Below are 72,089 nucleotides of genomic sequence, written 5' to 3' on the forward strand. Positions count from 1 at the left end.
TCTTCAGGCCAGTGTAGTTGAAGGGGAAGCTGCTGTAGCTTCTGGGAAAAGTGATCTGAATCAGTCTCAGTTGTGGCACTTGCGACTTGGCCATATGAGTGATAATGGATTGTCTTTGTTGAGTAAGCAGAATTTGCTGAATGGGTACAAAAATCAAGTTTTGAATTTTTGTGAGCATTGTGTGTTTGGTAAACAGACAAGGGTAAAGTTCATCAAGAAGGCAGAGCGCAAGACCAAAGACAAGTTAGATTATATACACTCTGACTTGTGGGGTCCAAACAGAGTTCCCTCCAAGAGTGGTGCCAGGTATTTTATGACTTTGATTGATGATTACTCAAGAATGGTGTGGGTGTATTTTCTGAAAACAAAAGATGAGGCATTTTCGACATTTGTTAAATGGAAGACGATAGTTGAGAGGCAGACAGAAAGAAAAGTTAAGCGTCTTCAAACTGACAATGGGTTGGAATTTTGCAATTCTGAGTTCAATAATTTCTGCAGCAGAGAGGGCATAGTGAGACATCGCACTTGTATCGGAACACCACAACAAAATGGTATTGGAGATCGTATGAATAGAACGCTTTGTGATAGGGCACGAAGCATGCGTTCACACTCATGTGTTAGCAAAGATTTTTGGGCTGAAGCAATCAATACAGCTTGTTATTTGGTCAATAGATCTCCATCCATAACTATTGAGTTCAAAACTCCTTTTGAGGTATGGTCCGGTTCGCCTGCTGATTATTCAAATTTAAGGATATTTGGTTGACCAGCTTATGCTCATGTGAGGGATGGAAAACTTGAGTCGAGGGCAAAGAAGTGCATATTTCTAGGGTATACAACTGGAGTGAAAGGTTATAGGTTGTGATGCACATATCAAAAGACTCCAGGCTAATTATCAGTAGGGATGTAATATTCAATGAATCTGCCTCACTGGACAGTCAGAGGGAGAAGGCAATAGCAGAAATAGATCGTGGTGTCAGTGACCGCATAGAACTAGAAATTAAATCTCCACTAGCTCAGCTCAGTAGTTCTATAGTAGAGGGAGTGGAGGAGGTGCAAAATATTGATCAAGACGATAATGTTGATGCACATGTGTAACAACAACCATATAGCATTGCAACATGCAGAGAGAAGAGAGTGATCAACCGACCGCAAAGGTTTGCAAACGTAGTTGATGGGAATCTTCTTGGATATACGAATCCTGTGGGATATGCTTTGGTTATTGCAGAAACCGCTGATGCGTTTGAGTGTTATAACTATCCAAAAGCTATTTCGGGTACAGAACCAAATCGACGGATTAGTGCTATGCCTGAAGAGATTAAGTCTCTTAACAAGTTTAGGCGTTGCCTAGACTTGGTTGATGCGTGCGGCAATCAATAGAGCCCTTGCGAGGGCTGAGGGCAAGGTAGAGAGACGTTGTTCCTGTTGATGAAGAGAATTCAAGCCAAGGGGAAGATTTGTTATTTGTGGCTTGAATTATTTCCTTGTATTTTTAGGAAACTCACAGTCCCTATAGGTTTAGGAAAACTCATTGTCCTAATAGATTTGGGAAAGGAAAATCTATAGTCCTTGTCAAATTGGGAAACCTTTCTCATATATGTTTGGGGCCTTTTGGGATCTATATATAGGGGTTGTAGTTGGGGATTCTATAGATTGTATTGTGCTTTTCTTCTCATTCATAGTGGAAAACTCTCTCTGCTTTTGCCCCGGAGATTAGGCTTAGCCGAACCTTGTTAAATCCATGTGTTGATTTTTCTTCTCTATTTGTTTTGTGTGTGATTGTGTGCTAGTTAACTCACGATATTCCGCAACAGGTAAGAACACTTTTCAGAAGAAGATTCTCTCTCTAGCAAAGATACAAATTTTACCTTTTACAATATTCTTGCACACCTCATTCCATATCTTTCTATCAGATCTGCAAATAATTCGAACATTCGAGGATTTGTATGTTGTTCATCATTATCAGAAGGAACAATCATCCATTTCATTAATTATTGGGTGAATCATTCTCCCTATTTACATAAATGTCATTTATTGCTAGTTATTCCCCATTATTATCCATACTTTTTGGAATATTAAATGTGTGTTATTTTCAATCTCCCACCGACTTTATCCTACGTTATCCATGCTGTAATGTTCTATATCTAGAGATATTATTATTAACTAAGTTTAACCCCTTATTACATAAAATTTAATAGTTTAACCGAAAGCTTATATTTTTTGGTCAAACAAATATAACACACAAGCTTCTTTAGAACGTTTTTTTTTATGTTACAGCTTTCCAATTTATTAATTATAGGAGATATCACTTCAATAAGATTTGTAAGTTCTAACAAGAAACTTGAAATATCAAAAACTCCTGTAAACTTGGAAAGAAGAAATTAAAAGATGAAGTTGGGGACGTTTTGGTATTGTGCCATTTTTTTAACACTTTTCAACTTACAGACATTCCTTGGGTCTATTCTGCCATTTTTCATTATCATTGCTATACGAGGTCTAAACGTCAAGCACTGACTGTGACATCAACATTTTGCTTCAAGCAAGTACAGCAAATCACCATTGCACAAGATATTATTATGAAAATTCAGGGCATTAAAGGTTGTTATACATTACATAGATCATATTAGCCAAAACAGCGAGGACTAGTAACAAAACCTATCTAGAATTGAAATACTCAGTTGAAGTTAAAGAGTGATAATTGCTAAGTTGGTAGAGCACCTCCACATTAGAAGAAATCGGAGAGCTATTTATGTGGGTTAAAAAAGAAAGAAAAAATAAGTGAGACTAGAAGCAAACTGGTAATATGCCAGTAATGCAAACTATTAATACTAATATACAATTTTATAATTGGTGTCATGATCAAATGATGTAGCTGCTTCCGAAGGCCTAAACTGTTTTTTATATGGTGGTGTCCCGGCGAGCGTGTTCATACCTCGACTATTTTATCTGGTACATCCTACCTCCTATCAGCGGAAGTATCGGATAACTTTATCCACCAAGACCTTCAAAACACCTAACTAGAGACGTGTTATGTCAAAACCATCTGGTATCCGGAAAGTGTCAGCTGCACCCAACTTTCTCCTCTCTTCTGAGTCGTCTTCAAAATCTTTTTCATGATTGTTGTCTTTCTCTTCCTCCTGAAAGTGATCTGAGGTAGGCGCATTGATACTTCTGGATCGGCAAGGTGGACTGGCGAGCATGTTCACTTGACCAAAATGGGATATTTCTATGACCACCGTGTCATCATCCGTGGGAAGGCGTTGCTTCCATGGTTCCCCGTCCATCCTCATAAATGTATGCTCAGTTGCACCCTTCTGAAACTCAAATTGAATTCTGTTCGCCTGCAGAATATAAAATACATAACAACATTATAAATCCATGATAAAAACAAAGAGCATGTAGCTTCTCTGTATTATGAGCACTTATTAAGCAAAGAACTTATGTATACGGTCGAAATCAGGTTATGCCCGATTTTACGGGCTCGAAGGTTCGCTTCAAGCCCGAGTTCAGGGTGGGTCGAATTCGAGCCCGATGGACCAAGCTCGAGCCCGATGATAGAGTACAAGGCTCGAAGATCGAAGTACGCGATGGGTACCGAAGCCGAGTATGCCCAACCCCGAGATGATGCCGTTATGGGTTTGTAACAGAAAAAGCAAGATTCCCGCCACGTCTCCAAGATCATGGCGTGAATTCTGGAATAGATTTGTACGAGTTGGTACGAATCCGTACTAGGCGGTTAGACAGCTGTCACAATAAGATTCCTAACTGTAAATAGAAATGTACCTTATTTAGGATTCCCCTGCTATATAAAGGGGACCCCAATCATTTGTAGTCATCATCAAATCATTGGCAAAGAATATACTCTCTTACTTTCTTGCTCATATTTCATCAGAATTGTCTCTAAACTTCATTGTCTTTATTTTACTGTTCTTATTGACCAACCTCAAGGCCATCACAGCTCAAGGTCAAGACTTGCTTAAACACTGGTTTTATTCAATTTATTTCTTTCATTTATACGTCAGATTTCTTGGTTATTAATTAGTATTGAACTAAATCACATATCTTTAAAACCACAAACAAGTTTAATTGTTACTCGTATTTTCGAGGTAAACAACTTAACAAAATGCACTAGAGAAACACATTGAATTGATCAAATATATACCGATCCCAAGAATTTTTTCTAATATAAAAACCTGTGCAAGACGCGTCCCATGTCCTCCTGGAGTAAACAGAATAAGTCCATGCCAAGCATCTCGGAAACCAACAACCTCAAGCATACCATCATCAACATATGGAGGAGTAAGGTCCCTCTGTTAAAGTAAAAAACATAAAGCAATACAGAAAATGTTTTACTAGACGAATACAGCCAACTAATCTTATTAACACAGTATTCATCATAGATATAAGGAAAATATAGAAACTGACTTCATGCAGCTTCTTCTTGTTAGGTTTTCCCCAAGGATTAAGTCCTCCAGAAAAGCTGGGCAAATTAAGGCAGACGATAGACCTAATGCTGCACATACAACCACAAGCAACAACAATATCATAGGTCTTTACCAGCTCATGAACATCTATTTGTGAAGGTTTCCAAAACTTTTGTCATCTATTCACCTACTGGAGATCTAAAAGTAAAAAAAAGGAAACAAGCAAATGGTGCAGGTTATAGAGCATCATACTACTACCTTTTAGGTATGTGAAGGTCTATCCATTCTCCTGGCCTTTTCATTATTTTGACATTTGCTAGCTGTGCAATGTTTCTGCAGGAAAAAAAACGGATTCATTCAGTGTTTAGTTTGAAATGACCTGTCATTATCAGAGAGGACTGTTGCCTCACCATCCTCACATACTAATGGAACACAAAACATAGATCAATAGACATATGAATAAATTCTCTGCAGTTGGTGACAAAGTGTAAAGATGCCAAGATCATAAATGTCATGTTACACAACTATCTGATATCAAATAAAGGCAAATATAAAGCATGAGAATGGTACTGAGGATTCATAATGAGATAAATATGCTGATGCTATACCACATATTCCTAATAACATAGACTATGATATTACGGAAGGTCCATTTCCTGGCATTATGGCCATATAGTTCATTAAATATCTAAAATGTTTTGTCGCTAGGTCATAAATAATAGTTTTATCTTCCTTCTTCTAGCACATGCAAAAAGAAACCTCTTGGAACTAACTATCACTAAAAATATTTCCTAAACCATAGTGATGTTCATACTGGCAGTGGCAGGGGAGAAAGGTAATGGACTGTGTTAAAACAAATAAAGAAACACATGATATGACCATCGATATATACAGGTTAACCTTGACTAGAAGACTAACCTTGAAGATTGATGCCCGAAAGAAGTGCAAAACCATCCTTGTTTACATACAAGCTTTCCATAAGTTCTCTAAACAAATCGTAAAAAAAGAGAAAGGACTATCAGAGATGATTTCAAATAAAAGTAATTGAACAAATAGAAAACAAAAGGACCACCATTAAGAAGCATAGGAAAAAAGATGAAATTGAACAAACATCCACAATGGGAGACCATTCGTTGCAGAGGTATCTAGAATTATGCAGCCGTATTTGACATGTCAAGAGACTTGTAAGCTACTTCAGAACATAAAAACAAACCACAAGTAGTGAAATTTAAATGACACCATGTTCCAAATGACAGTAAGGAGAACCTGATTAACTAACTGGTGCCTGAACTTTTCTGGATGTAGCTTCCTCTCGCTGTGAAATGCATATGAAACTTGAGCATCCATTCCTGCAAGTTACGGAAAAATGAAAGTGAAAAGCTTCTACTCGGGAATGAAAAGAATACAACACTAGATAATGCAAGAATTAAGTTCTTGATAAAATCATGACACTGATTAAAAAATGCAGTGCTTCTAGGGAATGTAGACCTCTTGTATAGCTTTGCATTAGATAGAGAAGGGTGTCATAAACCAATTTGTCTGGAATGTTCAATAAATAGGCCAAATGTATACCATCCCATAGAATTCATTTAAGCTTCAAGTGCTGAAGTGGAGTATTTGAATACTACAATAACCAATAAAAGATATATTTCAGAGGAGGGATTAAAACACTTGCCTATGCTGAAGTAGTTCCAAAATCCTCCTCGAAATATATGATGGTGTTCCTGGAAATAGGCACAGTGCACCTTAAGGTAAAGCAATGCATGATAAGAGGGAGATAAATTTAAGCAGGTGAAATCAAATTAACTTATTCATTTCCTTAGCGAGAGTATCAGACTTCTCAAGCAAAAATTAGCAAGGTATAAGATCAACAAGTTATTTTTTAACCCAATCAATCAGATATCAGATGTATTCTAGCATCTAGAAAGGATGTTTAAGGTGGAACATTGTTCTAGTTGTAAGATTTCATTTACTTAAGCACAAGAAATTAATAAGCAGCACATTTCCAGTAGACGACGGAAAGGGAAAATCTAGATACTCTCTGCTGGAATATATTTTTAGCTGACTTATACACTAAACAAAAGAAAAATGGACTGAACAATTTGATACCTTGTTCAAAGTATCAACTCGAGACACATGGTGAAAAGCATGCAATGAATGTGGTAGCTCAAGAGGTGCAATAGGAACACAAGAACCTTCTTTTGGAGCCTTCATTCTCATAAGAATATGCCAGCTGAAACGTAATAACCATCATGTCAGCCAAGTGAAGATTTCAGGTTTACTTAATGAAAAGGTAGTCTATGGTAAATGGATCATCTTTATGCCGAAAAACTTGTCCGTGCATTGTAGGGAGCTAGAAATCCAGCCAGCCAATGGAGGTAGCAAAAGTTGCAGATTCATGTTATACACACTAATATATCTCAAAAGGTATATTCTTGACTCAAAGTATAGAATACTAAGATAAATCTTCTTTGTTCACATAAAATTCAGTAGAGTCATGATTTTAACAGCAACCACACTTCAGTTTAACAAAAGAAATTAAGTAATTAGAATCAGGAGTTACTGAAACTAGATGTTTGCAAGTATATTATCCTGCACGGATGGGATGTAGCAGGTATCTGATAGAATAGTTGAGGTGTGTGCAAGCTGGCCCAGACACCACTATTAAAACTTTTAAATAAATAAAAACATCCTGCCAGCTATAATGTTTAGATTAGGAATACCTAGAGATGGTGTAAAAATCTCTGCTAAGAGTTCTATTCATGATCCGATATTTTAAAGTCAGAAATCTAGAAAAGCTATCATCATGATGTTCTTAGGTTTTCTTCACTCTTAAAGCTGCCAGTAGACAGAGACGGAGCTAGCCTACAGTGTGCGGGTTCGGCCAAACCCAGTCACTTTTGCTTAAACGTTTTATTTATTCAAGGAAATTCATTAAATATGTATAAATATTTAATTATGAACCCAGTAACTAAGACGAACTATGTGTTCTGTGGAAAATTCAGAGCCCATAAACTTCAAATTCTGGCTTCGCCTCTGCCAGTAAAAACCCCTAGCATTATTCAAATTAATGCAGGATAGTTGAGGAAGTATTGGACACTGTATGTAGTGAAGATTAGTTGATGGAATGGTGTATTACAAGCCAAGACAAAGCAGATATTTACAGCAATAACTAAGGCATGATAACATCAGGGGAAACACTTATGTATTTGTTGACAAGCAGGTATGCAGAGAACCTTCAAATTCACCACTCAATTAAAACCAACTTTACCTGTCAACTTTCATTTCTTTTCCATTTTTCACTTGACTCAGGAATGACTTCACTGACTGGCAACTAGTACCGGGATTCTTTTTCCCCTGCAATCATTAGACATATTCTCAAGCAGATGTAAAGTTAATTGATAGAATACCTACAAGAGTACTCTATAAAAGGAATGTGACTAACATAGGCATAAACAAATCAAGAATTTAAAGGCAGCGTTGAAACTTTTATGCAGATATACATTGTTTGAGCACGAGCAGTGGGTGCACGTGCACTCAGTGTCTATATACTAGATCGGCGTCTAAACACAAAGGGCATTATTCTGCATATAGACCAACACCTTTTTTATTTTATACTTGTAAAGAGTATTAGAAACAGCGGAATTACATCTATTGAGTCGGGGGATAATTATGGCAATGTGTTCAAGTGCCATATATAGAATAAGTTGCTCCATCAGATAATGTGATCTCAGTGTCTTACCCAGCCAAAGGCAAAAGGTAGATTGTTTCCAGTTCCTAATGGCACAGTTGCAATTGGAGGTGGATGAACCAATTTAAGATCTGAAACAACACCAAGAATCCACCCTGCTGTTCCATCCCCACCTGCTACCTATGTGACTAAATATACTTCAGATATATCAATCAAATAACAAATAAGTAATACTTCAATTTATAACCAAAACTCACAATGATTCTCAATCTCCTTTCAATTTCATGTGACAAGCTATCTCCATTTTGCTTATGCTTTTCTAAATTGGAGTAAAATTGATGTAGAACCTTGTCAGGTGCCTTTTCTCCCAAATCAAACACCTGAAAACAGTCATTGAATAACTTAACCTTTGCATTTATACAACTTTCACAATTTTCCAACAAGAAGCCCTAGTTAGAAGGTGCGAGCGGTTAGCCTCGATGGGTAGCAGAAGGGGTAGAGGTAGGCCTAAGAAGTCTTGGGAAGAGGTTATTAAGCGGGACATGGCGCAGCTGGAGCTGACTGGGGACATGGTCCTAGACAGGAAGGTATGGAGGTCAAAGATTAGGATATAAGGTTCATAGGTAGTCGAGCGTTTGTCTTTGTCTTACTCAGTTTGCTAGCATTAGTGTTAGTATGATATCTTTTATCCATAGATGACTATTACTACCTACAGTTTGATTGTATTCTTGGATTCAATCTTATTTTATCTTGCTGTTATTCCTATTTGTTGCAATTACCTTTTCTTTTTCAGTCGTTCTTTAGCCGAGGATCTCTCGGAAACAGCTTCTCTGCCTTTCCAAGAGTAGGGGTAAGGCTGCGTACATCTTATCGTCCCCAGACCAGACCCCACTTGTGGGAAACTAGTGAGTTTGTTGTTATTGTTGTTGGTGTCACAATTTTCCAACAATATATACAAGTTGAGTTAACATTTTACTCCCTCAGTTTCAATCTAGATGAGTTAATTTGACTGGCACATAGTTTAAGAAGAAAAAAGAAGACTTGAAATTTGTGGTCTTAAAAGCAAGCTTAAGGGGTAAAGTTTTGTGGTCACGCCATTTGTGTGGTCTCATTAAGACTAAAATGGGTAAAAATGAAAGAGTAATTATTTTCTAATTTAGAAATGTATCATTTATTTTGGAACAGAGTAAAAAAAGTATTTTGTAAAAGTATAACAGAGGTTTACCTGATTTTGGTTAAGAAGAGTACGGTATGTCAAAAGAAGTTGGCCCCCTAGTTGACCACCACTTTTGGAGTTGATGAATACAAGTACAGGACAAGAAGCTATGTCGTCATAGTCATTCTGTATATTTATTTCAGGTAGAGGTAGTAGTATGTAATCTGGAATGTAATAATCCTTCAAAAAGCTTTCAGCTTCACAATCTACAACTGGTGCTTTATTACTGCAAACAAGGGCCATATATATGGTTTAAGAATTCAACTGTAAATTGTCATAATGACCATGAAACAATAACAATTTCTACAAACTACATAAAGACAGTGCAGAATAGTGGAAATGGTTACATTTCTATAGCCACGTTTAGGAGCAATCAAATTTAGGTTCTTGCTATTCCATTAAGGAGTTCATCCTTTTTTCCTAAATTTTCTGCTTTATATTTATCTAATTTAATTAAATTCTAGGAAATTAAGTATCTGCTTCTTGAGTTTTTTGCATAAAATTTTGTGATAATTAAGCTACGGATTACCATAGGAAAAAAATTGTTCTAACATATTTGATCTTCTTATTTTGTTTGGAATATTATATTGTCTTAGAAGTCCAATTCTTGGGCTAAAGTCATACTCAACCAATCCTAAATTATATTAGGAATTTTTACGTTACTATGACATATAGGAAACTATATTCTTATGCCATTATATTATGGAATGTCATGATTTACACAAATAGCCACTTTTCTGGCTTTTAATTAGAAATTGATCACTTTTTGGAATTAGACCAGTGGTCTGAAGTTCAACTGGGATCACCGGGTCTAAAGTTTAAAATTCAAAACTGATAAGTAAGGTACGAGTCTAAATTTGAAAAGGTGGTCAACTTCTAAATACAAGGCTGGACACAAAAGTGGTCATTTGGTGTAAATAACACAATAATGTCTCATGCACACGTACTAATATTAAAATTTAATAAATAATATACAAGTCAATTAACATCTTAAACTTCATCTAATTAAATTGTGTCCGGAAAAAGGATGGAATATGTATCTATGATTACTTTTCGAAAGTCATTTGTCCATATAGACTCATTAATGCCCATGTATTATATTTGGAGTTGCTTTATAAGCATCAAGAAGCCATCCTTTTTCTTAACAACAACAACGGTCTTTGTCCAAATATACGACTTAATGAACAGGTTTGTTTTGTTCTTGTGTCAAACCTTTCATTTTTTTATTATGTCCTATATTCCTTTTGAAATCCTAATTAATATAGCTGAAGAATTTCAATAATGTCTCAATTCCTATTGTAATTTTATCAGTTTTATGTGGGAAAAGAAATTGTGTGTATATATGATCACCAAAATTAAAATTGATGCTGACCAAGAACAACCAATGTCAGTTACATCCCCTCTTCTGGTCACTATATATCTTCGACAAATTGAAGGAAATTAAAGCAAATAGTAGGAAACTAAAGGAAGAATATATTTTACTCTTCCTCCCAAATGCTTTTTGTTCTCAGAGTTAATTTACTTTGACTAATAATACTATGAAGTATTTTCTTATTTGCTAATTTTAATATGAAAAAGTTTAAACTTCTAAATTTGCTTTTGAATATTGGAAAAAAATAAATTATTCTATTACACTTAACTCTGAAGATTGATCAAACTAACACCCAATAACGAAAAATTGAAAAGATGTAGACAGATCATACTAAACGTACACATGCAATGGCAGTTCAGAAAATTAATTAATTAATTAGAGAGCATATATATATGCACCTTTTGTGGAAGAAATTGTGAAGTGATGACTTTGCAATATTGTTGACCATAGTTGCGATCCTGTGGACTAACTGCTAATTTAGCAATATAAATTTTTGTTCCAGAAACTCCACAAGAAGTTCTCAGAGGAAGCAACAAAGGAAGACGTAGAATCAGAGATAGAAGATGCTTTACTTGGCCAGAAAAATAAATTTTGAAAAGTAAAAGTTACTGAAAACTTGCAAAGCTCATACAGTTAAGAATGAAGAAGAAATCTCCTAATTAAGAAAGACTTGAATGATCGAAATTCGTGTGATGATAAAATTATATATATAAAGAGAAGAAGGTTGAACAAAAATATAAAGTGGATTATTAGTTGAAGGGGGGTTGATCAGCACATGCTGCACTTATATTGACCGTGGTAAAGCTTAAATAGAGAGGGACGGAAGTGAAAAAATGCATCCTATTTCAGAGGCCGAGTCATAATTTGAAATTTATGGATTTTGTATTTTTTTAAGTTACTGGATTCTAAATTGATAATCTGTGCATAATTCAATAATTTTTTAAGACAAATACAGAGTTTAGACAAAAGTTACTGGTTCAGCCGAAACCCGTATCCAAAGGGCTAGCTCTGCCCATGTCCTATTTACGTCATTTAAACCTGTTAAAACATTTACTATTTAAAAAATAAGTGGATATTTCTCGTAACCCCTTAAACTTCTGGATGAAGTAAGATATAGAATTAATTTAACATGATATTAGGAAAATCAGAACTTCTAAATTCAAATCTCATAACCATCAATTATCAAAAAGAAGTATTTGGTGTCGACAAAAATATTAATCACCTTTTTAAGAGACGTGTTAAAACATAGTAATAAAATAAAAGAATGATGTATATATCCTTTAGCACAACTGCTATGTACGTTCACCACAGTGAGAATTTCAATGTCTTTAAATTGGTCGAAGAACTGATCGAGCTTATGAAGTTGCTACCTTTCTTAATTAACTACATACTACTAAGTGGAGTTTTTGAATATTATAACAATTTAATTAGTGATGATCCAGTAGGAGATTCCTGAATCAAGTGGGTTCAGACTATAAAATTAATGGGAAAGATCTCAAGTTATTAATTGAGTTCACAATCAAATATTTATAAATTTTTTAATAAAAATTTTAACATATATATAAAGACTATGCAAAAGCTGCTAGGTACCCGAGACCCGTGCGTTACCCTCTGGATCTACCACTCTAAATAAGTTAGTTCAATGGAAGCGCTTATACAATTCAAAGAAATTAAATGAGTTATGTTTCCTTTTCTTTTCTTTTTTTAATTCTTTTTTGGGAATGGATGGACTTTCAGTTTTGATATTGATGTGTCTGCCGAATTGAGGCTTAACTTCTTTAACGGACAACGGCGTGAAATTGCGTGGAAGGTCTCCTCTCGACATCCAATGAGCCAAAGACAAATTGACAAACGACGAAGATTCCTGTTACGTCAGCAGACGCTGTAGTCCCCTATTTTTTTCTTTTTCTCCGAGGTTAAGTTTATCCAAAGATGAGATATTTTTTGGCCAAAGATTACTTTTAGCCCGAAACTATTTACGTTTGATAGTTGTAAAAGTGTATAATTAATTATTTTTTTATATATAACATACAGAAATATGCTTACCCGTATTTGTTACGTGATTTATAGACAAGCGAACTGATTTGATCCGAAAATGATAGAGAGATAAGACTGAAAGTGACATTTAGCAATTGAAATTGAAGAAGATGACAAGCCTGATAATCACCCCAACTATGCTTTATAAAAAGGACTAAGCGATCAATGCAAATATAATCCGATTTACAAGTCCGCCGTCGAATCTCACAAAGAACTAAGGCTTAGCTACAGTTGTTCACTATCGCCAAGAATACAAGCTTGAACAATTCCTAACTTATAGATATAAAGATTCTTGTGTTTAACTAACTAACTAACAAATTAAAATAATAAATTAACACTAAAGATACTACAGGTTGGAAAAAAGATTAAGGAGGTCTAAAGTTATGATTTTTCCAATTGTCGGAATCCTCCCCACTATGTCTTCTATAATTTCGCCTAAGTATTCTCTACCGATCATGAACGTTCTGCGTGTTGTAATTCTCTCTCGAGTAATTACGACAATTTGCTAGACATACTCTCCTGAGTTACACTAGCTGGCTTTAATTACAGCTCACTTAGATCGCACCCAAGTTTTCGTTATCCCTAATCCCACCTTTAAACCCTTGTTTATTGATTCTTCACATACGTCGGGAGTGATGTTGTTCAACAACTACCTAAATATGTACTCTCTCCCGAGTAATACATACTAAATAGGCACAGCTAATTGAGGGCCCTTCAATCAACCACAAGAATAATATAGTTGAACAAATAGAGAAAATACTACGGCTCAATTATATAAAAACATAACAAGAATTTATCCTACAAAAGGTTCCATCAAAACCATTGATAACAAATTAGCTATTCATAATTGTATGTAAAACTACAATACTAAAAGTCATAACCAAAAATGAAAAATAGGAAGAAGAAGGAAAAACTCGTAGAAGAATTCCCCGCCTTGTTCCTATTGTGTCTCTGCCTCCTTAGGTCGAATCTGTGTCAAAAATTAGTCTCTTCCCCGCAAAATACCGTTTTCCATGTATATATACCAAGTAGGGTCGGGCCCAAACAATTATACCTTCTCCTACGCGAAAAAGGACAAGTTTCTAGGCCTGGACGTCCGCGGCCGCAGTCCGGGCGCGGTACTTTCCTAGTGTACTACCTCAGTCCGCGTCAGGTCCGCGGTCGCGTTTTCGACCGCATTTTTCACCCTGTTTAGTTTGTAATTTTTAAAAACGTAAAACATGAAAGTTGTATCTCTTTGAGTTAGCTTTCCAACCATATATTGTGGAGCCAAAATGGAGTCCTGAGCGAAAAATTATGTGCATTTTAATAAACAGTACGCAATATGCCTACTCGATTCTTCGTTTTGTTGCTCTATCATCCGTTGATACCCGAATACGATCTCGGCTTAATTCCTTGGGCTTTTACTCAGACTTCAAAGCTTCAAATCACTTGAATTCATTCCATAACATCTGCATAGCTCAAAATCACTCCTACAAGGCATAAAACATATAATTAGTGCAAGACACTAGCGATTAAAGCTCAAACTCAATTAAAGTGCAGTAAATTTGAGTGTAATAAGCGACTAAAATACGTAATTATAGTCTATCATCACCTGACTCTAAGTGCAATGCCTCTGAGGGCAAAAGTGAAGGCAATGATAAAGTGCAAATAAAATGAGAGCAAAAGTAAAATATAACTTATGTCCGCAGAAAATTGCGTCCCTTACTATGGTTGTTGAGCCTGCTATTTATAGTTTTACCTAGGAAACAAGATCTTAGGATCAAGCTGCTCTTAAATGATAATTAAAAAGTCATTGATGAATATATTACGGCAGACTATGAATGCAAATATTCTCTACAACAGTTGCTCATTTAATGTTAGAGAATATTCCCTCATTGGATGCTATCCGATGGCAAACCCTTGATCTCCTCCCGTTAACTATGCTCCCTTCGGGATTTACCTTATGTCGATTACATTCGTTGTGTTCGGTATTGGTTGTTGCTTGTCTTGCCTCTTACTTACCTTCGATTTCACGTGTCATGCTACCATTCGACCATCTGTTATAAATCAATTTTACCCCAAATACACGGTATATATTACACCCAAATTCAACTACACAGTAACTTTTCAAACAAGCCCCTAGTGTTGTAGGTTGGCGGTAATCTATTTGCACATAATTTTAACAAGACTTTCTTCTGGTCAAAAGTATCTTCGCATTTTATTAATTAGATTGAATTTTTAGGGGGAATCACTAATTATTTGTACGAGTATAATATTAACTATCCATTTTGCAGCAGCCCCAACCCACCATTTTCTTAAAGTGTATTTCCACCAATTTCAGTTCTCCACTGGATAAAGGGTTGAAATTCTGTGAAAGCATAATAAGTTTTTGTTGAAGTTTCATCATGGTTTAGAAGTGTGGGCCCCTAAGCTGGTACTCTTCAATTTGAATCCGTCAAACCAGTGAAACTTCTTTGACAACTTTATTAGTTCAAAGACCAAACCCCAACAAAGAAAAAAACTAAATTAAAATACAGAAAAACAAAGAAAAGTTATACTATAATTTTTGTTTTTCACCAATCTCTTGGATCTATTTCCTTTCTACAATCCAGAGCATGCCCATTTCATATATATATATAAACAAAGGGAAAAGCTAGGAAAATATGGAGAAAAAAGGAAACAAGAAACAAAGAAGAAAAAACAAATTAATTAAGAATTACAAGGGAGGACAAGAGTTTGACAAAGTTGAAAACGTAGATCGACGTGCATACGTGAGAAAACTAAGTTACTATGATACATCAGCCAAATAAGTGGAGTTGGTAAATTGTATAATCATACATAAGTATGTGATAGGAAGATACCTCATGAATCAATGGTAGGCTTTAGTGATCCTGGTATTATAAGAATTCATTTAGGAATGCCAGGCGGGGCGGGGCGGGTGCGGGCGGGTTCTGTCTAAACCCGCGCAATTTTAACCCGCTCCACCCCGCATAGGATTTAAACCCGCATTCACCTGCCCCGCACTCCATCCGCGTTTACCCGCCCCGCAATTCTTTTTAATAAAATTCTTTCTTTTTCAAAAAATTAAACTTAAATCTGATTTTTTTAACAAAATAATTAATTATATCCAAATTGTTCTCTCTTTCTTTGATATACTTAGCTTTTTTGAAGTAGCCTTGTCATTGTTTTTCAATACACATAAGGACCAAATTGAATCTTATGCAGGCACATTTTTGTACGATTGCGGCAAACTTTTCCTTCTGCTAATTAACACCTATAATCACCTTAATTTACCACTAATCCCATTAAATTACTATGGTTTAGTGAGAATATCCATTACACACAAAAAATTAACGCATGCACTACAACCAATGTGGTGTGACTAGGGTTTTAATATTTAGCTTTTATGTCTATTAGTTCAAAAAAATTAAATCTCCACCCGTGATCCTCCCCGCCCCACATTATTTTTTTTATTTAAAAATTGAACCTGCCCCGCCCGCAACCGCAAACCACCTCGCCAACGTTCAAATTTTCCCCGCCCCATTGTCATCCCTAAATTCATCACGAATTGGTTAGTTTTATGTTGATCGTCAATCTATCACAATCTTCTCTCTTTATCCGAATTTCGGATTTGCAAAATGAACAAGCTTTTACACACAGAGTTAGGATTAGTGGACTTTGTACTAACTGTAAATATAACTATCAACGTGTGAATATTACATGTTATAGGACTTAGCTACAATAAATATAATCTAGTCTATAAGTATATTATATGAATGCAATTGTGCTCCTAAGTCCTAGCTACTAGAATTATTTTTCTAAAGATAAGTCTGGGTTTTCTTTTCTTCAACAAAATGGTTAAACCACCTTTGAGCAGCTTAACGAGTCGCCAACTTTTCCATATAGATTAAGCGAAATGGAAGAATAATCTGTTGATCCTGTTTTGTTGCCAAGTCAAATTCTCAATTTACTTAGTGCATTCAGTTACATAGTGAGGTACCATTAACTCAATATTGTGGCATGTATACAACATGTATACAGAGGAGGAGCACTGATGCACCGGCGAGGAGGTGTGAGCGACTGGCTGTGGTGGGCACGAGGAGAGGTAGGGGGCGACCTAAAAAGTATTGGGGAGAGGTGATCAAACAGGACATGATGCGACTTAGGATTACGGAGGATATGACCCTTGACAGGGAATTGTGGAGGTCGAGCATTAAGGTTGTAGGTTAGGGGAAAGTTGTGAATATTTTTATGGTGCACCAGAGTGAGACTAGCCAGTTAGGATTTAGTTCTAGGATTTTAGTGGTTATCTACTGATGTAGGGCTTTATCTGATGGTTATTATTGTACTTTGAATTTATTTCGTATTTCTTATATTGCTGTTATTTTATTATGATTCTATTAATGGTACTAATATATCGTCTCTTGTTGCCTTCTTGAGCCGAGGGTCTCCTGGAAACAGCCTCTCTGCCCCTCGGGGTAGGGGTAAGGCCTGCGTACATATTACCCTCCCCAGACCCCACTTGTGGGATTACTCTGGGCCGTTGTTATTGTTGTTGTATACAACATGAAGTCATGAAGTGATTTGTGCGTTTGGTTGTTTTCAGTTAAAGACGTTAGCAACGAATTTTTCTCTTTAATTAATCTAGAACATATGAAGAATTCGTAAGTCTACCAATTTGTCTAAATTTTACCATCTTAGTTGCTTGCAGTCAAATTCTTCCTCTTTTGATGACCTATCTATCAACATATTCTTTCACGTGCAGCCCTATTTTTATTATGTCAAATAATTCATTCTTTAACGGAATAGTGCAATAACTAAGCATAATTTAAATTGTAATATCAGGAGTTTAAATTCTGGTTATTTCTCAAACTTTGCCAAATTAGAGAAATAAAAGATTAATAACAGGAAATGAAGAACTATACCCCCTATATATAATATATCACCTAGTCATCTTCCTTGAGTAGTGGGGGTGGGTGGGTGGGGGGTGGTATAACAGAAGACGGCATAGCTTATGAGATATTTCCTTATTGGAGGAAACAAATAAAAAAGTGCATTATTCCCTCAATACAGTAAGTTGGAGTTGATTTACGCCTAGTATTCGGCCTTGACAAATTACCTGTTATTTTCTTTTTAAAAAATTTGTTAGCGAAGATCACTTTTAGCCCGCAGTCAAGATTATTTATATTCGGTTGCCTCAAAAGTATATAAATTTGTATATATATATATATATATATATATATATATATATATATATATACATTTTTGGGGTATTATTTTGCAAGCGGCTGTACAAAGTTATTTTTCCAATTTTCATTCCACTTTACCCTTGTGCTTCATTTCTTATGTTGCGAGAAGTACGATTCGTTTGGCCACGCTCCAATTGGAGGATTATTTGCACATAAATATCAAACTGTAATGACAAAATTGCTAGAAACTAGAAAAATATGTTGCAACTGAAATGGTCAAATAATTCACCAGATCAATCTATTGCTTGAACATTCTTGATATATTCACGTTTCCTATTCGAATCATAAGCTGGAGAATTGGCCGTGCATAACATGAACCTTCTTTAACTTGCTCGGCCATTTGACCCATACTTTTCTTTTCAATTAACAGATTGTTTCACAAGATTGCCCATTGAGACCTTCTCAATGCTTATTGTTGTCTTTTCCTTTTTAAACAAATAAGAAAGTGACTAGATAGACACCTATAGTCGGGGGAAAAAATGTAAATCGTGAATGCCTGATGCTGACATGACAAAGGATCTTCTCCACAAGTTAATTTCTAATGACCAGCTAATTATCAATTAGAGACTCGGTAAAATCTACCTAAAACCCGACAATTAACTCTTCATTCTCCTGGAAAAATCAAACCTTAGATCAAGGGAGAGGAAAAGATAAAGTAAAAAAAGCATAGAACAGAATTATATGAACCAGAAGAAAATCAAAATTCAAAATTTTCCACAAATATGTAAGGCTAATACTTTAAAATCCAGCGAATGATCAAAGTTCAGCTAATGGGATGTAATCTCGCTAAAATGATGCATGATCAGCATATGTGCGCAAACTGTTGTATGTATTCAACCTGCTGGCAACAATTCCACCAAGTTACCTGGTCCTCCGCCCTGTTTTTTAACATTCATCTAACCTGCCCTGAACTCCATCTTTAACTCTCCAGTCTTTCAAAGAAGTACAAGTATCCCATGTCGAGGGGCGGATTTTTCGAAATCCCGACCTTTTCATCATTAAAAATCACCCACCTACCATCCTTGAGAATATAAGCTACATAATGGCCACAATGGGTAGAGGTACCAATGTGGCTCACCAATCCAAGGAGCCTGTATCCTGTTTATTCAAAGCAAACTTTGTCAAATAATCAAGTAGCAAGAACTTACCTGAGATAGAAGCAAATATTTCACCAGTATGGATGGGTGATATGCATCAGTTGGACCAAGAACATGATTAGAATTTCCCAGTATTCAATTTTTCTATTTTATTTTTAACAACCGAAATCTGGTTGTGGAACTCGGTAAACAATTGGCATGCCCCTCTACCCTTCTCCACTTAAATACCAGACTTGGTTCCTAGCAATATTCGAGCGTGACGTGCGTCTACCACACATCAATCGTCATACTACATTTAGTATTGAACCAAAGTCCTGGGGGCTCCCAGTATTAAGTATGATCCAACACTCAAACAGCTTATGCAAGAAGAACTAGGTGTTTTGCCTCAAATCTACAGCCTTAACTTGCTAAAGTCTTCTTGGACCATGCTCAGGAACATTCTCTGGTATTTGCAATTGGTCCAAACAAAAAGTCGTGGGGTCAAAGAAAGAGGACAGTCTTGATCGCTCAGTCGAAAAAATTCCCATAAATGTGAACTCTTCTAAATCCAATGCTGAAAAGTTATATCATGAAAAGCCAAGCACTTCCCCCTCCAAAATACTAGAAGCAGCAAAATTTGTAAACAAAGGGCAACCACATGTGAGTTGAGTTTAGATGAAAAGGAAAATTTTCACGGTAGAAAAAACATTCTGTATACGTAATCCAAGACCAGGTGATTGACTATTATTACCAAATAAATTCCTAGGCTCCGCAGTTAAACTATGAAAACATAAACAGGAATAGAAAACAGAAGGGCGCTCCTAGGCTCACTTGTGTATTTTTTTGCAAACAGGTAAGATTTAGGTAAAATTATAAGGCGACTAATAGAAGCAGGGATGGGGAACTAACTTCCTCCTCCATCAGGCAGCAAGGTATCGACCGCAGCTCCACTACTAGTTGTAACATCCATATCTGATGCAGCAGAAGCACTAGGATTGCTAAATATCCATTCAGCTGCTTGCTCAACATTACCACCCTGGAAACACAAACAATAACCGGGAAAAAAGATAAGCCATAGTAATTGCAACACTTAATAAAAGAGCCTAGCATATAGCTTCTGAAAACCTTTGGAATTGAGACTTACTGATGCCTTCAGCGCCCTACAAGCAAGTTCCTCTTCAAAACCAAAGGAAACCAGTGTATCAATTTTTGATCGATCAATATGTGGAGTTTGTACATACATCTTGGGATATTGGAGAATCAATATCTGGAAAGAACATAAAAAGCAATATTCTCATCATCTAGAAACTTCAAAAGCTTGAGCAACTAAAGACTCTAACAGCACCTGGATCATTCATGTGAGCAAGCAACCAGTTCATTGCTTCCTCAACTCCACAGTTGGAAGTATTGATTGCAGCCTTCTGACAATGCAGATAATTAAATCCCATTGAAACAAGTTGTGCTACAATAACCTCATCAGCCAAAAGCTTCGGAGATTCCTCACCATCTCCAGCAGCTGTCCACATGGATCACGAATGATATTTATTGAATTACCCAGAAATTTTTAACACAAGAGTCGGAACATTCAGAACATATATAGACTTGGCATACAAGTAGGGAATACATCCAGCGTGATGTACAATTGTCATTCACAAAAATAGAAACGCTAACAAGCTGAAGACAAAATGTCTTACTAGAACGGGTATAAATATGTCTTGGGGCATGAGAATCAAAAATTATAAAAGCTTCAGAAAAGTGACCAATTATCAGGGAATAGATTAAATGGTGATCAGAATGTTTCAATTTCGAAAGGCAAATCATTGAGGTATTTAGAGTCTGTTTCTATCCCTATGTATATGCAATAATATTTTATCACAACTCCCAACAATGAAACAACAAGAACACATAGGATATGACTTTAAAACCAACTATAAAATATTTGAACTAGAATTTACTGACTGGAAAAACAATTCAGTGTAAAAATAACAAATCCAGAGATAACCACAGTAGAATATACAACAACAAACCTAGTGAAATCCCATAGATGGGGTCTGGATCCACAGTAGAATAAGCCTTTCAAAATAAAGGACATGAAATTTTGTTTTTCTTGTTAGAATTTTTAGAGTTAAAAAATATTTCTTTTTGAATTTTCCAACCTTTTTCAAGTTACTGAAGTACTTGAATTTAGTATTTACACTGGGTATCTACACTTTGGGTCAAGAACTCATAAGGTGAAATCTGCTATTTATTTACTCAACAGACATGTTGATTTAGAGAACAATCCACCAAGTTGGTTAAGAGCAACCACACTGCAATGCTAATAAAAGCAAAAAATAGTCTAATGTTTTTCTACAAGGTGTAAAGGGAGAACTTATTTGTACTTTTTAAATTTATTTGTACATATTATTTTAATTTGTACTTCATATTTTTATTTGTAATTTATATTTTTATTGTTATCGTTACTGTATGTTTTATTTTTATTTTTAGTTTGTATAATATTGACCTGAGATGAATTTAAACGGAGAAACATGGTCAGGGAGGATTGATATAGCTGGGCCCAACTCATTTAGAACTGAGGCATAGTTGTTTGTTGTTGGTTTGCAAAGGGAGAAGAACTTAGTAATGAGAGATTGAAACAATCGCGCTTAACTGCAGTCAAAGAACAGGAATACAAACTTTGAACACTAATGAATCAATAAAACATGTGGGCGAGGAAGTCTTCCACTTAGTAACCTATCAGCCAGGGTACTTTGCAAGGGGACCAATGTTTTTTTACCAGAAAGAACTCATCCAATCACTTTGCTTCAAGTTGATTCAATCAGAAGCCAGTATAGCCACTTTAACACACTTCTTCTCTCTCACAAGAGGCAATGACCTCAACATCGAAATAGAGGCATGACATAAAAGATGTGAAGCAAAGCAAGGCTCCTAACAAAACTGAAAAAGTCAAAGCAATCTGCTCAGCAAAGCAGTAGACCAATCGCCCCCATAGAATGGATAAATGAAACTATGAGTAAATTCTTTTGATATCATCACCAACCTAGCTATTTCACCTACAGTTCTGATCCTGTAACTTCCCATCTTCTTCAGTCACATGCATTATTTTCTGAAGGGACTTGGGGTTTTGAAGGAGTATGAATATAAATTCTTGCAAAGCATGACTGGCATAAAAAGGTAGGCAAGACAAAGTATATGGTCAACTCACATTAGCCAAGCACACATTTATACATAGTCACATGACATTATTTGACATATATGAAATAGAAAATTATCAAAATTATATCAATGACAAGGTAATCATACCAGTCTCAGGTAATAGCTCTTCCCTGGGTTGAAGACCATTACTGCGCATATTACGTATGTCAATGATGTCAGGGACATCTACATAGACATCTGCATATCAACCACCCCAAAAAATAAGAGTAACAATTAAGAGGAGAATTTAAAGCAATAGACTCCATCAGAAATATACAAAGCTATAGAAAAAGCAACATACCAAGTTTCTTTGGCACCCAGCCTTCCTCCATGACGAATTTTCGCATGTGCAAGACCAGATATTCAGGAAAGGAAGTCAAACCTGCAGTTCTTTTAGGAAAGAAAAAAGCAGATGTCAGGTAGAAGGATGAGCAAATAAAGAAAGGTGCTTATTACAGGACATCATGTTTTTGCTAGGCATCGATCATTTCCTCACTAAATGTAACTGATAGTAGGCTATATAGACGTTATTTACACTCTAAATATACCATACTTTATTGTTGTTTTAAAGGCTAAATGATAATAAAATACTCTAATTAGTGTTCTGTTGCTTTGCAGGGACTAATCCAAGTTAGGAAAAGACTATGGAGTGTTTTGGAGTCAATAATGTGGATATAAGGCCAATCAAGAAGAACCCAAACGAAAATAAGCAAGAAAGAGGCAAAGGAGGACTGGACAAGAGGCCACCGCGACTGGAACGCGGTAGGCCAAAAGATTGAGGCAGAATAGTTGCGATTTACCGCGGTCGCGCCGCGTTCTGCCGCGGCCGCGGACGACTGTGTAATTGCCCAGAAATTTTGGGACTAAAGTGTAAATCGGGGGAAACTTATTCTAACCCTTGATAAACTCAACAAACTCGCCCAAGCAAAGGTTAAGCTTGTTTTTAGACTAAATTGGAGGCAAGAACAAGTGTGAGAAGAGCAATCAACCATTAGAGTTTTTCAATCTTCTCTTGGTTATTTTTAATTGCACATTATGAATACTTTTGTAGTTTTATCTTGCTTTGCTATGAGTAGCTAAATATTTAGTCTAGGGTTTTGATGGAACCTGTTGAAGGATGAACTTCGTGTTATGTAAATATAGTTTGCCCGGTTTAATCTCTATTTGTTCAACTACGTTCATGTTGTAGTTAATTGATAGGATCCTCAATTAGTTGTGCCTATTTAGTATATATTACTCGGGAGAGAGTGCATATTTAGGTAATTGTTGAACAACACCACTCCCAAAGTATATGAGGGATCAATAACCGAGGGCTTAAAGGCGGGATTAGGAATAACGAAGCCTTGGGTGCGATCTAAAGTGAGCTGTAGTAAAAGCCAGCTAGCGTAACTCGGGAGAGTGCGTCTAGTAAATTGTCATGATTACTCGGGAGAGATTTACGGTAATATGAGTGCTCATGATCAATAGAGACGATTAGGCAAATCTATGCGAAACATAACAGGAAGGGATTCCATCAATAGGGGAAATCATAACCTTAGATCCTTCTCTTACTTGCATACAAACCAGTCATAGTTAGCTGTTAGTTACTTGCTTTCATTCAGTTATAGTTAGTAAAAACATCTCCAATTGTTATTCAAAATATCTGAAAAGTTGATTACGAAGAACATAGTGAGTCTAACAAGAGTAATTGGTAGGTTAATTCCCTGTGGATTCGACTCTGGGCTAAATACTCGGATTATATTTGCAGCGACCGCTTTGTCCTTTTTATAAGGCATAGTTGGGCGTGATCAAATTTTGGCGCTGTTGCCGGGGAATTAATGGTTTTATCAATTACAGTTGAAAGAAATACAAAAATTCTTAGTGTAGTCAGTTTTCTTTTTTTTTCAATCGATACATTGAAATTTTAACGTTTGTTGACTTGGTTGTACAGGTGCATGCCTAGAAACTCATCGAGAACTGGTGAAGTATTATCAGATCCCGAGAAAGTTTTCAAGGCCTTGAATCGGGCCAACTGGAAAAACAAACAACAACAATCAACTGAACAACTCGAACCAGACATGGGGGATAACGTGGTAGACCCAGTTGCGTCGTTAGCGCCAGTGGCACCTCTTGTGCCAGAGGATGCTCTATATGACTGGGCACAACTCACAGCTGAGAACTTGGCCACAACAATATTAGTCCCGTAGATTCAGGCCGAGTCGTTTCAAATCACGAACAACATGCTCCACTTGTTGCAAAACAAGGGACTATTTTCGGAGTCGTACATTGAGGATCCGCAACAACACTTGAAGAATTTCCTGTCAATCTGCAAAACTCAGAGGCAGCCAAACGTAACCCAGAAAGCAATAAAGCTGTTGTTGTTTCCATTCTCAGTGACAGGAGCTGCCCAGACCTGGTTAAACTCACTCCCCATTAATTCCATCACGACTTGGGAGGAGTTAGTCAAGCAATTCGTGAATAAGTTTCATCCACCCAACAAGACTGCTCAGCAAATTGATGAAATTTTGAGCTTCAAACAGAAATCAATGGAGACACTGCAAGAAACGTGGGAACGATTCAAAGGGATGTTGGTTATATGTCCGCACCACAGTATTCCATATCAGATGTTGGGGCAGCGGTTTTACATGGGTTTGATAGATAGCATGAAGGCTAATGTTGATGCTTCAGCTGGTGGAGCATTCTTGAGCAAAACATGGAGAGAAAACCAGAGCCTGCTTGACAAGATGGCACAGAATTCGGGGTGGACAACCAGGAATGCACCTACCACTCCAGTAGTTCACTCAGTGCCCTTAGATCCATCCAACACTCTTGCTGAAAATATGGCCACATTAATGACACAGATGAGTATACGCACCAAAAAGGTGGAAGAGTCAGGGCAGAAGCAGCGGGTACACATTGTTGATACTACCAATGGGGGCTTATGCACATCTTGCATTAGTCAGCCAATTGGTAACCAGTGGAATGCAGAAAGTGAGCATCATCATTACCCCGAGGACATAAATCATGTGTCTAATTATAGGGACCAGAGACAGGGTGGTCAGAATTGGGGCCAACAAAATCAGCCATACAGGCCAGTCCAGCCACAGCTCAACAATGAAAATATGGGAGATATGCGACCTCATAATAATATGGTGCCTTACCAAAGGCCACAGGGATATAACAATCAAAATCAGCAGCAGGGTTATCATCCTCCTCAGCAGCAGCATGGTGGAAGACAGGAAGATGGGTTTGCCAGACTCGAGGCAATGATGCAGCAGGTTATTGGGTCAAATGCAAAAATGAGTGAAAGGGTAGATGCACATGAGTCAGCTATAAAGAATATTGAAGTGCAGATGGACCAGATTTCGATATCTTTGAATAATCGTCCTCATGGGACATTGCCTGCAGACACACAAATAAATCAAAAGATCAAGGCCTGAAGCAGTTGATGGCAGTGAGTCTACGAAATGGCAGAGACTTAGACTTGGAGCAAGACAGAGCTCGAGAAAGCAGACAAGTTGAGACACTTGTACCAGTGCCCATTGAGCTAGATGATGCAACAAAACTGACAGAGGTGACAGTACAGCCTGTCCAGGAAGAAACCAACACACAGATTGAGGCCAGAAAGCAGCTGAGACAGCCCAGGAACCGGTAGTTGAGGTGGTGCCTGACAAAGAAAATACCCAAATCATTGGGAAGAAGAGACCTCCAGCACCATTCCCACAGAGGCTGGCCAAGTACCAGAAAGAGGAACAATACAAGAAATTCTTGGAGATGCTGAAACAAATCCAGGTAAATATTCCATTGATTGATGCGTTGAAGGAGATGCCTGGTAAATTTAGATGAGGTGAATGGGGAAGAATTGGCAGAATGGGTGCTAGCTTTAGAGGCAGAGGGTTTTGGGATAGAACTCTTGAATTCGAGCCCCTACGCTTAGAAAACAGAGAAACTCCTCCAGCCAAGCCATCCATAGAAGAACCACCAAAGCTGGAATTGAAGTCATTGCCCGCCCATCTGAGGTATGAGTTCCTAGGACCTAACTCCACATTACCTGTTATTATCTCATCTAGTTTGTTAGATGTGCAGGCACAACAACTTTTGTAGGTACTCAAGAAGTGCAAAACTGCCATTGGGTGGACCATGGCAGACATTAAGGGGATCAGCCTGGCATATTGTATGCATAAAATTCTGTTGGAAGAGGGACACAAACCTTCCAGGGAGCACCAAAGAAGGCTGAACACCAACATGAAGGAAGTGGTGAAAAAAGAGGTGATTAAGTGGTTGGATGCGGGAATCATTTTCCCAATCTCTGACAGCAACTGGGTTAGCCCGGTGCAATGTGTTCCTAAGAAGGGTGGCATGACGGCGGTCAAAAATGATAACAATGAGCTGATCTCTACAAGAACCGTCACAGGCTAGAGAATTTGCATGGACTACAGAAAATTAAATCTGGCCACCCGGAAAGACCACTTCTCACTTCCCTTCATTGATCAGATGCTCGACAAATTGGCAAGGAGGTCCCACTTCTATTTTCTGGATGGGTACTCAGGATACAATTAAATCTCCATTGCACCAGAGGACAGAGAGAAGACCTCCTTCACATGCCCATATGGCATTTATGCTTTTCGGAGGATGCCCTATGGCCTATGCAATGCACCCACCACATTCCAAAGGTGTATGATGGTCATATTCACTGACATGGTCGAAGACATAATGGAGGAGTTCATGGATGATTTCTCAGTGGTGGGAAACTCGTTCGACGAGTGCCTTATAAATCTAACCTGAGTGTTGAAAAGATATATTGAGACTAACCTGTTACTTAATTGGGAAAAGTGTAATTTCATGGTACAAGAGAGCATAGACTTGGGGCACCGGGTATCAAGCAAGGGAATCGAGGTGGATCGTGCTAAAGTTGATATGATAGCAAAGCTGCCACCCCCACCTCAGTCAAGGCAATCAGGAGCTTCCTCGGGCATGCCAGTTTCTACCGGAGATTCATAAAAGACTTCTCAAAAATTGTCAACCCTCTCTGTAAGTTATTAGAAAAAGATCACCCTTTCTTGTTTTCTGATGATTGCAGGGTAGCATTCGAGGAGTTGAAAAAAAAGGCTAGTCACGACACCCATCATTGTTGCCCCCGACTGGGAGCAATCATTCGAACTCATGTGTGACGCCAGTGACTATGCAGTGGGGGCAGTGCTGGGACAGCGGAAAGACAAGCTAATGCACCCAATTTACTATGCCAGTAGAACGTTGAGTGGAGCCCAGCTGAACTACACTGTGACTCAAAGTGTAACGGATATGGAAAAATATAAGTGTGGGGTGGTTGGTTGGGCTGTTAAGTGGAATTAAGGGGACAAGAAGAAAAAAAAGCCTCAAAGTGGTGGCAGCTATTAAAAGAAAAAGTGTGCTTAAAGAAAAAAAAAAAGGGCTAACACAATAATGTAATAGTGGAAGGAAGGTGTGACAAAGTTAAGAGCTTAAAAGTACACAATGTAGTGGAGTGCTTGGGGAGGTGTAGTCACTATACCCAGATGTATCATACCCGTCCCGCAGCCAACATTATAACCAAATAAAGTCCTATTTGATTCTAGACTGAATGAGCTCGATTAGTCGAGTATTACACTTCGGGCAAGCCTATGGTGTGTTGTTTGTGGCATAAGAATTTGTTCTGAGGGTGAGTGAAATGTTGTATTCGAATTCCTCAGTGTGTGGTTTGTAAACGATATAAGTCACTTTTGTAGTGAGTAGGCACATGATTCATGAAGGGAAGGGAAGGTAAGTTTGGACCTTTGACTGAGAGTAGGAGAGCTGTTTAGGGGCATTGCGTGGCTAGAAAGGAGTCCACTCTTGAGGCGAGGAGGTTGCGCTGAAGTAGTCTATCCATGTGAACTATTCTTGGTATAGGGAGTAGGGAAGTGACCCAATGACGATTAGGCCTATAGAGTGTGGTTTGTTGCTAGAGGACTAGCAACGGTTTAAGTGTGGGGTGGTGATAGTATGCTATATAGACGCAAATTTACACTCTAAATGTACCATACTTTATTGTTGTTTTAAAGGTTAAATGATAACAAAATACTCTAATTGGTGTTCTTTTGCTTTGCAGGGACTAATCCAAGTTAGGAAGAGACTATGAAGTGTTTTGGAGTCAATAATGTGGATATAAGGCTAATCAAGAAGAACCCAAACGAAAATAAGCAAGAAAGAGGCAAAGGAGGACTAGACAAGAGGCCACCGCGACCGCGGTCGACCGCGGCTGGAACGCGGTAGGCCAAAATATTGAGGCAGAATAGTTGCGATTCACCGCGGCCGCGGTCGACTGTGTAATTGCCGAGAAATTTTGGGACTAAAGTGTAAATCGAGGGAAACTTATCCTAACCCTTGATAAACTCAACAAACTCGCCCAAGCAAAGGTTAAGCTTGTTTTTAGACTAAATTGGAGGCAAGAACAAGTGTGAGAAGAGCAATCAACCATTAGAGTTTTTCAATCTTCTCTTGGTTATTTTTAATTGCACATTATGAATACTTTTGTAGTTTTATCTTGCTTTGCAATGAGTAGCTAAATATTTAGTCTAGGATTTTGATTGAACCTGTTGAAGGATGAACTTAGTGTTATGTTAATATAGTTTGCCCGGTTTAATCTCTATTTGTTCAACTACGTTCTTGTTGCAGTTAATTGATAGGATCCTCAATTAGCTGTGCCTATTTAGTATGTAACACTCGGAAGAGAGTGCATATTTAGGTAATTGTTGAACAACACCACTCCCAAAGTATATGAGGGATCAATAACCGAGGGTTTAAAGGCGGGATTAAGGATAACGAGCCTTGGGTGCGATCTAAAGTGAGTTGTAGTAAAAGCCAGCTAGCGTAACTCGGGAGAAGCGTCTAGTAAATTGTCATGATTACTCGGGAGAGATTTACGGTAATATGAGTGCTCGTGATCGATAGAGACGATTAGGCAAATCTATGCGAAACATAACAGGAAGGGATTCCACCAATAGGGAAATCATAACCTTAGATCCTTCTCTTACTTGCATACAAACCAGTCATAGTTAGCTCTTAGTTACTTGCTTTCATTCAGTTATAGTTAGTAAAAACATCTCCAATTGTTATTCAAAATATCTGGAAAGTTGATTACGAAGAATTTAGTGAGTCTAACAAGAGTAATTGGTAGGTTAATTCCCTATGAATTCGACTCTGGGCTAAATACTCGGATTATATTTGTAGCGACTGCTTTGTCCTTTTTATAAGGCATAGTTGGGCGTGATCAGTAACCAATTATTCAAGTTGTGAGAAACTGAAGAAGACAACATACTAGGCAATAGAAATAGTATTTTTATAGCCTACTGCAAACTAAAAAGAAATTGCGAGGCGAATTAAATAGTAGCAGCCTGCAAGTGAAGTAGACAAAATAGAATAGAGGACTTTAAGGGACACGTCAGAAAACTTACTTGATTGCAGTTGTCCTAGCCTTTAAAGCCGTGCTGTAAAAATCATGCACCTCCTCAGGAGCTGAAAAACAATCCAGGCAATCCTTTAATGGAACCCTTGGGCGGACAATTTCATCTGTAGACCTGCAAAAGCTATACATTTACCAAGAAAGTAGAAGAAATGGAAGTATGTAGCAGACCAGCTGAAACTCACACGTCCTTTCCTTCTGCAGCTCTCTCAGCCTTTAACTTTTGAAAGTCTGCTAGCTCTCCTAGAATACCATACCAAATGAATAATAAGATAGAAGCGCAGGCAGGGGAAATATAAAGTACGACAAAAACTCACTTTTATTTACCACCCTTTCTAAAGGAATATTAAGAGAAAGAATATAATCTTTCCTCCCGTTGTAGGCCACTTTTCCTGAGGGACATTGGAGGCGTTCTTCAATTCCAAACTTGAAGCTCCTCGAAGGATCAATATTAGGGTTCCCGATATTCATCCGATCAACTTGATCAATGAAATGTAGGAAAAACTCTAGTGCATCCTAGACATAAGCTAACATCAATAAAATGTACTGATAACAATAGCCATGATAATGACAACAAACCAGAACGAACATAGATGCAAAAGTACAGAAAGACAAAAGCTAGTGAGCTTCAAGGGCAATGAAAAAAAAAAAGACGACACGTGAGCATGAAATCAGTTATAAAACATCAGTGGGAGGTGAAGCAGTTATGGAATAAAACAAAGTTGTTATAAGAACCAGCCCAGACACACACTTCATCACCTCAACGGGAAAGAGCTATATTGGATGTTCCGTGGCTTGAGATGTAAAAAATACTCCCTCCGTTTTAATTTATGTGAACCCATTTGACTGGGCACAGAATTTAAGAAAAGAGATAAGACTTTTGATCTTGTGGTGTAAAATGAGGCACATATATTTTGTGTGGCTATAAATTATTGTGTAAAGGTAAATTGTTTCCAAGTAAGGAAAGGGGTCATTCTTTTTGCCACGGACTAAAAAGGAAATAGGTTCACATAAATTGAAACGGATGGAGTAATAGATTTCAGGATTTTGTTAGTTGTGAACAGCATTATAATGTTTTAATTGGTTATCTCAAATGGAAACATCTAATGATTGAAGTAGATTCCAGATACCTGTTGTCTCATAGTAGAAAATTCAGGGTGGCTAGCAGCAATAACTGACTTGAACATGCGGGGACGGATTCCCTCCTGTTTCTGAAAGTTAAGAAAAACAAAGGATTTATAAAAAGTTGGGAGAGAAAGAGGGGTAAAAAATACAATGTCAAGCACACAACCTGATTTAATAGGTAAATCATTCGGCCCAAAGTAAGTCTTGAAATGCCTCACACCATGAGAGGAAGGTAAAAGCCCTCTATCTAAATCTTTAGAAGATCATTGTGAAAGCTAGATTAAAAGCATCTAGTTTCAACTTTTAAGGCTCGTATTATATAACAAATCACAGTTACTCATGTTATAGAAAGAGCACTCCCCCAACCCCAAATTATAAGCATTCGCAAATCGCAATACATGCCCGATAAAGAATTGGAAACTTAGAAAACAATTTTGGCTAACACCAGTGAAAGCTTTCCATGAACCAGATGCAACCATTTTTTTACCACAATCCTATTTTATTTGCGAGCTTCGTCATCATGTTAACTTCAGAGCAGCATAAATCCTACCACATGCCAGTAAATTTCCATCAAATATTTGATTAGCCTAATAAAAGCTATGGAGTGAGCTAAGATTATGTATAATATATGCAAACCAAAAGAAAACATGAACTTCTTCATATATGAAAGTTTACCAGTGAACTTGGAGCACTTGACTTGTCATCATCCTGGATCACAAAAAATAATTGTTATCCACCAAGAAGGCAATGCACAAAGAAATAATTTTTCCAGACACATACCTCCAGAACAGGAACAGAATATTTTCCAGAAAGCAAGCCATGAGCTAACTTTGTTCTGCCAAAATCAGTGTAACGTGTCAACATGTTAAGAGCACACACAAAGAAATCATAAAAAGCAAAGCAATATTCATCATATCTGCAAATTGAAGAATGAAAAGCGCTCCGCTACGGATGCTCAGTATTTATTATCGTAGAAAATTCAGAAAATTAAAAAATTCTGACACAACAGAAGTAATTGTCCTGGTACAGCATAGATTGGACTCACAGGATACAAACTCAGGATATTCCCCGAACTCCCCCCCCCCTCCCCGCCCACAAAAGAAAGGTAAATATAACAAAAAAGAAGAACTAAGAATGAACCATCTATCAAGTAAGAAATAAACGTTGTATCAAGCAAAAGCATCTAGCAATGGTATGCAAGTCAGGCTATGCAAGGATTTGTCTGCTAAAGTTAATTGCTATACAAATAAGGACACATACACTTTTGATATTGAAGAAGGCCAAACACAAGCATGCATCAACAGCTCAGTGTTCAATGCTTATTAGACATTCAAAACCCCCGTAACTCCCTATAATTAGGTGAACAGACAAAGGTCACTCATAATATCTCGTTCTTTCTCTTTTGTTCCTTTTTTTTTGGGGGGGGGGGGAGGGGGGTAGGGAAGACAAGGAAAACACACTCATGGTACGCACAGACTTAAACTTGGGCAATTACAAGCCACGCCAGCGTCCCTCCCCCAAAGGTAAACACAGAAAGATGTCAGATACTCCAGGCCCATCTGGGCTTGACATATAACAACATCCCAGTAAAATCTCACAAATAGGGTCTGGGAAGGGTAGAGTGTACACAAACCTTACCCCTACCCCGGAGGGGTAGAGAGGCTGTTTCCGAAAGACCCTCGGCTCAAGAAGACGAAAATAAACAATAGATGTGTGACAGCAACAAAAGCCAAAAAAAATAATATCAACATCGTAAGAGACAGAAAATAGATGGAAAAGCAATAACAATTAACAATAACCAGTAATAATGCCATAGAACTATGAAGAAAAAAACAGAAATAGTGTGGAAACTACATAAACCACTAACATCCCAAGGCGAAACACCCTCAGCCTAGCCCCGCCCCTGGTACAAAGTAGAAAAACGCTCGACTTCCTCCTAACTTACAACTCTAATGCTGAACCTTCAATTTATGAACTTTAAACGAAATATTGAAATACTGGTATAAAGGAGTGTTTCATGTGAATACTGGTTCTCAGTCACAAATCCCAACTTTCAAAAATTGTTGTTCCAAGTGAAGTTCACGTCCAAACATAATGTCGCCTTCCATAAACATTTGCTCAACTTCAACTTTATATACTCTTGTTTCAACATCAACTTAAATGATTTGGGACGACTAAGATGGATGGTCCCCTGGGAAGTCCTTAGCTTGCATCTTTGGCCGACACAACCAATCAGGGATTGATTGATTGATATAATTTTACCTTTTTACGTATTTCTATTTCAATGATTCGAATGCATCATGAAATTAAAATAAAAGGAATCCACCATAGAAATTCTTCATTTTTTCCTTTTTGTTTTTTTATAACAGTGGTGTTTGGGCCAGCTTGCATGCACCTCCACTAATTCTATGGGGTACCTGCTACCTCCCAGCACAGATACCAAGTAGCTCTGTCTACCAAGTTTTGGACAGATAGGAAAAAATCATCGAGTGGTTCTGCCTCCACTGGAATTTCCTGAGACCTCATGGTTCTCAACCCACTTCATTGACCATTATGCCAAACCCTTGGGTGCAAATTCTTTTAAAATATTTACTAAAAGTTATAGGATATAATGGACATTTTTGCATTCCACGTTTTATTTGTTTTACCTCTTCCATCAAGCTTTACTTATTAAAAAATGGACATTATTTCATTCCACTGATGGTTATACACGATTAATAGTGCATTGCTTAATATGACTTTGCCTCCACTAAGTTAGGTTTCTAAATTCTCCGTAGTTGATATGTACATTTGTCTTTGATAGGTAACATATATGTTCACATTATCTACATTGTTAAAGGTTTCCTAACCTAAACATTCGAGGACAAGCTTTAGAACTATTCATGCCATACCTTATTCTTCATGCCTGTGTTGTTAAACCTTAGCATGTTTTGAGGTTCCTTTTTTTTTTTTGATAATCGTGGTATTCGGGCCAGCTCGCGCGCACCTCGACTAATTCCATGGAATACCTGCCACCTCTCACCAGCGGCAGGTACCAGGTAACTTTATCCACCAAGGCTTGGACAAATGGGAAGAAATCACCTAGTGATTTTACCTGTGTTGGGATTTGAACCTAGGACCTCATGGTTCTCACTCACTTCATTAGCCATTACGTCGTATCCTTGGGTACAACATGTTGAGGTTCTTGTAAGGAAAAGGGAGAACGACGTGGAGTGATAAAGTTGGTGATGTGGGAGTGAGAAATAAAATCAGTAAATTGAGGCTAAAGGAGTTCAGACTTCAGCCTTGGAAACTATAGCTTAAAATGTATAATTGGCAAGGACAAGATTGAAGAAGCTCCCTTTAGAACCTAATATTTTGGTAACCCTAATAAGAATTACGGCTCACTACAAAAATGAGCACGAAAAGAAGCTTCGTGTATATTACAAAGATCAGTCAGAAATTCATTTCACAGATTTACATCTTGTTCATTCACTTGCCCATAACAAGGTGGGTGGTTATCATTCATTTAAAGGAAGATTCTTGGCTGAGAATAAGCATGTATTCCACAGGTTTCCTAGATTGTTAACTACATGAGTCTGAGAAAGGACATGATTCAGTTTGAACATACACAGTCTACATAATGGTTACTGGTTAGCTTCCAAATATAATACGAAATATAAGCATAACTTAGTAAAAGCGTAACGAAGATGATGTCATTTGTTAAGCAGTGCAGACCACCTAAGAAATCTCGTTGGTTGAGAACTAATGGTGAACCAGAAAAATGAACAAATGCAAGTTACTCACAGCTGCATGTTAAGGTCTACAGTAGGATCAGCAGGAGCCACACTGAAAGCTGCTTTGAGACTTTGCTCCACATAGTACCTGTGGGTGTTGCACATCAGATGATAAGACCCAAATAAGAAGGGAAATGCTAAAACTATAAAGTAGAATTACGTGGAAACGAACTTCAATGCCATTTTACATCAAAGACATTTATCACAACAATAATCTCACCGAGAACAGAAGGGACGCATTGAGAATACAACCTGCATTGTCGCGGCCAAGTAGCAACTGAAAAAGAATAAAATGAGACAAGACATGAAAATAAACATAAACAACGGCTACATTGGCCAACTCACCTATTACCCAAATTGACTAGTCCAGTATAACCAGGTCCAAAAAGTGGTTCAACATCTTGACCAGTTTCTTGAATACGATTCCAATCATAATTAATATTTTGGTCAAGTTCTCTTTCAGCAGTAGTCATTTCCGTCTGAAAATATAATTAATCAAAAGAACAATGTTGAATCACACTATCTATAAGAAGAAGAATTGGAGCAATCGTAACTTTGCATCAGTAACAGCACAATATGCTAGTGCCAGGAACCATTATGCACACAACAACTATAGCTCCAGAGGAGAATTCTAAGTAAACTTGAAACAACAAAGAGAACAAACTTTATTACAGGGGAAAAGAATCAAAGAAATTTACAGGCAGGAAAAATAATCATTAGTAAGCAAAAGATTATCACTGTCTTAGTTGGAAACTTGCTAGATTAGGTCTGCGTATGAGTTAAGCCACCTCAGACACTACTGGAGTTGAGTTCAGTCGAAGGCCCAATTAAGATGGCTATTCCACACGGAAGCTTGATACGTAGCGAAACTAGTTAATACAAGTTATACACACTTTTTCTACGAGTGAATACAGTAGCTGCTAACCTTTTGCAATTATGAGAAGTCGATACCAAAATGTGCCAGATGCTGTCCTAAAAGTGGGTCAAGAATACTTTCATCCTCTGGGTAGGAGAAAACATCTGAGCTGCCAAACTTTGCAACTGGTTAGTATTAACTCAAGCCAAATGACATTTAAGCATGGTAAAATGAGGGGACATCATTGATGTAGTAAAGAATCCAGCATAGTTGAGTTACAGGGCCATATTCACAACCATGATATTTATCATACTAATGAAGGACATGTCCATCCAAAGCGTATATATGACAATTAATAATTGTTCCAAGGTTGAGAACTTAAGGTCTCAGGTTCGAATCCCAACAGAGACAAAAACATTAGGTGTTTTCTTTTCATCTATCCAGTCTTCATGGATAGAGTTACCTGGTACCTGTTGTTGGTTGGAGGTAACAAGTATCCCGTGGAATTAGTCGAGATGTGCACAAACTGGCCCGGACGCCACGGTTATAAAAAAATTGTTCCAAGGTAAACAATCAGGAAATCTACTTGATTCTAGAGTGGAGAAACCGAAGAACTTGTAAAGATACAGAACCACAACACAATCGTGTCATTCTAACATTAATGTGTTTCTATTTCCATAAATAGCCTCTCTATCTTCTCAAAGCGGGAGTAAGGTCAACGTACACACTACTCTCCTCAGACCCCACTTGTGGGATTACGCTAGATTTGTTGTTGTATTCCCATAAACCATGGCATATTGAAAGATGCAGGAATTAGCCACTCTACATGAACTTTGTGCCCACTCTATTTTTGGTTCAACAAGTAAGATATAGGACGATATTCTGATACTCTTCAATTCTACTTCTCTGAATTGACATTGCTCATTGTAAAGGTAGACATGTCCAAGAAAATGATCAAAACAAAGAAAAGACAACTTTTTGACAAGGAACAAGAAAGAGACAGTTTTAGACTACAAAACCACTGGACCCCACTTCCAATATCTAGGGAACTCAAATGACTACCATGCCACTGAGTGAACAAATTCTTTAAAATCCAGAGCCTGTTAGTTTTTGGTTACTAAGTGAACGAATTTTAGAAGCCTCTCACGAAACCAAACTGAAATTTCATAAAACAAAAATAAAAAAATGACCAAAATCAAACAGTTCAGGCAGCCTTTCCTTACTATCCAAAACGATTGACATATTTGAAGAGTAAGTTACATCTCCCTCACCCTGAACTAAGACTTGAAAGATACAAAGAGTAAGTTGACTGAACATAAAGAAAATAGTTGTTCAGTAATCCATAAGGCAGATCTGCATTACAAATGATTGTTGTGCTTAGAAATAAACCAGTAATACTCGACTATGAAAAAATCAAAACTTCCTATCTACACAAGAAAATTCAAAAACGGAAAGGAGCTGAGCCACAAGTTCTGATAACCAACTTCTGATCATTTATATATAAGATGGCATTACTTGTTTCTCCATTACAGAGTTACCAGTACTCTGTGGCAGCTCTTGATGAGGACTCAGATGGACAATGCCTAGGAAAACTGCTGAGTTGTTACTTGTTAGCACGTTGGAATGATCCAGGTAACATTGAGAGACATAAGAGATGATGGAGAATTATCCCTAAAAGTATCTGGTGGACAATATGGAGGGAGAGAAATTCAAGTTGTTTTGAAGATGTAGCTAACTCTGAACAGAAGATGAACTTCCGGGTAAAGAGGCCCTAGTAGAAGATGTATAATCAGTAGTTGACATCATTGGGTCCTTGTAAATATTGCAGGACTGGGTTTTTGCTTTTGGGGGGCTCCTGTAACTATGTTTCTCTTAGCACAGTCTTTGTGTTAAGGGTTACTCTTTTGATTATTTATAAAAAATCTGTTACCTTCTTCAAAACAAAAAGATGGCATTACCTGCCCCCTTCAAATCAGCAGTTATGGTCCCTAGCTTTACGGCAAGGGGGTAACCAGCTTCTTTGTAGTGGTCAATGGCATGGTCATTACCACCAGTTCCATCCCAATTTCTCCTACCACAAAGGATAGATCCATCGGTTAGATTCAGCCAGAGATTTTCGGTCTTGTCACACTTGGCACATTTCCAACCCATTGGAGGAACAACAACACCATTGTCGAGCTGCTGCAGATCCATGGCATATTTACTGACAAGCTTCTTGTCAGCAGTCCATGAAGCAACTTGCTCTTTCCTTTCAGCAGCTTCAGCCATTAAAGTAGCATCAACAGCCAACCTTACCTGCAAGTTGGAATGATATGGAAGTAAAAATGTTAAACCATATTTAGTGTATAGCATACTCTATAAAAATGCATCGCTTCTGAAAGAATTTAATTGCAAAGGTTACCTTCTCAGGCAACTCCACAGAAGGGAAAGGAAGGGCTATGTAATCCGGCAATATAACAATTTCATAGCTTTCTTCATACTGGGGATCACTATTATCAAACCCTCCATCAATACCTGGAAACGGGAAGACATAACCAAATTATACATCAAAATTTGTGTGGTAAGGTGCATTCAACTCATATGACTTGTAAATTTTTACTACCTATAGCCAAAAGCGTGGGTCTTTTTGATGGTCTATCTTCAGCAATTGTCTTCTTCGTTTGCTTTATGTGCAAATAAACTGGGTTCCCAGTCTTCTCGTAGTTCCAACCTACATAATCCCTTCCAAATGCAAGAAAGGTGTTCATATCAACAAACAGCCCGCCCTCAGATTTCTGACAAAACGTCAAGTAAATGTTGCATCAGAAAAATCACAATCGTATTTAAATCAATACTAATAGCTTAACAGAGTTTCAATAGCGGATTATATATTTCCAACTGAAAACAGTAACGAATTCAAATACTAAAGATAAAGGTAATGAATCCAATGTTGGCATTGTACCTATTTAGCTGCCTTAGTAGCTTAACCAAGCAAAATATATCAAGAGTACTCCCTCTGTCCAAAATGTTTGGCATTTTAGGTTCCCAATATTCAAATCAAGTTTATCTTGACCAACATGTTAAAGAGTATAGTTTCTATGCACTGAAGGTGTAAAAGATCCTTACACAATCATGTCATTTATTAGGTAATTACACGTAAATCTCTTGATAAGCATTAATTGATAATCTGTTAAAAATGGTAACTAATTTGCTATCACAAGTTAAAATTCACCGGTAGTGTAAAAGAACTACACTATCAGCATACATAACTTTAATCCAATTTTAAGATATATCTTTTACCATTTTCTATACGAAGAGAACGGCAACTTATAGTACACTTCCTACAGTTTCAGAATAACTGAAGTTCAATTTTTTACCGCAAAAATGAATTAATATAGTCCAATTTAACTCCAAAGATTAGTCATAAACCCTAGCAGACAAATGATAAACCCAACAAGGTAAAACAATCAAATAGCAGAAGCCAATAACAATCATCAAAACTTAGGCAGACGATTCAAACTAACTCTAAAAACAAAAGAAATCATCTCCAGATAAGAAACAAATGAAATGAACTAAAATGAGAGAGAAAACAAATGCTCGAAGAGTAAAAACAAGTAATTAGAAAGATTACGGGAGTATCAAAAGAAATGCAGCATTCGTGCTTGAAGATACGATTTGTTGGTTCAGGAATTCGAACATGAGGGAGGTTCGATCGAAGGAGCTCCATTTGAATCAAACGCGAACTCAATGCGTATGAGATTACTTCGATAAAAGGTTTAGCGACAGAGTGTAGTTATGTAGCACGCTTTCTATGCTTCTGCAAGACCCCAAGTCTTCTCACTTCTTATATTCAGTCAGATGGAGGTTCTTATATACGATGGAAAACATCCATATCAAATTACACAAAACTAAGGGTGTGTTTGGTATTTTAAAAAATAAATAATAATAGTATGCAAATGAAGTAAAATGACTTCTGTATTTATAAATAATTTAGATATAATAAATATGAAGTTAATACTCGACTCATATAACATGACATTTTGCGTTAAAACTGATTGAAAATAAAGATTTCTAGAAAACTACTCCCTCGTAAAACTAAAACTTTTCAAACTTAAAATATTTTTATATAAGAAATTATAATATTTTTTTTTAAACAGACTAATCAATGTATGACACCAGAAAACTAATATTTTGGTGCAAATATTTAAACCTTATCTATTAATAAATATCCATACGCAAAATTTATATGTTAGCATATTATTTTCATCAATATTACTGCATGTGTTATAAATTGTGAATAATATTATGTATATCAATGATTATCTAAAGAGGCAATCACTATATATAATCCTTATATTTTTACTCGCATAATAATTCGTATATTATTATTCATAGTTATCCTTGATATAAATGAACAAATTAGAGGAAAAGATCAAAATTGGTTTTTAAGTGCTTACCTTTACTAAAATGGTCCGCAAGGTTCTAATAATCCTCCAAGATTTCAAAAATCATGTGTATTTAATCCAATATAACAAAATATATGTTATAAATAGAATTATATTTAAGGTAAATGTTTATATTTTAGAGAGATTTTAGATATTATTATTTGGTGGCTAAGTCACTTTTCTCTATAAATAGAGGAGTTATATTCCACTGTAATTGATCCTAAATCAATAAAATTCTCTCTATATACTTTTCTCTGCAATACTCTTTTCTCATTTTTATTGTTTTATAACACGTTATCAGTACGAGACTCTAACCAATCGAGCAGAGGGCAGTTATTTTAATTTGGGATATGCACATGGTGCTCAACTTGTATATAATATTGAGCATGATGATTGTCAATTGTTCCATAAACTTTATTCAGGAATAAATTCTCTATTCTGGATTTAAGGTAAGTATTTTATCTTATTTTTCTCTTTTAAATTCTACAATTTGATTTAAATACAAGTAAAGATAATAAATTTTTATTATAACTCTAATAGAGTTTGTGATAAATTATAACTACCCGAAGTGATAAAATTTCTATGTCTTGCCAAGATCAAATACATGTATAGCTATGGGCACAAGAAGTGAAAACTCGTCCCATTGAATTTGCTTCATTTTCATTCTCGTAAGAGGATGTGATAGCAATTTGATAAATCTGAAAGAAGACAAAATTATTACCGTGAAGATAATAATAGATGAGATGTGGCAATAGACGAAATTATAATTATCATCATTGTGGTAATGAGAACAATAAGGATTCTCAGAATAATCTTTCACTATGTGAAAGTAATATTTATCATCAATTTGACATGAGATTTTGTAAAGCACAAATAGATAATTATGGTCCATTCGTGATGTGAATGTGACAACATGTGATTTATGAATACATGTTCATTCTTGGAATAATATGAACATACTAGTGGTAGTGAATATACAACACTCACATCTAGAAGGAGGTTTGAGATGATATAAGAAAATAATGTTATTATTATGGCATGAATGGTCAATGGTCACGTACCTACGCCAAAATATTTTGGTAATGTGATTATTAAAGGATAACAGTAATGCAAGAAACAGATCTTGCATCTAATTTTGACCATGACCATAATGATATAACTTTCTCTTTAAAAGAGATATTTACTATATGGATGTTGATGAATATGTGGTAATACCAAATTAATTGAGAGCTCTGAAGAGCCAGTTATTATTATTTTGAGGAATAAAATTAATTATCAATAAGGTATTGTGTTGTAGTAAGTCTTAGAAAAATTTATTGAGTTTCTAAAGTCGCGGAAGTGGTTGGTTATATTAAAACTATAAATAATCAAAAGATTTAATATCTTTATATTACTACAACTGTAGCGGGGTAATATGTATATAAAAACTACCCGCTTTATTGCCTGATTTGTACTACACAAATAAAGAATATGGTAAAATTACATGATGTAGTAAATTGGATGTTTATTAATATAGAAACTCACATCATAATAAACTTAGAGTTTATTGATAATTGCACATGTCATGGTGTAAACGTGAACTTTATCAATATTGATAATTTATCCAGTTGGCATAACTCGTTTAGCCATATTAATTTAAGTATGATGTGCAAAAAAATAACATTATTTATACAACACTCATTATTGTTTGTTCTCATTAATTAATAAACCAACTAAAATTGGGATTTGAATCCCATGAACACTGGAAATATCAAAGGTGAACATGTGCCCATTCACATGCCATGTATACCACATAAGATGCATCTATGAGATGGTTACATGTACGATTATTATTAACCCGCAACCTGGTGTTTGCAAGGTAACTTGCTCAATAATTTAATTTAGAGCATAATTTCTAGATTTTCTATTCAAGATAGTATATCTTGATAAGTTGATTTACATCACAACTGGTTTAGCAAAATAATTTATTGAGTGTCTCCACTTAATAGCTAAATTGTTGCTTATAAGAACAAAGTTATCTATATCAGTTTGATATAAGTTATATACGAAAGTATATTACATTCTCCCCTTTCAAAAGGTTCATGGTCAAGAATCAAATAATTTCATCTTATTACTATTGATGTGCGGTGTATATTTTGATTAACACCTAACGCACAATGGTGAGGCCAAAGTTGAGGAAGCAAGTTAGTTTTTCTAATATGAGGGGGAGACATGATAAACAGTTGAAAAAAGTTATGTAGAATGAATTATCATTTGTACCTCTAGACCCTCGAAGATAATATGAACTTGAAATTCATAAAAATATAATTCATATGCAATATATTGCAAAGCATGCCGGAAGCATCTGCTAACCCAAAGAAAGTAACTATATTCTCACTGTATGTCACGACTCGAATTTTCCACCCTCGGGAGTGGTGATGGCGCCTACTAATGAGAGCTAGGTAAGTCAATCCTTAACTACTTACTTCATTATCAAATTACTTCTTTTTAACAAATACAAGGTGATAACATGAAAACAACGAAACTTTAAATAATTAAGCGGAAGATAACAATTAAATATCTGAAATCTGCGTCTATTACAATTAATTAAGTCTCAACCACCCAAAATCTGGTGTCACAGTGTCCCAGACAATCTAAGATTTACTACATACAAAGTCTGAAGAAATAATAATACACTGTTCCGGAATATAAGGAAAATGAAATAGGAAAAATAGGGATAGAGGGAGACGCCAGGGCCTGCGGACGCCTGCAGGTCTACCTTAGATCTCCGCGTGGACTGAAGGTAGCCTCCACACTATGGTCCAAAAGATGCTCCGGGATCTGCACATAGTGCAGAGTGTAGTATCAGCACAACCGACCCCATGTGCTGGTAAGTGTCTAACCTAATCTCAGCGAAGTAGTGACGAAGCTAGGACCAGACTACCAAATAACTTGTGCAATTCAAATACATATACAGCGGAAAGAAATACAAAAATAACCAGTCAATATGGGAGGGGAAACATGTTGTGGGGGAGATAACAATTCCGAATAGAAAGACATCAAGTAATTAAAGAACAACATAACTCGGATATCAACAAAGAATCAGAAATCAACAATTGCACGGCATCACCCTTCGTGCTTTTACTCTCGTCCTCACCCAAGCAATTATATAATAAAAGTGTGCACGGCATCACCCTTCGTGCTTTTACTGTCTTTCCTCACTATATAATCAATAAAATCGGCACGGAATGGTACATCGTGCGGCATGGCATCACCCTTCGTGCTTTACACTCTTTCCTCACAATAATACACGGCATCACCCTTGGTGCTTTATACTCTTTCCTCACAAAACAAACAATACACGGCATCACCTTTCGTGCTTTAACACTCTTCCTTACCCAAACAACAATCACAAACAATAGGGCAAGGAAATAAATAAGATTATAATAGAAATCCCGACAAGGGAACAACAATTCAACAATTAAGTCCCGGCAAGGGAGCAACATCAATAATATCAACATCCCGGCAAGGGATATAACCAATAAAGCAACAATATCTCGGCAAGGGAACAATTTAGGCAAGGGAACAATTTAATAACTTCTTTCTCTTATTCACTTTTACTTCACAACTCACTTTACCATTTGAGCCAATGCTCCAAAGGGTTCAATCAACTCATATACTTTCACAATTCGTAATATAACTTGAGCCAATGCTCCTCGATGTTCAAAAGTCACAATTCCTTCCACAAACTTTTCACAACAATTAGAAATCAACTCTAAAGCATGGATAATACAACGAAGTCATGAAAATCATAAATAAGACTCACGGGCATGCTTGACACCAACGTATAGATACTCGTCACTATGCCTATACGTCGTACTTAACATTTATCACATAGCAAATAGGACTCAACTCCTAATTCCTCAAGCTAAGGTTAGACCAAACACTTACCTCGATGCCACGAACACAATTCACGATTCAATTATAGCTTTACCCCTTGATTTCACCACCAATTCGCTCGTATCTAGTCACAAGTTACTTAATTACATCAATAAACGCTAAATGAATCAATTTGAATGCATAAAAATGAGTTTTCTAAAGTTTTACCCAAAAAGTCAAAAAATCGCCCCCGGGACCACATGGTCAAAACCCGAGGTTCGAACCAAAACCCGATTACCCATTCCCCCACGAACCCAAATATATAATTTTTTTTGAAATCGAACCTCAAATTGAGGTCCAAATCCCTAATTTTTGAAAACGTAGGTTCTACCCAAAACACCCAATTTTTCCATGAAAATTATTGATTTGCAGTTGAAATCATGTTAAAAGATGTTAAGGAGTGAAGAAAATGAGTTAGAAATCACTTAACAACGTTTTGGAGAAGAAAGTTTGTTTGAAAAAAAAATCGTCTGTTATGTTTTTGGGGTTTTAAAAAATGAAAATAACTGAAAATCCCGTCTATTTATACCCTTCTCAGACCCCCTGTGCGGACCGAACAAAATGGATTGTGGCCGCACAGTCCTTCTTGAGGATACTGCAGTCCAATGCCCCTGTGCGAAATGCACAAAGTCGATTGCGGCCGCACAACCCTCCACCGCGCACAACACAAGGTCGACCGCGGACCGCACTGGCCCCTTCCGCGGTCGCACACGTTTTCTTGCGGACCACATTGGCGGGTTCAGAGACCTGCAACTTCTGGTTTTAAGCATAAGACATCCCGGAACCTACCCGAAATTCACCTGAGCCCTCAGAACTCCAAACCAAGTGTGCATACAAACTCAAAAACATCATATGGACCTACTCGTGCGATCACATCATCAAAATAACATGGAAAATCATGAATTAAACCTCAAAACTCAACATTTTCATCAAGAACTCTCAAAGTTCACAACTCTTTAACCGGAAGTTCAACTCACATCAAATAAACTCTGTTTTTCACCAAATTTTACAGTCGACACATATAAATCATATTGAACCCGTACCGGGCTCCGAAACCATAATATGGGCCCGATACTACGGGTTTCACATAACATTTCACTTTCAAGAACCTTTATATTTTTCAGAAAATAATTTCTTTCAAAAATTCATTTCTCGGGCTTGGGACCTCAGAATTCGATTCCGGGCATATGCCCAAGTCCCATATTTTCCTACGGACCCTCCGGGACCGTCAAATCACGAGTCCGTATCCATTTACCCAAAACTTTGACCGAAGTCAAATTAATTCATTTTATAGCCAAAATTTATCATTTTTCACAGATTTTCACATATAAGCTTTCCGGCTACGCGCCCGGACTAAGTATGCAAATCGAGGTGATGCTAAAAGAGGTCTTTAAGGCCTCAGAATGTAGAATTCATTTTAAAAAAATAAGTGATGACCTTTTGGATCATCACACTATAAATCCTCCTATTAGAATAAGTCCTAGAAGTACAAAGTCTATGGTTCGCTTATAGCGTATAGACAAATCGATTTCAAATAAAATTCTTGATAAAGAAGATGAACAAATGATCAAAATGATCATAATAAGTAGGTAAGTGATCTAAAAGATCACATGACATAACACTTCATAAATTTTCAATAGAGGTTCAAGTACCTGAAATGAATGAAAAGATCTCATTTATGTTATGTCTTTATGAAAAAATATTAGAACCGATATAAAATATTCATCGATTACATTTATGATAGCGCTAAGTATAGATGAAGATCTTAAGTCTGTCGAATACAGACACAAAAATATTAGCCAAATGGAAGAGAAACAACTCAAATAGAATTGGTTTCATGTGAAAGACATGTAGTTTTGGGCCTGCAGTTCAAACACTTTAAAGTATAAAGCCAATGATATGTGCAATCAGTTTTCGATATCTTATTTGTCTAGCATGATATGAAAACTTGATATGAATCTAATTAAGGTCTATTATATGACTTATATGACTCGACTTATATGACATCCTTGAAGGATTTAAATCGCTTAAAGCATATACAATTCTTGGTCTTAAAGTACCATATCCTAAGTGTTATTTGTGCACATATGTATCTTGATATAACTATAAGAATGATGATGTGATAGCGAGAATACCTATATGGAGATATTGAAAAAGCTATTCCACAATATTATATTGAAGATATTACATATATACAAGAATGATGATTTCAAGGTGCAGCATATTCATTCAAGTGATAATATCGCTGATTTGTTTACCAAATCTCTATCGATGTCAACCTTCAAGAAGCTAGTGTACAAGATTGGGATCCGGAGGCTCAAGGATGTGAATGGGTGCTCTCATAGGGGGAGTTAATACGGGTTGTACTCTTTTTTCCTTACAAGGTTTTGTCCCACTAGTTTTTTCTTGCAAAGGTTTTAACGAGGCAACTAAAAGGCGTAATTCTAAACATGTGTACTCTTTTTCCTTCTCTAAAATTTTTGTCCCATTGATTTTTATTTTAGTTAATGTTTTAACGAGGCACATTATTTGTTGAATAGACATTCAAGGGGGAATGTTATGAATAGAATTATATTTAAGGTGAATGTCTATATTTTAGAGAGATTTTAGGGACTATTACTTGGTGGCTATGGTAATTCTTCTTTCTATCTCGCTCTCTCCCTAACGTCCCTCTCTTTCTTCTAACTTCTAACGTCTCTTTGACCCAACTCCCCACCACTGCCTACCACCGTCAGCCGCCAGCGTACAACTGACGACCACCGGACCCAGGTAAGCCCCCCACCCCCTATCTTCTTTTCCTCTCTCTTCGCCTCTTTCTTCCCTTGCTCTTTTCTTCTGCTTCTTTTTCCCTCTCCTCATCTCTCCTATGATTTCTCCCAATCTGCCTCCACCTCTACCTTTCTAGCTTTCTAGCTTTCCCGTTTCTGCTTCTTCTTCCTTCCCCTATGTTCTCTTTAACTTTCTCGTTTCTTCTTCTTCTTTCTTCCCCTGTTCTATTTATCTTGCCCTTTTCCTCTTCTTCTTTCTTTCTTCCGGTCACTGCCCTAGACTAGTGGCGACAGCAGCTTTAGCGGCACCTTACTTTCTGCACCTCCTCTTTAGTGCTGTTGATCGGATTCCTATACCTAGCAACGACAGTAGGGGTTTGTGCATGGCGATGATTTCCCAGCAGCCCTTGGACGACATGTGCGGGAACTTCCAGAACATAGCTGTTGTGGACATCACCTCTCTCGACACCCGCTGGGACTCCAGGTTCTATCGTTCTTGCTTAGAATTTGCTATTTGTTATTATTCTGTTAGCTGCCTTTTATCCTTGATTATTGTATTTCCTTCAGCTTGCTTGCATTTATCTGCCATTAGGTGTATCACTCCTGTTTCATTCATGCCTTTTGCGTGACCTAGTTACATTACATTTCAGCTTGTATTTAGGCTTTACTTATTTTACGCCTCGTCTTCTCATCTATATTTGTAGTAGTCTAGGCTTAGTCCATATCCCTGTATTTTTGCTGGTGTAGTGGATATTCTAAGTGATGGTAGTGTAAGGTCATGTCCTCAGGTGGATTAGTGGGCGAGGAGCAAGGGTGGTAAGAGGGGTAAGGATTTCATAAGGTTGAGAATTGGATCCTGGAACATAAGGACACTAACGGGGAAGTCGATAGAGTTGGGGAAGATTCTCCAGAAGAGGAAGGTCCAGGAGACTAGATTGGGGGGGGGGGGTACGAAGGCTCGGGATGTTAATGGGTATAAGCTCTGGTATTTGAGGGGTGTTGGAGGCAAGAACGGAGTAGGCATTTTAGTTGATAGGGACCTCAGAGAGTTAGTGGTAGATGTCAAGAGGGTGAATGATAGGTTGTTGATTATTAAGCTAGTGGTTAATGGGTTCACTTTACAGAATAGTTATTTTACACTCCTTTTTACTTGAGTTTTGATTAAAAAATGTATACAGAATAGTCCCAAAGGCTTACATGTTGTACTTGTTTACAAGGTTTGGTCAAAAAAGTGACAAGTAGTCAAAACCAGCTCAAAAAGGAGTGAAACATGCACAAGTACCAAGAACAAGTCAATGCACTGCTGCAGCATAAAATCAACTGTAGCCGCAAAGGACCCACCGCGACCGCAGACTATTTAGTGCGGTCTGCGGTGGAAAAGTTCAGAGAGGTGCACTTTTGGGTGTTCAAGTTGTGCGGTCCGCGGAGGATTTCTTCCGATCGCAGTAGCCTCTCCGCGGCTGCAATCCATTTTATGCGGTCCACGGAGAGGGGGTTTCAAAGAGCTTGGAGTTTGAAGATGGAAGCCAATGCGGTCCGCGGTCTTTTTTTGTTCGGACCGTAATTGAAGTCACCGTGGCCGCGATGCATTTTATGCGACCCGCGGTGGCCAGATTCAGAGAGTGAATAGTCAAGCCAAGAAACCTCATCGCGGTCCACGGTACATTTTATGCGGACCACAGTACCTCCGTTAGGGGTAATTATTTCCAGAAAATTCGGCCTAGTATAAATACTTTCTTTTCACATTTTTAGGGTTTCTTTTGTAATCTGTTAGACTCCAGGGCACGTGAACGGTGTTTTAATTCCATTTTGAGTAATTTGTAGCTAGATTAACACTGAATCTTCATTATCTTAGTTTATAATTAAATCTTATGGGTTATTCTTCATCTATTTTCCTGATTTCTTCCATTATTATGAGTAGTTAGACCCGTTAGCTAGGGTTGTTGCTCAACCCTAGTGTGGATTTTTGATGTGTCTTTTGATTTAAGGCTTAGATGTTTATGGGTAGTTGATATTTGGACTGATTTGTATTTTCCATGTTAAATTAGTGGTTGCAAACACTAATTTGTGCCTATTTGACTTGGGCTCTTCCTGAGAAAGAAAGCTTGAGTCTAGGAAAATCAATCCAACAAGGAATTGGGGTGTAATCAAGAGATTGATAGCCCTAATTAAAGGGTTAAACCTAGAGATAGTAATACCCGACTTGAGCCTATATTGCTTGCACAATTTTGACATCCAATTAGTCTTGAGAAAGTCAATTAGGGCAAAGTCACTCAACTTACCGAGAGGTATAGAGTGAGTAATTCTGTGCATTGGCTATATCGCAATCCCCAACATAACTTCTTTGCCTTAGGCTTTAGATCCCGTCAAGTATTCACCTAGGAGAAAGTCACTTCCCTAGTGCCTCTTTAACTATTTAGAATACCTTACAAGCAATCATTCTTAGTTTAATTTAGTAACTTTTTAGTATAAAAGTAGAAGTAACAAATAACAATTATGATTGGAAGTGTAATTAAGAGCACTACGCATTTCTAGTTTAGATAGGAATCCAATTCCTAATTCTATCTCCCTGTGGATTCGATCTCGACCATCTCGGGTAAAAGCTGCTTCGACTGCTCTCGCCACTTTATAGTGGTGTAGGGTTGACATCGATCACTTTTGGCGTCGTTGCTGGGGAGCTAACGGTTTTGGCTATCTATCTAAATAGTTTTGTGTATTGTTTTTCTTTCCTTCTGTGTTACTAATTTGTGTGTGCCGCTAATTTAGGTACAAAATGGCAGCAAACAACGCACCTCTTGGAGATCTTCCACCGAGAGAGGAGGTAGATGACAATATTGATGATGATGTTGTTATACCCCACTTAAACCAGGTCAAATTAGAGTATAACATATTAGCGATTTTGAGTTTGAATTAATTTTTAAAAGAGTCGCCACCTAATTAATTCTAAGGTGAATTAGGACACCTATTTTTTAAAGCTTAAGTCAAACTCTGTCTTATGTTCTTAACCTAAAGATTCTAAATAAGGGTTTTAAATATTTTAAAAGGAAGGTTTTAAAACACCTTTTAAAATCCATTAATAACGGTTAGCCGGCCGAACTTAGGTTAATAAGTGTCAAATAACTTATCGAAAACATTTAAGGTATTACAAGACAATAACTTATAATTGAGTAGTTTAAACTTGAAAATATTATTAAGTGAAAAAAGAAGAAGTTAAAATCTAATTAATATGTGCATATATAAATTTGTTTGAAGCAAACGGCCATTTTTTTTAAAAAAAACTGTCACTAACCGCAATAAAAGAAAATTATTTTTTGTTTGTCATCAAACTTTACTAAGGTCAAGAAGTTGTTGAAATTATTTATTTAAAGAAAAAAAGAAATTTGCAAAACTCAATTCAAAAGCCACGTTGTCAAGCATAAGAAAGTTTCATTGCCTTTTTTAAGTCTCAAAAGAGAACGTACCAATATTCCAAGTGATAGAATTCTTAGAAGTTTTTTGATTAGTAAGATATTTGGCCAAAATCACAGTTGTAAATTTACATGATAAAATTAATTATCAATAATAAAATAAACTCCACACAAAACTAAATCACATAAACTAATGAAATTTAGACAAAGAAAGTAAAGAATAATGAAAACCGCCATAGACCACCCCAAGCAAATTTGCTTGTTTTCTTCTTGTCCAATGCGATTAAAAAAGATAGTTTGTGATAACTCTATGCGGGTAGGAAGAGTCTTGCATTAAGACTCCAGGTTGCTCTGAAGTGTACATGCAAATAAAAAATAGAGAATAAAGAATAGTAAAAATAGTCTTAAACTTATAGTGTTCGAAATGAGTAGAATAATCACAGAAAATCTTTTGTAAAACCCAAAGCTTTCATATTATCAAAACCTTTTTAGGCTTGCAAGCTTCTTTTATATCAGACATTAGAATTCCATATAAAACTTTTAGCATCAAACCTTAGAGAAAAGGTTTTCAACAGTAAGTTCCTACATAAACCTATAAATATTTACATCCAGGTGATTAAACTGACACAGATTAGAGATTTAGAATATACTTCTGGTAAACAATAAACTATTAGACAAGTTATACAACAAAATAGCTGAAGGTTTTCTTTCTAACTTAAACTAACACTACCTCAAATAAGACAAATGCTTAACAAGACTTAATGCTATTCTACCACATAAACCAGTCATTTGACAAGATCATAAACCAAATGTAGTCATAACATAATATCAAATGAAGCTACAGTTTGTCTATTAGCATGGATTCTAACAGAGACTTTAATAGTCTATATGAATATCTTATACGTGTACACATATATTTCAAATTGATACTACCCTTTTCTTGAAAATATGATTTCTCAAAATGTACGCAAAATCAATCTATGGTTAAAATAAGGTTTTTATTATTAGAAATAGTTCTTAATCACAAACTAAAATGAGATATTTTTTATATACACACAGTGGACGAACATGGCTTCCATCTAAAGGTTCAAACTTGTAATGAATCCTAACAGCTAGAGAACATGTTGCCTTTCCACATATCTATGCAAGGCAATAGGTTACTATAGTCATAATTCTGGCAGAATTTAAGGCATGAATCTCTGCTGCATAAGAAATAAAAAATAGAAAAAAAAAACACAAGATAAAATTTCTACAACATTTATAAATGATAAAACATATGGTAACTTTTAACAAAAAAAACAGCTAGCATTTTTATGGAACTTTATCGGCCATAATGGAAATGCCTCATGCCCAAAAACTAATTTCCTTAAAGACATGATTTCTACATACAAATGAACTCTAAATCATGATTTCTAATATATTACTTAAAGTAATAAATACAGAATAGCAGGTTTAGATCTAACTTTTATTGGAACAGTGAACCCAGTGCTCTTAAGGCTTTGGATCTACTCCTCTTTTAATGAAATTGAATAGGACAGAGATTGATACGGATTAAACTAGTTTTTGAGATCAAGTTTTATATGAAACCTTTTAATTTCTAATTAATATGAAAATATCGGCATCTTATGAGTATGCTTCATGGGTGAACCAAACAAATTTCTATATATATGATTTACACAAAGAAAACAACTGAACCATGAACTTCTATAACAGAACAAAAGGGGACTAACACATGATTCTACTGGATAAGAAAACAACAACTTTATACTTAATAAAAATAAAGAGCGACTAAAACTTAGAAGGAAAACTGACCTTTTGCGGTGCAGGAACTGGGGTCGCGTCAATGTCTACTATCTCCGGCCTCTACTCCGCAACCTCGAACGATCGTCAAATTCCAAAACGATTATGCCGCCACCTCTAGTTCGGTTAAACGAGACCAGTAGGGGCTGACCAAAACGAGCCCTTAAAGCGTGGCTCCAATGAGTAAGAAATCAGAGAAGGAGGCTCGGAGAAGAATGTTAAAAAGGTTGTGGGTTCAAAAATTGCTGAAAATCTCCACCAAGTTTGGTATTTATAGGAGATGAATTAGGGCTCTCTAGGGTTAGTTGGGCGGCATTCTTGATTTTTGATTTTTCATTCAAAATGAACTTTTTAAATTTGATCGTTGATCTTTCTTGGACGGACTTTGCATACATCACATGATTTGGTCAAAAAGGCGTGATTTGTTCCAGTCCTTACCCAAATTGGCGAAGCTGTGGTCTGCTTCAATTTGATTTCGAAGTTGTCAAGCACAAACAAGAAAGAGGAAAAGGAATATACTTTGAAATATTTAGATACGTAATGAGATTAGAGAGATCTTTTTGCACAAAAATGGTGCGTCATTCCTCTGCTTGAAAGATATAAGAGCTTGGAAGTTTTCTGAAAATGGAGAAGGGAGTGGGGCGTCTGTTTTGAGGGAGATAGAGAGAGGTTAGGAGATTTAGGTTATGGAAAACCTGAGCTGTTGGATCTGTTATTGGGCTATTGAGAAGTGATGGGCTGCTGAAAGGTGGTGATGTAAAGGCTTTGTTTGGGCCGAAAACCATGACATTTTCCTTCTTCCAATTAATTTAATTTTGCTCTCATATCTTTATAACTTGCACTCAATAAAAATTTCATAAATAAACAATAATAAGTAAATATAACATATTTGTAGCAGTAAAACTATTATATCATATCTTTTAAAATAAAATTACGTTGAGTAATAAACTTATCCAAATATGAAATTCTTTCTCCCCACAAAATGGAACTTTTCTCTCCCTTTGGCCAAATATCACTCCTAATTAATTGTTGAATCTCTCCCAAAATTCATAATTATTTTCAATAAATTTCTTCCTTTAAGGGAATTCGAAGACTTAGAGAAGTGGTAGAGGTGTATGGATTAAAATTAAAATCACATATTTGCAAACAACTTGAAAATAGTCCATCGTGCTAATTACACAAACCGATTGGCACGATTTGATTGCAATTTATATCCACTATAAATTATTCTTGATACTTCAAAATCTTTTAACTATGATCATTTTAAAATATCAACCATAAAAAAAATAAACATGTCTTTCAAAAACTCTACGAAACTCCAAAAAATATGTGTATAATATAGTACTATATGTGTTGTGTTATATTATGTGTATTTTATGGGAATCACACACACACACACACACATATATATATATATATATATATATATATATATATATATATATGTGTGTGTGTGTGTGTGTGTGTGTGTGTGTGTGTGTGTGTATAAACTAAGGTATATGCATCCAATGTGTAATAATAATAATAATAGTAGTAGTAGTAGTAGACTAATCACTTCAATAACTATAACAATAATAGTAATAAAAGGTAACAAATAATTAAGATAGGGCATGAAATTATTAATGACTAGGGAGCACTAAAAAATTAATCAGAAGAAAGGTAGGACAAAATTGGGTATCAACAGCTGCCCCTCTTTGACCGAAAATGATGAAAGAGTTTTCGTGCAAAGAAATTGAATGTAGTAGCCAATTTTGTCCTGACCATTAAGGTTGAAATGGGGCAAAAGGGAGATAAAAAAAATAATTGCAGTCGAACTCTGGTTTCGAGTTGCCTACATATCTCAGGTTTCACGAGAATCAAGCCATATGTAATTCCAGACTGATGGTGCTATGGAGTTGGACTTAATGATTGATGTGGATCCTAAAATGCTGCCCCAGTGTCGAATTATGGAGACACAAGGTGTCAGATACTGGGAATCATGATGGAAAGAAAATGTGTCGAAATAAAGATTTTGGCTAAGATTTTGGTAGTCAAGCCGAACGGAATCCGAAAATAGACCTTTGACTTTTGTTGGCGAGTCTGGTTTCCTCCCCAGCAAACTGCCCCGGTTTGCTACTTAGATAAAGTTCCACTTTGTGCTAAATTTCCTGCTAAACTCAACAGGCTAGGTAAAATTGTTAGTAAACGAGATATAAAAATGAGATAAGTCATAACAATAATTTCATTAAAATGAGACCTCTAAGTCGTTAATTTATCATAGAATAAGCCAGGTATGTTAAAAATAATTCTTTGATCATGACTAATGAAATGAGGCTTTGAGCTAATGATTCATGTAAATGGTGCCTTTCAACGATGACTTATGTATGATTGATAAAAATGAGGAATTTAAGCCAATGATTGATGAAAATGAGGCATTTAAGCCAAATGATGCAGTAATTGAGGCGTTTAAGCCAAATGACTGATGAGGCTTTCCAAGCCAAATGGTTTAAGGTAATAAAAATATTTATGGTGCATTTGCAAGGCAATTGTGTGGTGCATTTAAAAGTAATGGTGCAGTGTAGTTGAAAGCATTTGCATCGTGCATTTGCAAGCAATGATATGGTACTTTTTAAAGCATTTTTGCAGTGCATTTGCAGTGCCTTTGAAAGCAAAAGTGCAGTATATTTGAAAGCATTTATATTATGCATTTTGCAGGCAATGGTGCAAAGTATTTGAAAGCAATAGTGCAGTGCATTTAAAAGTCAATGTGCTATGTAGTTTGCACTTACAAATAATTAGTAGCTGAAAAGTAATGACAATCAATATATTAAAAAAATATTGTAAGATTCCAAAATCATCATTAGAAAAATCTCAAACTTGGATTTTAAAGATCATCATCATCCAAAAGGTGTAATTTTCTATAAAATACTATAAAAAATTCAAACCGCTTGACAAAGGGTCTTGGTATTTATATTCGTTATTGATTCTTCTGCTTCCTCTATCCTGAAAATCTGCACACAAAGAAAAAATTGTGAGTTTTTTTTTGGGGGAGGGGGGGGAAGGTTGATTCGTGTTGACTGTGATGCTCTGGCCTTTGATAATCTTGCGCTTCCCACTTTGTTTGGACTTGTAACCTCCACCAAACACTGAATCTTGGCGAATGAATAGTTAAGAAATTTTGATGAAAAATCCAATTTTAATAAATAAAATATGCATAAATATATACAAAATAAAGTTGTTGCCGAATTCTGCATTGTGACATGCTTGTGAAACAAAGTGAACGTCCTCATCTGGAATCCCATCATTCGTCTTGCTTGACCATCCTTTGTCGATGACTGATGCCTCCTCATGACGGCGCCTTCAAAAGCTGCCCTAATTTCCAATTTGAGGAAAATATTGAATTTTTATTATGATGAGATCGAACCCACAGGACTGCCTACGTATCCCCTCTTAAACGGGAATCAGGTCAAACGTAGTTCATTTACATTAAGAAGCATTACATAGAAAAGAAAGAGGTTGCTAGATATGCCTCTAGATGTAGTATCTCTTGACTACATCTGTGTTGATGGGCTTGGGCCACACTTCTCCATCCATTTCTGCTAGAATCAGTGCTCCTCCAGTCAATACTCAATGCACCATGTATGGACCTTGCCAATTTGGTGCAAATTTTCCTTTAGCTTCATTTTGGTGCGGGAATATGTGCTTCAAAACCAGTTGCCCCAATTTAACTGACGTGGTTTCACTTTCTTGTTGAAGGCTCTGACCATCCTGTTTTGATAGAGTTGACCATGGCCAACAACATTCATTCTCTTCTCGTCAATAAGCATTAGTTGTTCGTACTGATTCTTTACCCATTCTGCATTGCTCAGCTCGGCTTCCTGGATGACCATCAAAGATGGTATTTCAACTTCCGCTGGTAATATGGCTTCAGTTCCATAGACCAGAAGATAAGGTGTTGCCTCAGTTGATGTTCTGACTGTAGTGCGATATTCAAGGAGAGCAAATGGTAGCTTCTCATGCCAGTGCCTGTAGTTATCAATCATCTTCCGTAATATCTTCTGTATGTTCTTATTGGCTGTTTCAACGGCTCCATTCATATGAGGTCGATAGGGAGTGGGATTTTGGTGAGTAATCTTGAACTTATCACATATTTCTTGCATCAGGTCACTATTGAGATTGGCTCCATTATCTGTAATGATTGACTCACGAATTCCAAATCGGCAAACGGTATCTGCTACCACCTTCTTTGTAACTGACTTGTAAGAAGAGGCTTCTACCCACTTTGTAAAGTAATCAATAGCTACCAAGATAAATCTATTCCCATTCGAGGCGGCCGACTCAATAAGGCAATGACATTCATGCCCCAAGCTGCAAACGGCCAAGGAGAACTCGTCACATTGAGTTCATTTGGTGGGACTCGAATCAAATCACCGTGGATCTGACACTAATGACATTTCTGTACAAAACAAATCCAATTTGTTTTCATGGTCATCCAAAAGTAACCTGCTCGTAGAATTTTCTTTGCCAAAGTAAACCCATTCATGTGAGGCCCACATGTTCCTGCGTGTATTTCTTCAATCGGCTTGGTTGCTTACCTGGCATCTACATACCTCAACAGTCCTAAATCTGGGGTCCTCCTATATAGGATTTTTACGTTTAGGAAAAAGTGATTTGCCAATCTCTTAAGCGTTCTCTTCTGGGTACTGGTTGCTCCTTCAGGGTAATCCCTTGTCTTGAGATACCTCTTAATGTCATAATACCATGGTTCTCCGTCTGGCTTGTCATCCATATGGAAACAATAAGCTGGTTGATCTTGCACATTCACCTTGATGGGGTCTATGTAATTTTTATCTGGATGTTGAATCATGTAAGACAAAGTTGCCAAAGCATCTGCAAACTCATTTTGAACTCTTGGAACATGCTTGAAGTCCACTTTGATAAACTTCTTACACAACTCCTTTACACAATGTAAGTACGGTAGGATTTTTATGTTCTTTGTATTCCATTCGCCTTGTACTTGATGAATTAGCAAGTCTGAATTACCTATAACCAACAACTCTTGGACGTTTATATCAACGACCATTCTAAGCCCAAGTTTATAAGCCTCATATTCTGCCATGTTGTTGGTGCATGGAAACTGAAGTTTCGCTGAGATTGGATAATGTTGTCCAGATTTTGAAACTAATACTGCTCCAACTCCAACTCCTTTGAAGTTTGCGGCTCCGTCAAAGAACATTCTCCAACCAGAATATGCCTCTGAAATGTCTTCTCCAGCAAACAATACTTCTTCATCTGGGAAGTATGTCCTAAGTGGCTTGTATTCTTCATCCACAGGATTTTCTGCAAGGTGGTCAGCTAAAGCTTGTCCTTTGATGGCCTTCTGAGTAACATACACGATGTCAAACTCACTTAGAAAAATATGCCACTTCGCCAGCTTTCCTGCATGCATAGGTTTCTGAAAGATGTACTTGAGTGGGTCTATCCTGGAAGTGAGATAAGTGGTGTATGCTGACAAGTAATGCCTCAACTTTTGTGCAACCCAAGTTAAGGCACAACAGGTGCGTTCCAACAAAGTATATCTTGCTTCATATGCTGTGGACTTCTTGCTCAAGTAGTATATGGCTTGTTCCTTCCTCCCAGTTTCATCATGTTGCCCCAAAACACATCCAAATGCATTATCTGATACGGATATGTATAACAACAACGGCCTTCCAGGTTCTAGAGGTACCAACACTGGTGGGTTAGATAAATATTCCTTGATCCTATCAAAAGCTTGTTGACATTCCTCTGTCCATTTGGTAGTGGCATCTTTCCTCAGCATCTTGAATATCGGCTCACAAATCACTATTGATTGGGCTATGAAACAACTGATGTAGTTAAGGCGACCAAGGAAGCTCATCACGTCCTTCCGATTCTTTGGAGGTGGCAGGTCTTGGATAGCCTTTATCTTTGAAGGATCCAACTCTATGCCTCTTCTACTGACAATGAAACCTAATAATTTTCCAGCTAGAACTCCGAATGCACACTTTGTGGGATTCAGCTTCAAATTGTATCGCCACAACCTATAAAAGAAATTCTTCAGGTCTACCAAGTGATCTGAACTCTTCCGTGACTTGATGATGACATCGTCCACATAGACCTCAATCTCTTTATGGATCATGTCATGAAAAATAGTTGTCATAGCTCTCATGTATGTAGTACCTGCATTCTTGAGTCCAAAAGGCATTACCCGATAACAATACACCCCCAAGGTATGATAAACGATTTCTTCTCAGCATCATCTTCATTCATCAAAATCTTGTGGTAACCGGTAAAGCAATCAACGAATGACTGCAACTCATGCTTTGCACAATTATCAATGAGTATGTGAATATTCGGAAGTGGGAAATCATCCTTTAGACTAGCCTTGTTGAGATCCCGATAATACACATATATTCTGTTCTTCCCATCCTTCTTTGGTAGTGGTACTATATTGGCCAACCAGGTGGGGTACTTCGTGACTCGGATGACATTTGCTTTAAATTGCTTGGAGACTTCTTCTTTGATCTTCAAACTTAAGTCCGTATTGATTTTTCTTGTTTTTTGCTTTACCGGGGGACAAGATGGATCCGTTGGAAACTTATGGGAAACAATATTAGTGCTTAAACCAAGCATGTCATCATACGACCAAGCGAACACATCGATGTATTGTCTCAGAAGTTCCACATATTTCTCCTTTTCTGATGGTGTCAAATGGACACTAATTCTTGTTTCTTTTATAGACTATGAATCTCCCAAATTTATAAGCTCAGTTTCATCCAAATTTGGTTTTGACTTGTTCTCAAACTGCTCAAGTTCTTTAGTTAATTCTGCAGGCGGCACATCTTCTTCATATTCTTCAAGATCTTTCTTGTTATTTTGTTCACTTGTTTCATTGCATGTCACATTCACGATGTCGGCATTTTTATCAATTTGTTTGCTGAAAAATAAATAAAAAAGAAAGAAAATTAATAAAGACAAAAATTTAAATGTAAAGCGAAAAAGTATATTCAGATTTTGCATTTAAGCTTCCAAAAGATCAAGGCAAACAACATAAAAATCATAGACACGATTCAGGCCTCAATTTTAAATCGTGTTTTTTTAAAGTACTAATACAATCCATCTACAAAGACTCCCGGCAAACCGGGGACGGGGTACAAGTCTAATTGTTCAAAACATCTCCAGGTGCGGCATCCCAAATAGTTGGCGCCTCAGTGCAATCCTTCAAAATCACGTTGCAGTCGGCAATGAATAGGCTCATGATTCCTTCAACGAGGTCGTCTTCAGCATCTTCATCTAGCTCATGAATAGTAACTGTCTTGAGGAATGGCTGGCTTAGCAGCGGGATAGGCTGTGGCAAGATAATGTCACTTTTCTTCTTGAGCGAGCCTCCGAGACTTCTTTTGGAGTGGGTTCGTAGCCTAGGCCAAAGGTATTGTTCTGCCCCGGTAACTGAATTGGCTCCACTATTCCATGCAACCTTGCTCCAAGTCCTCGACCAAGCTCGAAACCATTCTTCAACATTTCTGATGCCACCATCCGAACACACTTGGCAACTTTATCTCTTTACCTCGAGTAGCAGTCACAATTTCTTCAATGTGGAAAGTAGCTCCATCCAGCCTCTCCACACTTTCAATGACAGGGATTGAATTCCCGGGGCAAATGGGATTGCTTGCTTCTCCATGAATCACAACTTCCTGGTGACTCCACACAAACTTCACGCTCTGGTGCAAAGTGGAAGGGACTGCACCAGCCATGTGAATCCACGGCCTTCCCAACAACAAATTATAAGTAGCAGATATGTCTAACACTTGAAATTCAATGATAAACTCCACAGGCCCAATTTGTAATGCTAAGTCAATTTCACCAATAGCGCTCCTTTGCGCTCCGTCAAAAGCTTTAACATTCACATGACTTTCATGAACTTTTCCAATGTCAATTCCCAAAGCTTTGAGGGTAGTGAAAGGACATATATTGAGGGCAGAACCATTATCGATCAAAACCCTAGAAACAAACTTGTCCTTGCACTTGACAGTGAGATGCAAAGCTTTGTTATGAATTAGACCTTCATGTGGCAATTCATCCTCATGAAAAGAAATCTTGTGGGCTTCTAGAATTTGGGCTACCATAGATTCCAAATGGTCACTAGTTGTGTCGGCTGGCACATATGCTTCATTGAGTACTTTTACCAAAGCATTCCTGTGACTGTCGGAACTCATCAATAATGACATGAGGGAAATTTGAGCCGGCGTCTTCTTCAGTTGGTCTACAATAGTGTATCCGCTACATTGCATTTTTCTCCAAAACTCTTCTGCTTCAGCTTCTGTCACAGACTTCTTCTGGTTGTTGTCCTTACTTGAAGTTCCTCGTGATGCTTCTTCAGGAACATAACACCAACTGGATCTCATCATACCTGCAGCAACAACTTCTACAACTAATTTTGCCTTTCCTTTGTTCCTTACATCAAACGGATAGTCCCAAGGAACTACTTTGGTTTTAAATGAGGGTGTCTGTGCAACTAGAGCCATGATCCTGGCTTTCAGAGGGAGTATTTCCACCTCAATTGGTGCTCGCACTTGCACTGTGCTGACATGAGAAATGAAGGCAGATGACACAACCTTTTTCTCGTCTTCAATTGTTACAATTGTTCCTTCCAAATTTCAATCTTCATCAGTAGATATCATGTTAATACTGGTATTATCGTGATTTGGAAGACGGTTGTTGTTCACATTCGGGGGAGCTCCCTTAAGCTGAATGGTTCCTGCTTTGATCAACTCTTCAATCTTATCTTTGAGAGTAAGGCAATTTTGTGTGTCATGTCCAGTCATACCAGAGTGATACGCATAATGCTTGGTCCCATCATACCGTCCTAGGAGGGGGTCGGGAACTCTTCCTGGGACTGGTTGGAGTACTCCTGCAGCTTTCAACCTTTCATACAACTTTGCTAAAGGTTTAGCTAGGGGTGTATAGGTTTTGGTTGGTTTTTTTTCAAAGCTCGGGCGAGGTCTAGGTGCATTTGGGCAGTTTTGTGATTAGTAGCAGGGTTGAGATGGATATGTAGGTTGGTAATGTGATGGATTCGGGTATGTGGGTGCTCGGGGTGGATAATAGGTTGGTTGGGCATTATAAACAGGATAGGGAATGGGCGAAGGCAGGTAATAAGGTTGAGGAGTTTGGGTGTATGGGCTATAGTATGAAGGTTGAGGTAACGGGTTTTGGTAGGTTAACATTTGGTTAGGCCTGCGGTCTTGGATGGTCATAGCAGCGGATACTTCTTTCTCCTTCTTCTTACTTGCTCCTCCAATAGTTTCTGACTGGATTTCCTTACTCGTTGCTTGTAGTGCTGCCAAGTTTGTAATCTTTCCAGATTTGAGACCTTCCTCTATAACGTCTCCCATCCTAACAACTTCCGAGAATTTCTGCCCCAGCATGCTTATCAATCTCTTATAGTATGTTGCATCCGTTTGAGATCGAATAAAAGTAGTTGTCATCTCATCTTCTCCCATCAGGGGTTGGACTCTTGCTGCTTCTGCCCTCCATCTCCTGGCATACTCTTTAAAGGATTCTGTTGTTTTCTTCTCCAACATCATCAAATAGAATCTATCTGGGTTGGTCTCGGTGTTAAATTTGAATCTGTCCATGAATTCTTGCGCCATGACACTCCAGCTACGCCATTTCTGTGGATCTTGACTTGTGTACCAATCAAGGGCTTCCCCTGTAAGACTCCTTATAAAAAGTTTCATCCTGATAGTTTCATCCTTTCCCATGCCAACTAACTTATCACAATACGACCTCAAATGAGCTCGTGGGTTTCCTTTTCCATCAAACATGTCAAATTTTGGTACTTTATATCCTGCGGGTAAATCGACATCGGGATGAACACATATATCCTCATACTCCAAACCTTCCATACTCCCAATGGTTTCAGACTTTTTAATGCTTTCTTTAACTCATGGATCTCCTTCGCCATATACTCGTCGGCTTTGTCCCTTACTTCTTTTTTTTGCTTCTTGATACTGATACACTTCGGAGTGAAGTTGGTGAGGCATAAGGGTAGTAAAAGGTTGTGCTTCCGCTACATATATCGACGGCACATGTTGCATGTTAAGAATAGCGACGTGTGACATCGGTATGTGTTGGGTTACATATATGGTGGTTTTGGGTGAGCGGGGTGCTTTGGGCTAGTGGTGGTTGGGAAACATATGATGTGTTGAAAGTCAATAGGTTGGCTTGTTACGGGTTAGCATGTGCGTTAGTGGATGCTGACTTGTTGTTGTGAAGTGGAGGGTTTGGTGGAAGGTGTTCTGGGATAGGTGAGTCAAAAGATGGGAAAGGTGGTGGGATAAGTGCATTTGTCCTTTCTTCGGGAAGTGGTGTGTTGAGGCTGATAGAAAGATTGGTAAGGTTCCGAAGCCGTTCAATTTCACCTTGCAGGTTAGCCACTTGTTGCAACAACTAGGCAATATGCTCATCACAAAGGGTAACCTCCCTTCCTTCTGAAGCCTCGGGTTTGTCTCGTTGAACGGTGACAAGTCCCAAGCCTGTCATATCAGATGTGTTTGAACCAGTCATGTTGGTAGCTGCTCGTGCCTTGGATCTCGTGAAGTATGGGTGTTTAGCCAGTTAGCAGTCAACACAAATCAACCTTAGGGAGTAATAAAATAGAAAACCTTTAAAAAGGAAATAAAAGACAATGTTAGTAAGGGGTTATTAAATTTAAAAGCAAGTACATCACATAACAAACAAATCACGTAATAATACAAACAAGTCAAGCAATGATAAGCGTGTCCTAGTATGCACAGGACCTCTTTGTGCCAGAGGTAGGCCTAGCGAAAATTTGAGAGATAAACACACCATTATATATCATTTCATTGCTCCTTAATTAGATACCCCAAAATAAACTTTCATTGATGATTTGAGTCTCAGTACATAAATGAAAAGAGAAATACCAACATTGCCTTAGTCTAAAACGATTACAATGGCATAGCCTTAATTGAAATAAAGATTACAACATAGTTCTAATCTAATTGACTGAGGATGGTTCTTCATTGCCCCTTAGCCTCTTCGCTGCTCTTATTGCCTCGTCGATTTTCTGGCGATTCTTCACAAGGTAAACCATGGCTAACTTTCCTCCTTCGTCGAGTCCTTGGCAATAGCATTCTATGAATTGTTTCTCGAGGTCTCCATCCAAATCTTTGAGTCCTTGATCCATTTCCACAGCTTGTTGTTTCCACATTTCTATTTGTTGCTTCTGTATTTCCTCTCGTTGTCTCAACATTTCAATCTCTTTGTTATCCTTCTCATGCTGCTCCTTCTGCTTTGCTTCAGACTCGGACACCCTTCTTTTCAATCAACGGTACTTGATTTCAGCTTCGACTGCCTTATCTTTGATTAGGCCTCCCATATTAATCCCTCTTGTGACAGAACCTTCAAGGTTGGCACGTAACCATTCTAAGTAAAAAGTGTCATATCTAGCTTGGTACCTATCTGGTGCAATTGTATCCTTTACCATATCTCTCTTGTTTCTCCACATCCTGAGAATTTTCTTCGCAAAAGGAATCTTATCATTATCATAGTCAATTCGATAATGATCCATGTTATCAACTTGCAGTATGACTTGCATTCTTCCGGCTTGTCTCATAACTCCTAATGGAGCATATGGTTGAAGTCTTCGAATCCCTATGAGAACCAAGTAAGGTAGCATTTTTCCACGAATTACAAAATTCTCAGAAGGATACCAAGAAAACATCCATTGAATCGTGGTGTCGTTCAGCTTGCTAAGTAACTTGCCCCATCCTTTAACACTATTTGGGAGCTTGAATGCAACCACTGGGATCGTGTACGATGTGATATGATTAGCACTGTTTTGCTTGTAAAACTCTTGGCTTCCACTGATCTTTTGGAGATGCCCCATAAATCACAACTGCAGCAACAAACATCCCTCAAAATGTTTAAATAAGGCCCAAAACTCGTATATATCTGCAACAACCATCGGCACTATGGTGTATGGCTTTCCATTAATGCCATTAAATAATGCATCAGCAGCCATGACAAGTGGGGTGTGAATCTCCTATTTTGCTCCTCGAGGAAATACTAGGAGCCCGAGGAAACAAACCGAAAAAGCGAATACCCTCTTTTCACTCCAAGAAGCATGTGAGGAGAACACCTCTCGATGTTGTAGAAAAGCATCTGAACATCCAAAGATGTCGAACAGATAGCCCAGGGGTATCTTGGATTCTTTCAAATGCTCTAGACCAATTTCTTTCTCAAAACCAAACTTTTCAAAGAACTCTTTTATCGAGGGATTTTTTGGAATAATCATGCCAGCGCTTTGCCAAGAATGTATGCCTTTCCCTAACAAACTCACATTCTCTATGAAGCCTCCAATTTCTTCTAACAATGGTGTCATCTCATTTTCCCTAAATCTGAATACAACTCTTTCTTCATCCCAAAAGGTGACTGATGCTTCAATTATTTCCCTACATGCTGTGACTTCCATAAGTAACAGTAGGTTACCCAGCTTCTTTCGTACTTTGGACTGTGCATTCTCTCCTAAGCTTCTCCACCATGCCTTTAGTTTGGGAGGGATGTCCAACACCATGCCAATCTTTGGGTAAACAACTTGATTCATGATTTCCTGCATTACAGAAAAGGTTAATCCTACCCGTTTTCCCCTTTTATGAGTAAATAGTCCACATAATCAGTGTGTTTATCTTTCACATAATGCACATAAAGGATGAATAGGCGTCACTCGGGGTTATAAACCCGCTTGGACATTTGGATAAGGCTAACTAATGGACTTAATACACCTAGGGTATTAAGCCTCCTAAGGTTGCGTGATGCATGCCCCTAAGAAGGGATTTGGTTTAGCTCTATCCTAGGTCAGCTAAGAGTGGGTTTTCTAGACTGGTCTTTTCTCAGGTGGACAACTTGAGAGTGGAAATTTGTGACTGTTGATTGCAACGCTGATCGACTTACTCACAAACTTTCCCCTAGAAGATATTTTTTGAAAAAGTGCAGGCCCGCAAACTGCGTGACCGCTAGGTGTGTGCTCAGTGTGAATTTTCCAAAAGTGGAGGAAGTGAAAACGGAATGACAGTTTATAAAAGATAGTAATCACATTTTATAAGGAGTAGCAGATTTTCAAATAAGGCAACAAACAAAAACATTCACAAAATACAAAAGTCATTTTTATTAACCTAAGTTTGTTATGGTTTAAAACCTAAAATCCCCAAAAGAGTCGCCAAGTTGTTATACCCCATTTAAACCAGGTCAAATTAGAGTATAACATATTAGCGATTCTGAGGTTGAATTAATTTTTAAAAGAGTCGCTACCTAATTAATTCTAAGGTAAATTAGGACACCTATTTTTTAAAGCTTAAGTCAAACCCTGTCTTATGGTCTTAACCTAAAGATTCTAAATAAGGGTTTTAAATATTTTAAAAGGAAGGTTTTAAAAGACCTTTTAAAATCCGTTAATAACGGTTAACCAACCGAACTTAGGTTAATAAGTGTTAAATAACTTATCGAAAACATTTAAGGTATTACAAGACAATAACTTATAATTGAGTAGTTTAAACTTGAAAATACTATTAAGTGAAAAAAAGAAGAAGTTAAAAGCTAATTAATATGTGCATATATAAATTTGGAAGCAATCGACCATTTTTTAAAAAAAAACAGTCACTAATCCCAATAAAAGAAAATTATTTTTTGTTTGTCATCAAACTTTATTAAGGTCAAGAAGTTGTTGAAATTATTTATTTAAAGAAAAAAAAAAGAAATCTGCAAAACTCAATTCAAAAGCCACATTGTCAAGCATAAGAAAGTTTCATTGCCTTTTTTAAGTCTCAAAAGAGAACGTACCAATATTCCAAGTGATTGAATTCTTAGAAGTTTTTTGATTAGTAAGATATTTGGCCAAAATCACGGTTATAAATTTACACGATAAAATTAATCATCAATAATAAAACAAACTCCACACAAAACCAAATCACATAAACTAACGAAATTTAGACAAAGTAAGTAAAGAATAATGAAAGCCGCCATAGGCGACCCCAAGCAAATTTGCTTGTTTTCTTCTTGACCAATGCGATTAAAGAAGATAGTTTGTGATAACTCTATGCGGGTAGGAAGAGTCTTGCATTAAGACTCCAGGTCGCTCCGAAGTGTACATGCAAATAAAAAATAGAGAATAAAGATTAGTAAAAATAGTCTTAAACTTATAGTGATCGAAATGAGTAGAATAATCACAGAAAATCTTTTGTAAACCCAAATTAGCTTTCATATTGTCAAAACCCTTTTAGGCTTGTAGGCTTCTTTTATATCAGACAATAGAATTCCAAACAAAACTTTTAGCATCAAGCCTTAGAGAAAAAGTTTTCAACAGTAAGTTCCTACATAAACCAATATAAATATTTACATCCAGGTGATTAAACTGACACAGGTTAGAGTTTTAGAATATACTTCTGGTAAACAATAAACTATTAGACAAGTTATACAACAAAACAGCTGAAGGTTTTCTTTCTAACTTAAACTAACACTACCTCAAATAAGACAAATGCTTAACAAGACTTAATGCTATTCTACCACATAAACCAGTCATTTGGCAAGATCATAAACCACATGTAATCATAACATAATACCAAATGAAGCTACAGTTTATCTATTAGCATGAATTCTAACAGATACTTTAATAGTCTATATGAATATCTTATACATGTACACATATATTTCAAATTGATACTACCCTTTTCTTGAAAATATGATTTCTCAAAATGTACGCAAAATCAATCTATGGTTAAAATAAGATTTTTTATTAGAAATAGTTCTTAATCACGAACTAAAATGAGATATTTTTTATATACACACAGTGGATGAACATGGCTTCCATCTAAAGGTTCAAACTTGTAATGAATCCTAACAGCTAGAGAACATGTTGCCTTTCCACATATCTATGCAAGGCAATAGGTTACTATAATCATGATTCTGGTAGAATTTAAGGCATGAATCTCTGCTTCATAAGAACTAACAAATAGAAAAAAAAACACAAGATAAAACTTCTACAACATTTATAAATGATAAAACACATGGTATCTTTTAACAAAAAAATCAGCTAGCATTTTTATGGAACTTTATCAGTCATAATGCAAATACCTTACACCCATAAACTAATTTCCTTAAAGACATAATTTCTACACACAAATGAACTCTAAATCATGATTTCTAATATGTTACTTAAAGTAATAAATACAGAATAGCAGGTTTAGATCTAACTTTTATTGGAACAGTGAACTTGGTGCTCTTAAGGCTTCAGATCTACTCCTTTTTTATGAAATTGAATCGGACAGAGATTTATAGGGATTAAACTAGTTTTTGAGATCAAGTTTTAACTGAAACTTTCTAATTCCTAATTAGTATGAAAATAGCGGCATCTTATGAATATGCTTCATGGGTGAACCAAACAAATTTCTGTATACATAATTTACATAAAGAAAGCAAGTGAACCATGAACTTCTATAACAGAACAAAAGGGGACTAACACATGATTCTACTGGATAAGAAAACAACAACTTTATACTTAATAAAAGTAAAGAGCGACTAAAACTTAGAAGGAAAAACTGACCTTTTGCGGTGCAGGAACTGGGGTCGCGTCAAGGTCTACTATCTCCGGCCTCTACTCCGCAACCTCGAACGATCGTCAAATTCCAAAACGATTACTCCGCCGCCTCTAGTTTAGTTAAACGAGACCAGTAGGCGCTGACCAAAACGAGCCCTTAAAGCATGGCTCCAATGAGTAAGAAATCAGAGAAGGAGGCTCGGAGAAGAATGTTAAAAAGTTTATGGGTTCAAAAGTTGCTGAAAATCTCCACCAAGTTTGGTATTTATAGGAGATGAATTAGGGCTCTCTAGGGTTAGTTGGGCGGAATTCTTGATTTTTTATTTTTCATTCAAAATGAACTTTTTAAATTTGATCATTGATCTTTCTTAGACTGACTTTGCAGACATCACGTGATTTGGTCAAAAAGGCGTGATTTGTTCCAGTCATTACCCGAATTGGCGAGGCTGTGGTCTGCTTCAATTTGATTTCAAAGTTGTCAAGCACAAACAAGAAAGAGGAAAAGGAATATCCTTTGGAATATTTAGATACGTAAAGAGAGTAGAGAGACCTTTTTGCACAAAAATGGTGCGTCATTCCTCTGCTTGAAAGATATAAGAGCTTGGAAGTTTTCTGAAAATGGAGAAGGGAGTGGGGCATCTGTTTTGAGGCAGATAGAGAGAGGTTAGGAGATTTAGGTTATGGAAAACCTGGGCTGTTGGATATGCTATTGGGCTATTGAGAAGTGATGGGCTGCTGAAAGGTGGTGATGTAAAGGCTTTGTTTGGGCCGAAAACCATGACATTTTCCTTCTTCCAATTAATTTAATTTTGCTCTCATATCTTAATAACTTGGACGCAATAAAAATTTCATAAATAAACAATAATAAGTAAATATAACATATTTGTAGCAGTAAAACTAATATATCATATCTTTTAAAAATAAAATTACATTGAGTAATAAACTTATCCAAATATGGAATTCTTTCTCCCCACAAAATGGACATTTTCCCTCCCTTTGGCCAAATATCACTCCTAATTAATTGTTGAATCTCTCCCAAAATTCATGATTATTTTCAATAACTTTCTTCCTTTAAGGGAATTCGAAGACTTAGAGAAGTAGTATAGGTGTATGGATTAAAATTAAAATCACGTATTTGCAAATAACTTGAAAATAGTCCATCGTGCTAATTGCACAAACCGATTGACACGATTTGATTGCAATATCTATCCACTATAAATTATTCTTGATAATTCAAAATCTTTTAACTATGACCATTTTAAAATAGCAACCATAAAAAAATAAACATGTCTTTCAAAAACTCTACGAAACTCCAAAAAATATGTGTATAATATAGTACTATATATGTTGTGTTATATAATATGTATTTTATGTGCATCATATATATATTTATATATTAAACTATATATATATATATATATATATATGTATATATATATATATGTATATATATATATGTATATATATAATGTGTATAAAACTAAGGTATATGCATCCAATGTGTATAATAATGACTAATCACTTCAATAACTATAACAATAATAGTAATAAAAGGTAACAAATAATTAAGATAGGGCATGGAATTATTAATGACTAGGGAGCACTAGAAAATTAATCAGAAGAAAGGTAGGACAAAATTGGGTATCAACAGAGGTTCCTTTAGTACCTCAAGGACAAAGGAGAGGCTGACAGGCCAATGATAATATTTCAGACCCTCCCCCGCCACCTCCAAGAGTAGCTCCTCGAGTGCTTCCCAACCAAGGATATGCTAGTGCAATTGTCCTACCCCGGATCGGGGTGGGCAATTTTCAAATTACAAATGTGATGCTGACGTTGTTGGAGCAACGAGGGTATTTCATGGGTGCTCCCCATCAAAATGCTTACAAACATCTCAAAGGTTTAGTGGATACCTGTTGGGGGAGCAAGCAAACCAATGTGTCCGAGGATGCACTTTGGTTGAGATTATTCCCAATCTCACTTAGAGGGAAGGCTTTGGACTGGTTTGAAAGGCTTCCCAACCATTCCATCACTACTTGGGATGAGTTGGCGGATAAATTCATTGCTAAGTTTTTCTCGCCGGGACATATGGCAGCATTGAGGGATGAGATCTTAGGTTTCAAGCGGGACCCCAATGAACCATTGTATGAGATATTGGAGAGATACCGAACCATAGTAAAGGAATGTCCCAACAATGATATGACTGAGGCAATGATACAACAGACATTCTACCGGGGCATTAACACAACAAATCAGTGCTTAGTGAACCAACTTGCCGGGGGTAATTTCATGAAGCTGTCTTATGATGAGGCTTGTGACATTCTTGATGAGATGGCTGGCATGTCCTCCGCTTGGCAAAGTAGAGCCAATGTGCTACAGGGTGAGCCCAAGGTCATCCATTTGCACCAAGAGCTCTATGATCATGGGCAGGCAATAGCAGAGCTGACAACAATAATGAACCAGCTAGCAAAGGCATATTTACAGCAGGTTCAAAATCCAAGACAGGTAAATTCTATGGAGGGTGTCAACATGTTAGTGAAAAAAAGAAGACAAAGAGGTCAACAAAACCAAGAGAGTTCGGATCAATATGACAATGATAGTGGTGGATTCCAAGATGATGGTTATGATGGGCAGAATGAAGAAGTACAATATATGAATAATTATCAGGGCCAAAGGGGCAATTCTTCCAACCGACAACAATGGAGACCCCAAGGTAATTGGGGAAATCAACAACACGGGAATAGTAATTGGGGGAACAACAACCAAAACGCAAACTGGGGCAACTAGAACAATAATCAGAACAATCAGGGTAATTGGAGCAACAACAACAACAACTCGGGTGGAAACAACAATCAGGGTGGTTGGAACAATGGCAACCAAGGAAATCGGGGGCAAGACTTTCAAAGGCCCCAATGTATCAACAATCAAACAATCCACCCCCATTTCCATTCCAATGTCCTAGTTCTTCCAACAATGACATGGGGAGAATTGAAATGATGTTTGAATAGATGATGAAAAAGAATGCGGACTCTGATGCCCAGTTGGCTTCCCACAATACTTCAATTAGAAACTTGGAGGTCCAATTAGGCCAAATCTCACAATCCTTGAATACTCGCCCTAAGGGGGATCTACCAAGTGATACGGTAGTAAACCCGAAGGGTGGGAATAATTTCGGGCATGTAATAGCGGTAACTACAAGAAGTGGACTAGGCGGTGATGTGAATGCCTCCAAGCAAAAAGAATTTTTGAGTGATGAAGTTGAGTTGCAAGAGGATGAGATCCCTTTGGTGGTTGAAAATGTGATTGATGAGAATGTGAATGAGGAAGTAAGGATTGATATCCAAGGTGCCAAGGTGGAAACTCAAAATGACGTGAACCCGTCTAGGGAAGATATAATAGACATGCCGGAAACGGCTGTGCCTAAAGCTAAGGCTCCTTTCCAAGGCCACATCCACCTTATCCTCAAAGGCTAGCGAAGCAGAAAAATGAGAACCAGTTTAAGAAGTTTATTGATATGATGAAGAGCTTATCTATTAATGTTACTTTGGTAGAAGCTCTAGAGCAAATGCCGAGTTATGCTAAATTCATGAAAGATTTGGTGACAAAGAAAAGATCCATAGATTGTGAAACTATCAAGATGACCCATCAAGTTAGTGCAATAGTGCACTCAATGGCTCCGAAGCTAGAAGATCCAAGCGCTTTCACCATTCCTTGCACCATTGGAAGTGCAGACTTTGCTAAGGCTCTATGTGATTTGGGGGAAAGTATCAACTTGATGCCCTACTCAGTTTTCAAGACTTTGGGTATTGGGTAACCGAGGCCGACTTCCATGAGATTGCAAATGACAGATAGAACAATGAAGAGACTTTTGGGAATAATCGATGATGTTCTTATCCGGGTGGACAAATTTATCTTGCCGGCTGATTTTGTGATCTTAGATTGTAAGGTAGATTATGAGGTTCCGATCATATTGGGGTGACCTTTCCTTGCTACTGGAAAGGCCTTAGTTGATGTGGAAGCAGGGGAACTCACCTTCCGAGTGGGTGATGATAAAGTGGTCTTTCATGTGTGCTTGTCAATGAAGCAGCCCAACAGTTCTGAAGTGTGCTTTTTTGTGGATCTTGTCACAGTAGTTATAGTCGATGATACTAGTGCAATGATCAATGTGGAAGACCCTCTCGAGGCGGTATTGTTGAATCTTGATTTAAATGAGGATGAAGGCCGAGTGGAGTGTGTGAATGCTTTACATGGAATGAGCTCTTACTCTTATGAGCCTCGGAAACTCTCTTTAGATCTTGAGAATAGGAAGACCCCACCAACAAAGCCTTCAATCGAGGAACCTCCGGTGTTGGAGTTGAAGTCGTTGCCTCCACACCTTAGGTATGAATTCTTAGGCGCTAGTTCAACTTTTCCAGTTATTCTTTCCTCTTGTCTTACTAACATGCAGGTTGATGTCACATTGGCGGTGCTCCAAAAGAGGAAGAAGGCAATTGAATGGACCTTAGCTGATATTTGGGGGATAAGCCTCGCATTCTGTATGCACAAGATTATTCTGGAAGATGATGCAAAGCCCTTCTTGGAACATCAAATGAGGTTGAACGAGGCAATGTAAGAAGTTGTGAAAAAGGAGGTGATCAAGTGGTTGGATGCCGGGGTTGTGTACCCCATCTCTAATAGCTCTTGGACTTCGCCGGTGCAATGTGTGCCGAAGAAGGGTGGTATGACCGT

At 37.2% G+C, this 72,089-nt stretch overlaps 2 protein-coding genes and 1 pseudogene across 2 annotated transcripts; all 3 read right to left on the bottom strand.

Annotated features, from left to right (window-relative positions):
* Nucleotides 1-2,541: 2,541 nt before the first annotated feature.
* LOC104240291 (diacylglycerol kinase 1-like) lies at nucleotides 2,542-11,458 on the bottom strand. Its single transcript, XM_009795119.2, has 13 exons — nucleotides 11,099-11,458; nucleotides 9,338-9,554; nucleotides 8,370-8,492; nucleotides 8,164-8,292; nucleotides 7,693-7,778; nucleotides 6,531-6,654; nucleotides 6,097-6,145; nucleotides 5,688-5,770; nucleotides 5,340-5,407; nucleotides 4,680-4,754; nucleotides 4,423-4,510; nucleotides 4,191-4,307; nucleotides 2,542-3,338 (listed from the first exon to the last, which is right to left on the bottom strand). Exons 1-13 carry the CDS (start codon nucleotides 11,146-11,148, stop codon nucleotides 3,015-3,017), a joined length of 1,533 nt encoding a protein of 510 aa, XP_009793421.2. The 5' UTR covers nucleotides 11,149-11,458; the 3' UTR covers nucleotides 2,542-3,014.
* A 7,166-nt stretch (nucleotides 11,459-18,624) lies between these two features.
* LOC104240292 (ubiquitin carboxyl-terminal hydrolase 14-like) lies at nucleotides 18,625-39,238 on the bottom strand (annotated as a pseudogene).
* Nucleotides 39,239-58,492: 19,254 nt separating this feature from the next.
* LOC138870533 (uncharacterized) lies at nucleotides 58,493-61,659 on the bottom strand. Its single transcript, XM_070148346.1, has 3 exons — nucleotides 61,041-61,659; nucleotides 59,285-60,398; nucleotides 58,493-58,688 (listed from the first exon to the last, which is right to left on the bottom strand). The coding sequence occupies exons 1-3, from the start codon at nucleotides 61,657-61,659 to the stop codon at nucleotides 58,493-58,495; spliced, it is 1,929 nt and encodes a 642-aa protein (XP_070004447.1).
* Between the last annotated feature and the right edge of the window lie 10,430 nt (nucleotides 61,660-72,089).

Source organism: Nicotiana sylvestris, chromosome 6, assembly GCF_000393655.2.
Source record: "Nicotiana sylvestris chromosome 6, ASM39365v2, whole genome shotgun sequence".
NCBI lineage: Eukaryota > Viridiplantae > Streptophyta > Magnoliopsida > Solanales > Solanaceae > Nicotiana > Nicotiana sylvestris.

Coding starts and splice junctions, on each gene's coding strand:
- LOC104240291 (XM_009795119.2), bottom strand. CDS start 11,148: ATGGTCAACAATATTGCAAAGTCATCACTTCACAATTTCTTCCACAAA. Junction 4,511..4,679: donor GACCTTCACATACCTAAAAG/GTAGTAGTATGA, acceptor TTGTATGTGCAG/CATTAGGTCTATCGTCTGCC. Junction 3,339..4,190: donor ATGGGACGCGTCTTGCACAG/GTTTTTATATTA, acceptor TATATTCTGCAG/GCGAACAGAATTCAATTTGA.
- LOC138870533 (XM_070148346.1), bottom strand. CDS start 61,659: ATGGAAGGTTTGGAGTATGAGGATATATGTGTTCATCCCGATGTCGAT. Junction 60,399..61,040: donor AGAAACTATTGGAGGAGCAA/GTAAGAAGAAGG, acceptor GAAATTTGGAAG/GAACAATTGTAACAATTGAA. Junction 58,689..59,284: donor TTGCCAAGTGTGTTCGGATG/GTGGCATCAGAA, acceptor TTTATTTTTCAG/CAAACAAATTGATAAAAATG.